The 72,089-nt window shown below is 39.0% G+C and overlaps 1 protein-coding gene and 1 long non-coding RNA gene across 2 annotated transcripts; both read right to left on the bottom strand.

The window, feature by feature from the left end:
• Positions 1–27,526: 27,526 nt before the first annotated feature.
• Positions 27,527–36,566, bottom strand: LOC140229458 (uncharacterized). Its single transcript, XR_011901304.1, has 5 exons — positions 36,479–36,566; positions 34,422–34,606; positions 33,599–33,711; positions 32,300–32,427; positions 27,527–31,508 (listed from the first exon to the last, which is right to left on the bottom strand). It is a non-coding gene; the product is annotated as an uncharacterized lncRNA (long non-coding RNA).
• A 6,762-nt stretch (positions 36,567–43,328) lies between these two features.
• On the bottom strand, positions 43,329–66,572 carry LOC140229455 (coiled-coil domain-containing protein 191-like). Its single transcript, XM_072309707.1, has 17 exons — positions 66,389–66,572; positions 65,048–65,089; positions 64,308–64,443; positions 62,607–62,813; positions 61,893–62,065; positions 61,151–61,374; positions 59,344–59,512; positions 58,221–58,411; positions 55,947–56,196; positions 54,754–55,274; positions 53,653–53,762; positions 51,977–52,059; positions 50,109–50,210; positions 48,671–48,814; positions 47,790–47,942; positions 47,220–47,374; positions 43,329–44,520 (listed from the first exon to the last, which is right to left on the bottom strand). The coding sequence occupies exons 1-17, from the start codon at positions 66,461–66,463 to the stop codon at positions 44,385–44,387; spliced, it is 2,871 nt and encodes a 956-aa protein (XP_072165808.1). The 5' UTR covers positions 66,464–66,572; the 3' UTR covers positions 43,329–44,384.
• Between the last annotated feature and the right edge of the window lie 5,517 nt (positions 66,573–72,089).

The raw sequence follows: 72,089 nt of genomic DNA, 5'->3' as shown, positions 1-72,089 counted from the left end.
ATTGGCAGAAATGTTGTCGCTCAGGACTCCAAAATGACTCGAAATCTCAACGTGGGCGTGCTCCAAACCGAGGTCGAGGACGCGGTCGCGGTCGTGGCCAGCGTTCGACATCCCATCGTCACCAATACCCACAACGTGACCAAATGTGCACTCGATATCAGACGCTAAGTCAAAGGAAGTGACTGAACCATTCGAGCGGCTCACACTAGATGCAGTCCAGAAATCCGTCGGCACATTGTCTAAGTCACCGAATGAGGCATTTGCACACATCGAACTGCGCCAAGATAGACAACGCCGCATATTAGAGATGAATGCCAAAATCGACACAGGGGCACAGGCTAATGTCATTCCATTGCGGTCTTACCAGAAGATGCATCCCGAGTGCATTGATAAGGATGGGAATCCAGTGCCAGGTCAGCTGACACCATCCGAATGTGCACTCACAGCATACAACGGGACTAACATTCAGCACTATGGGACTATGCAGCTGCCATGCAGGAACTCGAAGTCTGACTGGATGACCGCAACCTTCTATGTCTGCGATACCTCGGGGCCTGCTATTATAGGTCTCCAAACAGCCCTGGACTTGGAACTAGTGACATTCAATTATGCAGTTAACACGTCACGCAGTTCAGCACCCATCAACTCCGTTGATCAGCTGAAGGCAGCATACCCTGACCAGTTTGACGCCATTGGGGACTTCCAGAATCCATACCACATAGTGCTGAAAGATGGTGCACACCCAGTTGTGCACGCACCACGCCGGTGTTCCATACACATCAAAGACGAGCTGAAAAGTGAACTGGACCAAATGGAGGCTAATGGTGTGATTCGTCGCGTGACTGAGCCAACGGATTGGGTGAGTAGTCTTGCAATCTCTCGCAAGGCTAAAGGTCAACTTCGCATCTGTCTTGATCCCAAGGAGTTAAACCAGCAAATCAAGCGATGCCACTACAGGACACCGACAATACCTGACATAACCCATAAGCTGTCTGGCGCGAAGGTCTTCAGCAAGCTAGACGTTAAGTATGGCTACTGGTCGGTGCATCTGGACGAGGAAAATGCCCTCCTCACGACCTTCAACACCCCGTTCGGGCGCTATTGCTATCGACGGATGCCGTTTGGGCTAGCAATGAGCCAGGATGTTTTCCAGCTGCGGATGGACCAAATCCTCGTGCAGTGTGATGGGGTGATAGGCATTGCTGATGACATTGTGATTTTCGGTGACACCGAAGAATCACATGACAGACACCTGCACCTACTGATGGATGTCGCAAAGAAATCCGGGGTCTCATTCAATAGCAACAAATGCGCTATCAAGCAGAAGCAGGTAGCATTCTTCGGCATGCTCTATGATAAACAGGGCTTGCATCCAGATCCGGCCAAGGGAATAAGCGCCATCAGAGAATTGGCGCCACCACGCGACAAAGCACAGCTGCAGCAGTTCCTCGGCATGGCCACATATTTGAGCCCATTCATCCCCAAGATGTCGGCCATCACAGCTGATCTACGTGAGCTTCTCAGGCAAGACAGCAGTTTCGTGTGGAGCGAGAGTCATCAACGCGCTTTCGACACCATACGCGAGCAAATGTGCGAATCCGCGACCCTCCGACCCTCCGATACTTCGACACTAACAAGGAAACAACCATCCAGGTTGACGCCTCATCACGCGGGCTTGGAGCAACGCTGCTCCAAGACAATCAACCTGTCGCGTGCGTATCGAAGGCACTAAGCGACGCACAAACGCGCTATGCCAACATTGAGAGGGAAATGTTGGCCGTGGTATTCGGCTGTGAGCGTTTCCATACATTCGTCTACGGCAAGCAGTTCAAGGTAGAATCTGACCATAAGCCACTGCAGATGATACACCTTGGCATCAGCCCCACCTCGTCTTCAACGTATGCTTTTGCGCTTACAGCCGTACGATTTCGTGCTGTGCTATCGCCCTGGCACGCAAATTCCCATCGCAGACGGTCTATCGCGATCTCCAGCACAGGACAGGAAGCACATATCTCTCGACATGCAAATCAACCTTGTGCAGTTCTCAGCAAAGCGACTCGCAGACATCAAGCATGAAACAGAGCGTGACCCCGTGCTACCTGAGCTCAAGCGTGTCATCACTACAGGGTGACCAGAAAAGCGAAGCGAATTACCACCCGACCTCCCCAGACCATACTGGTCATTTCGCGATGAGTTAGCGATTGAAGATGGCATGATCATGAAAGGAAATCGTGTCATAATACCGAATGCAATGCACACATACACGCTGTCTAAGCTGCATGAAGGCCATCAAGGAGCAACCAAAACAAAGCTAAGAGCGAAGGACATCAACAGCGATATTGATGATCTAGTGCGAAATTGCGAGATACGCCAGGAAAATCAGCGATCGCAGCCAAGGGAGCCCTTATTAAACCACGACACTCCAACCCGTCCGTGGCAGATTCTTGCTACGGATTTGTTTCATCTTGGAGGAAATGATTATCTCATAATCGCAGATTACTACACCAAGTTCCCGTTTGTGCGTAAATTACGTCTGAATGCCTCCATTAGCGACGTCATAAGCGCAACGCAGGAGATTTTCGCAGAGCATGGTGTGCCTGAGAAAATGATCAGCGACAATGGTCCACATTTCGCGTCAGCAGCATACAGCACATTCGCAGATGGATGGGGCTTCACACACACGACGTCATCTCCCCATTTTCCCCAGTCTAACGGTTTTGTTGAGCGTTCAATACAGACCGTCAAGCAGACCATGAAGAAGGCGAAGGCTAGTGGTCAAAATGTAAACATGGCCCTGTTATGTCAGAGAACAACCCCCATTGACAGTGAAATCCCATCTCCTGTTGAGCTTCTGTGTGGACGAAAGTTCCAGAGCAATCTCCCTGTCAGAATACAAAACAATGCCACACACAAAGAGCAAACCTATCAGCGCTTTCAGGAGCGACAGCACCAGCAGAAAGCCTATTGTGACCGTACAGCCCACGATCTACGACCGCTTGTCCCTGGACAACTCGTTCGCATACGTAAAAGATTCGCGTACAGGTTTGTGGACGCCAGCTCAAATCAAATGCCAATGTGATGAGCCACGTTCGTTCATTGTGGTTACGCCAAATGGCCGCGAGCTCCGCCGCAACCGCGTACACATTCGCGACATAGGGCCTAACAGGGGACAAGATAGATTTGAGGCTGTAGCTTCTCACTCTGACCCCTCCGGTACAGACCACAGGCCAAAATGACAATGGACCCACAACCACCCGTTACGGCAGGCAAATCAAAGCCCCGAACAGGTTGGACTTGTAAGCTACAGTGTAAACAGTAGTGATGTTAACAGGATGCATACATATTGTACTCATTGATTGGTATGTGAGAACATATTGCAACACTTTTGTACATGTATAATGATAGAAGTGGTTACCAGGTGTGCCTGTGCATGGCACTGTATGTACCGAGACCAGTTAAATTACATGTAAAGCATGAACATTGATTGATAAACACAAGTGAGCAATTCAGATCTGAAGAACCATTGACACACACTATATGTTATGTACAAGTATAATAGGCAATAGATATCATAGTCCATCAAAGAAATGAGAAAGTGACTCATTTGTGTTTAAATTTACCACATGTGTTACAGATGTTATTGTGTGAAACCGTGAGAAAGTCACTCATTCCTGTATAAAGTGTAAAATATGTTGAAGCATTGATAGATTCATGCTTGAGGCGCTGGGGTACGATAGTTTGAAAGGCAGTTAAACATTGATGCCTGATGGATGGTGTGCTACATGCAAGGTTTTGATGCAAGATACCGAAAAAGGGGTTTTTGTGTTCAGCCCTTGGGATTTCAAGTTGTAAGTATTTGACATGCAAGTGTTCAGATGTTTGTCATTAGTGTTTCATTCTTCAGAGATATTCAGCCGATATCACGTTGATGTTACGATATTTTAGATAACCGGATGTTCTGTTTTGGTACAGGCTAGACAATACTTACTGAGATGGTAGGCATGTAGCGCTCATAGAGACAGGTATTGATTTAGAAATGACATCAGAATTGATCGTGTCTTTCCTGTTACAGATAATATAATCTTCATGATTACTGACAATTAAAGAATGTTTCTTTACAAACAAAGAGGGATGTAATGTATGTGACTCCAGGTGGAGCCCTCCACATAATGAGTAATAATGTGCCACTGCAAAGCATTGTGTAACAGGCTATGGCAATATACATTGTATATACACACAAACAAATATGCACTGTAATACACACTGGCTGTAGGAGGTAAGGAACATGGCTGAGCAAGAGAGTTGTTCTGAATAAAGTGCTACCCATTCGCAACCATGGTGTAACTGTTTGGTATTGTCAACATGCCTCCCAAGCTAGCTAAGAGTTCCCAACACTATGTAAACACAACTCATCTTGACATGGGGAGTCATAAGATAATACATTTGTCAACTTTTTTGTAGTGTTCATGATTCAAAATCTAGAAGCACTGAATGTTTACGTGCCATGCGATACACCTATTGTCACAGTTATGACAGTGGCCATTATGTCAACAAGAGGCACGAAGTCATATCTCATGAAGGAAAAAGAAAAGATACGTTTTTTACTTCTTTGGAGTGAAACGATCTAATTCATGTCTCCAACTAACCCCGGCGCGGGGCGCTGTAACGGTACGTGTTGGGATCGCTGGTGTGAGGTAGTCTCCAACCTGTCCTTGGGCAGCGGCTTTTTAGGTGATATGCTAACGGCGTATCACCTATTGTGTTTGCTCGAAATTGTGATTAAAGGCAAAGACTCAAAATCAGCCAAGTTTATGTTATGTCTATGGGAGGTGATTTTTTTTTAAACCATGCATTGACTTGATAACGTTCAAACACCTTTACCTCAGCTGATTTTGCTCTATTTCCTCTGAAACTTAAATATGTTGTCGCTGAGACAATAAGCTGCAGTAATCATGCATTTTATTTTTTCAAATCTCCTCATCAGGTTGATAATTTTGCAGCTTAAAACTGAAAATGAGAATGGAATGTGGACGAAACGATTCCTTTATCTTTCACATATAAGCTTCGTCCATGTAGAAATCACGTTCTCATGTAAACGCACCCATACACACACACACACAATATCCCTTTGTTTCGTGTTGGAGACCACATTGCTTCGACTGCTGCAAAATTTTGCAGGCTTATAGGGTTTGTCAAACTTATCATATTATATAATGACGAGATGAGACATATAGCCCTTCTGGTTATGTAAATGGTCAAAGTTCATATTTGAAAATACAAATGTTAAAGTGAAGGTGACTCTTAAAAGACTTTATCGCCATTTTTTATTTCTGTTTTCTTTTTCTTTTTTTCATTTTGAAGACCTATTGGTAAATATTCAGTTACATAGCCTGTCTAATCGACTTAGATGCACACGCCGACACATGAATGAAATTTCCACTTGGTTGCATGACAGAAACAATATATTTGATCTGAATCATGTAGGACTGTATAAAAAAAAGTGGACTTCACGAATGTTTCTCAATATGACTTCAAGTCGCTATTTGATATCATTTTCGTTGTCGATCACCCGTGACCGATATCTGATGACCCCAGCGTATCACCTAACTCGTCTTCAGTGTGACGAGTTTCATATCTCGTTAAATTCGATTTCACATCACGTTCATGAATATCTTACTGCAACAAATACCTATAAGTATGCAAAGCATCTTGAGCGGTAGCCCGACCAGACGCCTGTGTATAGTTACTTGAGCGGCAGTCTCCCCTCAAATTCACTGGGATCCCGATACTAATCAAAATTCAACGAAAAGTTACACAACTTCAAAATACACTGTATTGCAAGAAACATAGAAAGAACTCTAAAAAGATCTCAATCTTGGACTTTATTGTTGTCCTTTACACTCACGGTTGGTGGTGTTACTGATGTACGGGGATCAGCTTTGACACTTAAAATCTTTAAACACATTATACCGGCAATGCTTTCACGCTGCGCGCCGGGTATTGAGAGGGACTTGCTAACCGATTCAGTCTTCCCGTTTTGGGCACCGCGCCTTCGCGCACAGGTTTTATGCAACGTACTCCAGCCAGTTAAGGGTTTATCTCATTGGTGGAGACGTCGGCCCGCGACTACCAAAACCGCTCCCACCTTTAGGCAACGCCATAGGTGACGACCGAGACGTTTCCAGACAAGGTGTTAAGTAATATACATAATTATTTTATAGTTACTGAGACGTCTCCCCAATCGCGGGCAAGATTTATCTCCGCGACGTTGCCGCAACTGACGGAAACATCGCGGAGACGTCTCCGAGACCTGCTGGAGACTGGGGAAAAAAATCAGGAGACTCGAGTCGCTACCAGGTTGCCACATGACCTCCAGGACAATGAATTATATTACTGATAAATTAATGATGGTTCATGACCAAATGAGGAGTTCATCTTGATCTTGCAAACTATTCATGCCATAAGCAAACTCAGAATTGGTTACCATCGAATCGTAATAACAGTACAGTTTCTGTTAAGTGCATTGCCAAATCAGTCCAGACATATTATGTTGGGTTAGAAATCGTACCTTCATCTTCCAAGGGCAGGCATGCAGTTTGTCGTTGATTGCCGTGGGATTTGACGAGTGGAGGGATTTCACGCTGAAAAGTTTCTATTTTCTCTCCATTCTTTCCAGTGATATTTCTGCAAGGGTTCTTCATGAGTTTCTTCCGTGCCCTTGTAAGTGATGGTGTCCCCCAAACCATGCCTACAATAAGTAATCAGGTGGATGGTGAGGTTGGCGGGAATCGTTATGACACAAAATAGAGGTAAATCTGACCATGAGCAATAAAAGGAGCAAATAGAAAGGACTCTGGGTTTCTCTTTACATTTTTATAACCTATTGTAGGGCCCATATGAGGGGCATTATCATTACGTCATGTTAAGATATTGCATCTTTATATCAAAAGCAGTGGTTCGTCTGATAGTGATATTACTTCTGTAACAGTAACCAGTGATAGGTTGTCCACTCGTGGTTAACTAATTTTCAATTCCCTTATAAAATTAAAGTAGGGAATAAAAAAGTGGAAAAAAATATGAATTTATATGATATAGGCCTATATATATATATATATATATATATATATATATATATTCAGAGAGAGAGACAGAAATGGAGGGAGGAACGGGAAAAGAGAGAAATGAAGAAGAATTGAAAATTAAAAGAAGAAGTTAAACCAACGCAAGACAAACATAACTATATGATAATTTTGAGGAGAAAAAAAATAAAAAGAAAAGGTTAAAAAAGTGTGTACACGTGTATCCTATTAAAGAAAACAAAAAGAAAACAAAAAAAAGAAAGCACGTATATGTTTATACTCAGTTGTACATATGTACTACATTGTTATGATATCGTTCTTATCGCGAAGACAACTGGAAATGCACTTATGCTACTAAGAGTTATGTTATCCTCGTGCCTGTTATTTTTTTTTTTTGTAAAACTGGTGTAAAATAGCACTCCTCTGGAATATGTTTAAGTATCAACTCAAATTGCTTGAGAAATACGAGTTTTTTTATGATTCATAAATATACAAAGCAGCAGAAAAGCTTTTCAGATTTGATTGTCATGTAGAGTTCTACTTTGCGAAATTCAAATGAAATCAAATCTTTGGGCCTGGTCAACAATAGAGGATTTATCTTACCTGTCAATATCAACACTCCGATAAATGTCTTAAACGTGCCACAGAAAGGAGGGGAGAATTGATGTACGACCTGCAGGAAGCGAAAACGATTGTAATCTGATAGGATTGCATGACTTTGAATTTGGGTATAGATATAGTAGAATGTCTTTCATCGAAAACATATGAAACATTCTGCATGAGGCAAATTCGTGTAATCAGTGGACATGGACATCAGTGGAAGTGGGTTGGGCTAGGGAACTGTAGAACCCCCCCCCCCCACACACACACACTTTTTTTCCGTGATATTTATTGATTTCATTCAAATCATTCATAAATCAACCACACCCACACCACACAAACCCCCACACCCACACCCACACACACACACATACGCACAACTACGCACACGTGCCCGCCAGAATGTCGAATAACCAAAGAGATTCTACACCTGAAAACCTCTTCGCAAAGAAAAAAAAGTAGAAAATTTGAAGACAACCCCACGTAATCACGGGCCGCGGAAGCTCGGCAGGGATGGGGAGCTGCAGTGCCCCCCCCCCCCCCCCACCAAAAAAAAAAAAAAAAAAACACACACACACACACACACACACACATTTTCTTCAAAGGTCTTTTGACACAAAAAACAACAACAAAGAAATGGAAAACAAAATCCCCTCTAAACAACGGCAATATTACACCGCGAAGTCAAAATTTCCATCAATATGTACACTGCACTATACACTTTGCAAACACAGCACAAACGCATACAATTCCCTTAAAATCAGAGAAAGTGACAAATCATCACCATGATGATTATGTTCTAAATGTTCCATACCTTTTAGAATGTTGGGGGTTTTTTCGGCGACTACCATTTCAAGCGATTACTCATGATTAGTTCTCCCCCTCTACGTTGCTCTACATCAATCAAACTTTGGGCCTATTTTAAAATCTTATCAAAATAACCTTTATATAGTGAATACTTATGTATGTACACTATTATTTGTTTATCTCCTGGTTACTCTGTCATTATCATTATGTCATATTATTGCTGATAACAAACAAACGTCACGCACTTTAGGACTTCATCTCATACTGTCGGCTCATTGATGTGTTTGCATTGGTTCGCATTGTATATCATAATTATTAAGCAACAAACCACAATGTTCACATATTGTAATGAGGTACAAAGATTTCAAATTACTCTGTGATAATTTCTTTATACATGTATTGAAACATTTCATACATTCAAGTAAACATTACAATCGTATCACAGTTGAGTTTAATTGCTTAGGAGTAAAAACATATGTGCACATGCATTTAGTAACTGTTGTTCTTCTGCGGTGTGTAACATATCATCCTCTTGAATTTGATACCTGAGTATCATGTGTTTATCACACTGCGTTGTCGTGCTTTAATATCTATTTTTTTTTTTTAAATGGGTTGGAGAATGTGTCCGATCAGAAGCCATGAAATGAGTCGCATGTGTTCTTTTTTTTTTTTATTTATTGCACGGGAGTGCAAAAAGCGTGTAGAAAAAAGGGGGCTCATGCATTTTCCACCACTGTAAAAACCCTTGAGTGAGCCGCATTTCCAGTTACGCACTCTCTTATGTGTACTATACATTATTGTAAATTACATACTGCTAATGTCCACAATTCTACAGTGTTATCACTTGTCAGGGAAGTAGCTACATCAAGTCGGTGTGTTGCGACACAAATTGTCGCCCCTGGCTCGGGGCGACAATTTGGAGTTGGCGGCACAAATTGTCGCCCGCCCTCGAAGGACATTTTGGGGGTAATATCATTCTTGACATAGTCAATGAAATACCAACACATAACGTACATGGCTACATCCACAAGCAAGCCGTGTAAAAAGTCACGGTGAGGTTTCAAGGAAGTGTGTAGGCCTATGTGCGCGCGCACATGATAATTGAGTGTCCGTTCGTGCGTGTGTGTGTGTGTGTGTGTGTGTGTGTTATTGTATATTATGGAAGAATGTGTGTTGAAGTGGTTTATATGCATTATGAGGATTTGTTTGAGTGTTTGTTTGTGTTTGTTCATAAATACGTGTGTATTTGCGGTGTGCATATGGCAGTTCGTTTGTGCTAAAATCAACTAACGATTGTTATTTGTTAATTATTTACGGCGTGTCGAAATTATTCGCTCATGCATAAAGCATGCCAAACTTATTCTGGGACAAAGAATAGTGATATGGAAGTTGAAGTTAAGACTGGTGGAAGAAAATGACTGCAGTGAAAAATAAAAATGAACAAAGACAGATAACATTTAGGGAGGGTACCTCCCTCGTATACCTTTTCTCTCGGTCTCTCGGTCTCTCTCTCTCTCTCTCTCTCTCTCTCTCTCATAGCCCGCCTCACCGCTGAAATTGACACACCCATACTACTGTATTTTGAAATCAACGCCGTTGTGAACTCTCTATTAGACACATGCTCACACACGTTGAAGGCATTTTCATTGCTGCTTGCCAAAAAAAGTTCGTTCGCACAAACATCAAAACACAAACACAAACAGACACACGTACGTATATAGGCACACGTATACACACAGACAAACAAACCACTACCACTATACAATCACCACACATGCAGTTTCCACATATTGCATTACTGAGCATTATACTCCAAACAAACACACACACACACACACACACACAGCTATGCGCAAACGCATACACAAGTCACATAATACGAACCTACAAATTATACACAGCACATACCATGCAGACCCCCCCCCCCACACACACACACACAAACGCATAACTTACGAGTACCAGTCATACCCACCCCACCAAAGCATAACACCGGAGCAACCACCCCAGCCACATAATTCACAGTGCATGGCCGACGATAATTTGTGCAGCTACGTTTCATTTTGCCAACACAAAATAATTGTCGCCATCGAGGTCAAAAATTTGGAACTGCACAAGCATCGCAAATTGTCGCCAGACGACAATTTGTGACGGGGCGACAATTTGTGCCGCCAATTACCAACTCCGTCACAAATTGTCGCCCCAAGCCGGGGGCGACAATTTGTGACGGGGCGACAATTTTTGTCGCAACACCGGTGTATGATGCGTGACTGCTATTACGGATTCCATGTGCCTTGTCTGAGTGGAAGGAAGACATTTCTACGTTTACACCGCCTAATAGTCTTTCTGATAAAACTATCGCATTCACTGCAAATTAACTGTTTAGATAATTTCTCTGAGGAATAATAACATCGTAAACAAGAGAGAGCATTAGGAGTACACAGTCACTGCTGCAGTCATCGTGCATTTTCATCCATCTCACACCGGGATTTACGTAGAGTTGCGTAGAGTTACGTAGCGACTACGCCGAAATCGGCTGCGTACTCATGAAAAATAATTGTGATGATCCGCGCAGTATGCGATGGGCGTAGTCCCGGCGTAGGGTACGTTATGGCTGCGTAGGAAGCGCGTATCAACGTAGCTTATTCGGCGTGTAGCGGGCGTAGAGTTGCGTACGGTTGCTTACGGTTGCGTGAAGTTGCGTACCGCGGGCGTATGCACAAATTAATGAAACTGCAGAGCTACTTCAGCATAGCTTTCTTCTTCCATTCCACTCTTTGTTCTGGTTTGCTTGCTGTTAAAACATGATATGACGGGGAGGTTAAATCCTTTGCTGGTATCTTCAGTTCTCCAGCATTTAGCTGTCCTAGAAACAGCATTCGCATAAATACGAACGTTTTGCAAAAATGAATAAAAAAGAAGAAAATGAGATGTTGCAAGAATCAGAATTAAGTAGTGTCTAGTTCAAATCTCGGATCCAGCGGCGATCAAGAGGCAATACGAACAACTGATGGAAAAAACTACTTGCCGACGATGTTTCATCATTTATCAGTTTCATGTGAATGGAGCCACAGGCGTTCAATGAACTCCTGACACGAAATGCACCGAGAATTACATTAGATACCAATTTCAGGAAATCTTTAAAACCGAGTTTCAAACTTGCTATAACCTTCATTTGATCAAGATGACCAGCAGCATTATCATGAAGTAACATCAGGTTCGTGGAGACACAATGCCCATATCCGCCAGACATGGAACAATTGTGGCATGGTAACACAAGCAGAGCAACAAATGAGCAAAGTAACTACCACATGTAGTATTTCAACTCGCCCTTAGGCAGTGTGCAGTGGGAAGATGAGATACCCATCATTCAGATCTGTGTGACTAAACGACACTTCCAATTGCAGTAACTTCCTCTACCTTGGGCATCCAAGCCACCAATAACACTAGGAGACAACATGTCTTTATATACCGATTCTCCTGATGCTCCTCCAGAAATATTCACTAGCCTGCCAACTTTATCTCGTCACAAGTTTTCATTCATGTCTGCGTGCGCCAGCCTTGTTGATCACTAAAAACTGTAGCCTACCCTCCACCCCAATCTCCATGTTTTGTTTTGTTTTTTTGTTTGTTTTAGTTTTTATGATACAGCAGTTTCTTAGCATCCTTGTTTTAGTCTTCACAAGCCTTATCATAGAGCATCGTATGCTATTTAACCAACTCCATAGGAAGACGTGTACCCTTTCTTGGTCAGTTGAGAAGCACGGTCTGTTTCCTCTACTTCGGTGATTTTGGAAACTTCCCGTGGGAGCTTCATTGCCAGTCAGTCCGCAGCACCCGATAATTCGCTCGTATTTATTCAACTCGTATGCAAGCCCGCTTTAGGCTTGCATACGTAATGAGCTGCGTAAGGGGATTTTGTCCTTGGGCTTTCGGCTACAAAAATACACCTTATGTTCACAAATTTCGTATCAAATTCAAGGAAAATATGTAAACTATCGTCACATGTTACTCAAATTATTGTAAATGAAAAATATCATAGCGTAATTTGAGCTTGAAAAATGATGAAAAAAGTAATTCGTGCAGTACACTTTCAAGACGTCAAAAAATACCAAATTCACCTTGCGTCTCGATGAAAATGCTTTATTTGGTAGTCCATCTCCTAATCTTTGTATCCATGTAAATATCTTGACAATTTGTTGCTTAATCCGGTCAGGAACCAGTAAAATATACATCGATGTCAGTGCTGATCAGCTTGAAACCGTGCAATCTCTAGAGTAAGCTCTCTCATTGGACAGCGCCTGCACTCAGCGCTTGCATTACGTCATTACGCTGCTACATAACGGTTTCATGCCACTTGCGGTTTCTTGGCACGCGTGTAGTTCAAGAGCTGAACGCACGCACTGTCCAATGAGAGAGCTCTTTCGCACCACTGTACACTTTGTGCGGAGCATACTTCTGGCTTAGGAGTGAATTTTACAGACATTTCAAAACGGAAAAACTAGTATAAATCATGCTTGCGTCTCCTTGACTCCAATATATGATGAGTATCTAAGTTTCCTCTCTACGAAAAAGCCAAAATCAGAAACAACAGTTTCTTAATCCGGTCAGGAACCAAAAAAGAACTTAAGATGACAAAATCTTCCGTGAAAAGCAGGTAAAATTTACGCAAATTCAACTGATTATATAGTCATGATAAGATCCGATGTTATAGGCAAATTTAGTATCAAAATAAAGATCATAGTCTGGAAAACAATTTACCGTGACTTGTAGCCATGACGAATGTATGTACAAGTCGCTACACTGTGAAAACCATAGCCCTATCAAAGTCTCGCAAAATCTCGCACGACGAGACACCTTTCGAACGCAAAGATCCTCAACGAGAGTGCTGAATAAATCTTGCCGGATCGGCTCATTAGCATACGTGCTGCGGACTGACTGATTGCCAGATTAGTTCACACAGTCCTGGCGATTTGTTTGCATCTTGATCACTAGAGGCATGCAAATAATGAGCAGGAGGAGAATTCTTGCCCCCTACCACAGCAATTTGCTCTTCCTTTTCGGCCTTTTGCAGTCATTAGGCCTACAAAATATATAATGAAGACTCGAAGAGCACAGGAAGATACATTCACCAGCCATCAGAGTCCAGTGGGATGAATGGTATCATGCAGTTTTCAAACATGGATCACACTGGAATGCTAAATATTCACCAATAAAACAGTCTACGCAACTGTAAGCAACACTACGCAATGTACGCCAGGTCTACGCAAGTTGTTGTTGTTGTTGTTGTTGTTGTTGTTGTTGTTGTTGTTAAAATTTATTCATTCAGGATAAAAAGTTCAGCAAAAGCTGTTTTACAACAATGTCCTGTATAGATATAAAAACAGACTTAAATACAGTTTCTAATGCAGTGGATTTCATGCATGTCATATGTAAATTGAATGGAATTATTCAAACTAAAATATAAAATTAGTTATTTTATAGTAGAAGTAATCACTAAAATAGAAATTATCAAATACACTCTTACGGTGATTAGGTGAACAGCAGCAATGACTAAAAAATAGTTTAATTATGCAACGTCCAGGCAGATCAGCGTCACCAGGGTGAGGACCGCTGGCCACGTGCCATCAAAACCCATCCAACGCACCGCGAAACGCAGTTTCATTCCGGCGTATACAATACGCTCCCATCCAAGCCCCGCCCCACGGTCCGCACCCGACTGTGACAATGATCTACCCGGACGCCACACAAACAAATACATTTAATGAATGTTACTTATTCGCTCAGCGGCACGAGCATTCTCAATCGCCAGCAGATCCCCAATGCCCCATCCAACTAGGGTTAAGCCACGTTGAATGGGACATGCAGAATCCGTCAACTCATGAAAAGATTCGCACCGCTGAGCCCAAACACTCATTAAAATGTATACTAAACCAAAGCAGGCATAAGCACACACTATACAAATTTATGCAAGCATGCGCACAATCAAAGGCATGAAATATACAGACACTACCCAATACCAGGGAGGTTTTACAGAGATGGAGTGGCAACTCTTCGTAATTCATGCAAACACACGTTTGGGTTCAAGGCGTTACAATGGGATGTCTAGCATTCCATTACGCTTTGAAGTCATGCTCGGCACCGCTCTAGTTGCAAGACGAAGTTCGGAGACGAAGAACGCATTTCATCTTTCGTTGAATTACAAGCTTTTTTCACCGCAAAATTTTATATGTAATACTCGAATTGTTTTAGAATAGTTTAGGAAAGAATTCAATATCATTATAATGTATTTCTAGTTTCTTCGTAATTCGCAAATCGAAAGGAAATGAAAATTAGACCCTCTTAAAAACCTAATTTTTTCTATAATAGAACTTATAATGCGCACATTTCAGCATGTTAATTTTCTATCTTTTACTAAGGGATATTTTGATCTTTCAAATAAAGTACTCCGTTAAAGCGTGTTCCAGTGTGTTTTTAAACTATTTGCTGTAATTGTGAGTTTTACACTGCATTTTGATTCGCTGCTCCAATTCAAGGTACATAAATTCATTGTTGCCATCACATTGAAAGAGAGAGCGAATTACAGTAGGAGCAAATATTTCTAGATGTGAGAGCGCTAGTCCCGATTATTGATGCTCTCTTTTGTCAAAGCACATGGGTAACACCTGTAGTTGAACGCATAACTTCTCGGCGGTGCCGCGCATGACTTCAAAGGAGAGCTTTAGTTGCCTCTCCTTCTCTAGCACCTCCACATGCGTCGAAATCAAATACACGAACTCACACACATTACCGAAATAGGCTTACAATTAAATACAGTACAAAACTGCTACACACCAATCACCGTGTTTGTCCAATGAGCAAATTGGTGTGGAAAAGGAACACAGTAGGGAAATTACAAGAAGTAATTGACCGGGTTATTGTAAAAGAAAATCCACTGCATTAGAAAAAGCTTACAGTGATATTCAACAGATCAACAGTAGCAGATAAAATCAACGACATAAGAATGAATAATACATTACAGGTAAAAGATTTTAAAAAAAATCAACGATTATCAGTACATTGTGTGATTATGGGGACTGGGGAAGACAAACTATGGGGAGAAGCAATTCATAATACAGTAATCAATAATGTATGATAATTGGAGGTGCTGTAAAACACATACTAAAAAATGTTTAAGTTTATATAATGGTTTAAAAGATGTTAGGGTATATATGGGAATTTTTTATTTCATCGTCTAAAGAATTCCACGTTTTCGGGCCAGAATATACAAAAGATTGTTTAAGCATTTCAGTATTAGGTTTTGGTGCTACCGCATTTAATGAATTAGCATTACGGGTGTTAAAACCGTTCCTATCAAAATACATTTCAATTTCATTACAAAGTCGTACAGGGGCTTGTATGCATTGATACATCAACATACATAAAAAGTAGTCTCTCCTAGTTTCAAAAGTTTGCCATTTTAAATCCTTGATTAAGTCAGTGATACTAATGTCACGGGCACCATACTTCTTAGAAACAATTCTGGCCGCTCGTCTTTGAATACGGTGTATTGATTCACGAGTTTTCAAAGAACAATTTCCCCAGACTGAGCAAGCGTAATCAATACATGGTTGTATAGCAGATATACTTGTTATTTATAGCACAGTAAGAACTGAATTGGTCCCTCGCTTAATTGACTTTAAAATGAAAATGAAAAATGACTTTCCCGTCATACTCTCATTAACATAAGTCAGTCCTATAGTCACCACTTTAAATACAGTGTCCGTAAAATCAAACTGCAATCTGCGATATTACATCAAGAGAGCTTCAACACTTTTCAAGTTACATTATGTTCTCTGTTGTGATAATTTATACAAATGTTCTCTGTTGTGAGAATTTATACAATGGCACTTTCTGTCCATCATACATGAATGCCTTTTACATTCCTCGAGTCCTGCATGTCCTGAATCACTCCGTGTAAATTTTCCCACGTTTCTCTCTAAATAATTTCCGTATAAATCTCCCACATGACTCACGGAACGTACTATACCCATGCGTAAGCCTACTTACTGCAGAGAGATGTAAAACTGTCCCTTCTTTTTTAATTGGATTGCATCCCTGAATCCATGAGAAATACATGACTTTTAAAATAGGAAGAACTTGTGTTGTCCTAATGATGCGACTATACTCAAATAGTTACGCCCTCATAGCCGTCATGTCAGACTCTTCATTCATTTATTTTATTTCCACACGGGTATTAACTTCAGGCCACGGGCTGTTCTTCCACATGACATTGTCCGTGCATCTTTCAAAAAGACAGTTATTTAACATGATACAGGAACATGTCATACAGGAACATCCTATACGCAAATCATAAAAAATAAGTATGCAATAAAAAATAACTTCAGAAAGACATCAACATTGTACTTGCAGGCTAAAAGTCACAATCCCTACCACCCCACCCCACCCCCACCACCACCACCGCCACCACAACCACCTCGCACACATGAATAGCTCGACGCATGATTAGTTGTGTTTGAACTTTCAAAAAAAAATAAACAAACCTATATACACAAAATGAATAAATTTGATGAATATATGACTGAAAATAGCCTCATTAAATGACAATTATATATTCAACTTATATCTTGTAAAGGACATTTCTTTCAGATTCCGAGGCAGTCAGTTCCATTCTTTGTTACCACGAAATTAAAAGAAAAAAAATCCTTTTCTTAACATTCATTGTACGAGGCTTAGGTAACTCAAAGCATTATACACATTTCCTAAACCATAATAAAATTAAAAGTCCTCCCGGCATCATATCATATGCAATCTTATACATCATATGCAAAATTTGCTTATTCTTCTATCAGAAAGATTATCAATTTTGAAAATATCAAACAAATTATGACTCGGAAAACTCCAATCTTTCTTAATCCTTCTTAAATACTTCAATACTCTAACGGGACCGGAAGGTTTACGTTAGCGTTCATGCATAGCTACTCATTGGTATTGCTTAAATCAACAAAATTAAGCAACTAAGGCATGAAACATAATGTGTACTATAATCGGTTCCATAATATTTGCTCCTGCGACAGTTGCTCCCATGAAATATTTGCACGCTATTAAAGTCAAATATGATTTTTATCCATAGGCTTAAGCATAACCTTAACCCTAGTACTAGTCCTCACTTTAAACTAAACCTAAAACCCTATCACAACCCTAACCCATTGAAGTCCTTGGAGCAAATAAGACCGGAGGAATTGTCGAAGGAGTAAGCGTCGTGTCACCACTATAATCGCAACAAACAGACAAAATGATAAATGCGAGTGCATTTCTGGCTCTCATATCATTATGTCATGAATTCAGACGATTTTAGTTATGAATAAATAAACAACCACTTTTGTGGTGTTTTCGATGAGGAAAACATTGAAGGGATCATTAGAATGCTTACCTTTTTGCCCTTTCCTCCATGTTTAGTCGTTATGAACATTTTTGTAGATATTTACTAATGTAAAGCAACCGCCCTGTCTCTTCTCGGTATTCAAATCATCACACAAGCACATACGAGAGCTCCAGAGACACGTGTCCTACTCAAATCCGAATGATGCAGAAAATGAAACAAACAAGCAGATGTCGCTTGCCTACGAAGGCTTATGAAATGCATACTGAGATGCCGTATCGAACCTGATTGGCTATCGAGAAGTGATGCGCCCAAAATGAATACCGGGTACACCACTATCATTGCCCTTAAAGACAGTACCATTAATAATGTTGCATACGGGTTTACGACGATCATAGCTGGAAAGGAATACATTGTAGTTCATTTCAAATAGAAATTAATTCTGTATACTTGTGAGAAATATATTGAAACTCTTCCAAATTGCTTTGGCATGTTGGATGGGGTCACCCCACGAGATTGACACCCATGAGTCATACAGCCCATGAGTTTGACACTATAAAAGGGTCCATGAGTCATACAGCCCATGAGTTTGACACTATAAAAAGGTCCATGAGTCATACAGCCCAAGAGTCATACAGCCCATGAGTTCGACACTAGGCAAATAAGGCCCATGACTCCGACACTACGCAAACAAGGCCCATTAATTCGAAACTAGGCAAACAATCCTCTCACGAGACCGATATTACATTACGGGGCCTATAGTGTGTCGGTTTCGTGGATTTGTTTACTTAGTGTCGAACTCTTCGGTCTTGTTTGCTTGGTGTCGGACCCCGGGGTCTTTGCTTAGTGTCGACCTCTTGAGCTGTATGACTAGTGGGCTGTCTAATTTGTGGGCTGAATAACTCGTGGAGCTAAATATGATTCGTGAGTGTCAAACTCATGACGTGCACCCTGTTAGATGACTAAAGCCACGGTCACAAAGGTTTGTATGAACTATGCGTCCGTACGAACCTCCCTGTTCGTACGAAGCCAGGAGTTCGTAGAGATTCATGTATGGGGCAAAGTTCCTTACGGCCTTCTTACGAAGTTGCATGAATGCCGTTTAATTCGCAAGAATATCTTTAGAGATGAAATGATTTTCGGTTGCATAATGGCCTTAGAATTCGTACGTTTTTCGCAAAAAAAAAAAAAATGCCTTGAGTTCTCTTTACGTCATACTTACAGCCATCTTACGATTTTTGTTGCCAAAGATAGTCATACGTGCAGTTCACGGTATTCTCAAGTCATCCGCAAGAAGGTCGCTTACGAATTTTTGTATAAAAAGATTGTCCAGTTGCAAAATGCGTTGGGGTGTACTGTCGAAAATACTATGACTGTTGAAAGTTTGATGACATTACCGTCAATGAGACTACAATTGCAGCTGCATCTGGAAGTAGCTCTCCCTCTGCCTCATCTCCCTCCTTTATTTTCTTCCCCTTCGCTCTCTTCCCTTTAATATAGATTTCCCTTTTGGTCCCATACTTCTTCACCGGAGATGCTTCCTCGTCTAACACCATGAACAGTCAAAGTTCGCTCGTTTGGCTTTAAATTTTCCCTATTACTAAAACTTAACAATTCCACACATTGTGTACGTACTCATTAAGAGTAGATTACGAACGTCTTATGAAAGCTATGAGTCGTTCGTATGAAGGCCTTATGAATCTCCGTTCGTAAGGCTTTTTTATGAACGCCGTAAGAACACTCGTCTTACGATCATCTTAGGAATTTGAAGCTTCTAGAGTTGTCTCGGGACCCTACAATATCTACAAAAATCTTGTTAGGTTCTTACGTTGTTCTTCCGACGTTCGTATGGCCGCCTTACGAAAAGGGGTTTCATGCGATGTGACCAAAAAAAGACCACCGACCAGGCTGCGAACTTACGAACGGTTTAAAAAAAGGTCTAAGAACGCTGGTTTCGTACGGCCTTCCTAAAAAGATTTTACGATATGGTTAAAAAAAAATGTTCTTACGGCGTTCGTAAAAGTATTTGTGACCAAGCCTTAATTGAGCGATATCAATATTACAAACCATGTTAGTCTGAGAGCAAGTAATATGCCTTATCAGCCTTGGACTATTTAACATAACAATGTCGGAATTTTGGAGTTTGGGTATTTGTTCCAAGTTCATCGTGTCACTGACGGCAACCAGAGATAGCCTGGTGGTGGTGTCGCTGCTCTGATGTAATAGTATGACAGATTTCCGCTGGTTCATTTTTTTCCGACATCTATGCCAAAAGATCTTTGCAGTGACCATGGCATATCATTATTCCGTCAATTTAGATTTTGGCAATCCATCGGCGTTAAAACCTACCCCCACCCCCGTCTTGAACAAAACACGATTTTCTTTTTTCTACAAAAGAAATACGTTGCACTAAATCAATGGACAATTTATCAATTAACTGAAACCCCGTCTTCTCAAATTCCAAGCCACTCGAAAAAGCAACATGATTGTAACCAACCATTTCAATTCGTATCATACTATCAACCGTTTGCCTTTAAACGCGCAAAGACTACATACTTTTCTTACACCTCAAGGATGACATTAGTACTCCGCTTTCTTCTCTGATCGAGGAAATGTAAACATACTCTGCTTACACAATAACAGGAATAGAAATATCGTAAAGATTCGGTCGATCAAGAATTTATGAGCTATACGGCGCATGGTTTATGATTCAAAACGAATTAAGATAAACAAAGAATGGAAGGGAGAAAGAGGAAGGAGAGGATGGAGATTTAGAGAAAAGAGGGAAGAGTGTGAGACACGAAGAAAAGGAAATATAGGAGAAGAGAGGAATGAGAGAAACGAAAGAGAAGAGATGAATCAGACTCAAAAGAATGAAGGAGGAGATAGGAAAGGAGGTAAAGGAGTGAATGCATGAATGATTGAATGAATGAAAGAATAAATGAATGAAGGAAGGAAGGAAGGAAGGAGAGAATGAAGGAATCAATGAATGAGAATGGTGCGGATAGAGATTTAAAAAAGAAGAAAAAAACAGAGAGAAAAGTCATTAAACAGCACTAAGTGTAAATGGGATGTATCAGTTTTGTGTGTACAGTTCATTAAACACCAAAAAAAAAAAATAGAATAGTCGATGTTTATTAAGTGATGTACTTGAAGCTGTCGTGACTGATACTTTGCCGAATGTGTTACAATCCATTCAGGTATCATTCATTGTTTTGTTACGTTACGTATCCCTACATAAAGATACATCAACTTCACGTGAATATAAGTAATTGGACATACGTAATTACACTACCACAGCAATATAAAGTACTACAAACTAGGGTAAAGGTGAAAACAAAATACAAAATGGCATTCGAAAATCCAATCATCTAGAGGTTTAATGTTCCAACTGTCAAATAATGAATTGTCATCTCCATACATTTGTTTGGACAGCTGTTCAAAGGTCAGAAATTCGAAATGAAAAATAGAATATAAAAATATATACACTGTTAATAATACATTTCATGATATTCGGTACACATAAGTCCTACATGAATGTAAGTCAGTGTGTGTTGTCTGTTTGTTTGTTTGTATGTATGTATGTATGTATGTATGTTTACATAGGTATCGTGAATAGGTCTCTCCCGTCAGCTTCTCTCCGATCTCCTCTTTCTGCTCTCCCCGTTTGCATCCCATTTACGAGTTCAGCATGCTCAGGGGTCGCTGTACTATCAACAAACTGGTAACTGTAATTAGATGTATACACGATTTTCCCCCAACATTTGTCATGTCCTTTATAGACATTTTCAGTTCTTCTGTATTTCAAACTGAATGTTTTGTAACAGCTGGAACTCTTTTTAAATGATAGGAGACGAACGAGTTTCTGTGTGTGAAGATTGTATAGTGATGTTACACCAAAATGCTTAAGGACAGACGTTAAAAGCTTTTGAAGTGACAAGAAGGACCATACCTTTTTTTCTCCTAGTCACGTTGTTTTGCATGCCACTACGGAGCAAAGTAGATGTTGGAATTCATTTTATTGCATACAACTTTAATGAAGCTTTTCAGTGTACAGTTCTTCTCAGGGACGCAACAAACTGCAATCTATATACGTCAAATATGCATTGTACTTTAGATGAGGTCGACAAGGGGAAATAAAAACATATTCCATTGTTTTACTCTTTCATGCATAACAACACAACTAGACAGCTGCCCTGCGGGCATGTAGCAGCAGAACTTGGGTATGCATTCCTACTCTTCTGCACAAATCGATTCTTGTCCAGGTCTATAGAGACGCCTTTTCCGAAGGTCTAGACATTGTATTGTAATTTGTCATTTTTCAGCCATTTGCGGTCAGTGGTTAGGGTCTAAGTGCTTTGCATATAACATTGCCTTGATACAAGAAGTACCTTTCAGTTGAAAAACATAGCAAGATTTACTCGTCTTATCATGTCCCAATTTTCTAAAAACTCTGAAAAAAAAAGAGAATCGCTCAAGCATCAGATTTTTACAAAAAGAGTTGGACCTGCATGTACACGTAGCGGTAGGTTAGTGAAGCAAACTTCTTTGTTAAATTTGTAATATACTGCTATTTACAGTAGTCTGTCTGTGTATCTTTTCTTGTCATTTTCCTCATGTTTGTATTCTCATATACACTATATTATGTTGTATATCTTTTGTGTCATTATGTGTAATCTACAAGAATTGTATTCACTGGTTTGTCATACTGTTACTTATATTCTTTGCTTATAATCTCATACCCCGAGAGGGGGTCGAAAAAGTCAATAAAATTCACCCGAATCTTCGGCGTATACAGGAAGGCTCCCTGGACATGCCTTCAGGCAGTTGCATGGAGGCATGTGGCGTCCATCCGGACAACATGCCCAGCCCATAACTCCCACAGTTGAGGGCTTTACTTCGTCTTTTTCGTTTTTTTTTTTGTTTTTTTAAATACTGATATGTTTTGGGAGGAGGGGGCTTCTTTTTCTTCTGGTCATGTCCTGCATACACTTTGGGAGCAAAATAAATCTAGATATTCAACGTGTGCACGACTAACTTGGCGAGGAATTATGGCTTATACAGTACCATGGCCATACTAGAGTGATTTACTATAGACATTTTAATCCATCCAAATAAAATAATAATGACAATAGTGATGACAACGATAATAATGACAGATCTTCTTTACCTAGGATTGCCATTACTCTGCCAGACAGACCGGGGCCCCGAAGAGATGTAACACCCCAAAAGATAATGAATTAACCTTCGCACAACTGTCAATCATCACCATTCAAGCTTTTACTTCAGTAGGAATCCACTTCCAAGATATCAATTTTGAATATCATTTAATTTGATGAAGTGCAGTACATACAATTTTGATAAGGCCTCCAAGCGGACGCAACAAATCGCAATACTTGTATCTGAAAATAGCATACAACACACACATACTGAAGCTTTTCGACATGCAGTCATCGACATGCACTCATCAGAGTAAAATCGCATGAATGAACAGAAAGCCAGAAACGAAACAATTCGTTTCTGGCTTTCCCGGTTGTCCCGATCCCGTCTTGTCAGGGACTATGTAGTATAGAACATCTTCTTCCACCTTGAAAGAAAGGGCTGTCTTTCAAAAAGGCCTTTTTTTTATTTTGGGCACATCCTTCAGGATATTTTCTATGGCATATGTTATATAGGCCTACCCTCAAATCTTAGCAAAGGCTCTCAAAATCACATGGATTGTCACTGTCATCTATCTTTTATAGACTGTCTACACCATTCAACGGCGACGACTCGACTCCAGCTCCCTCAACAAGTGGCCTACAGAGTTGTGTGCTCGAGAACGACTCCAACCTTCCAACAAGTACGAGTGTTGCGGACATTGTCGCCCCTGCACAAATTGTTGCCCCCTGAAACCGGCGACAAATTGTGCAGGGAGCTGACTGCACAAATTGTCGCCCCTGCACAATTTATCGCCTGGCGACAATTTGTGCAGAGGGTTGACGGCACAAATTGCTGCCTGCCCTCAAAGCACATTTACGGGGTAATATCATTCTTGACATAGCCATTGGAATAACTTAAATGGTTACACTGTTAAAATAGTTGGGCAAAAAAAAATGCTCAACTTTTAACCAACACTGGGCAACATACTGTCCACACAACTATTGGTTAAAATCTGCCCAACTGATGTTGGGTAATGAGTTTGCTATGTGGTTGGGCAAATGAAATTGTCCATCAGCTGTTGACCAATCAGACTTTACCAAGCAATTTCCAAATCTTTGGTTATATTTTGAGTTGGGCAATCATTTGCCCAACCAATTTTACCCAGTTAGATATTGCCCAACTTCCATTTGTCCAACTGTTTAGTAAGTTGAATTTTGGTTAATCAAAAATTTTGTGTTGAATTATTTAATGTATGGATGTTTACCAGAACATGTGCATGTCAAGACATTGTTCATATCTAACTTATCACAATCCTGCAGCTAGTCGTAAAGCCTATTGACCGATTCGGGTTCGTTGAGGGCAGCAGACATTTTATGGCGCTGGGCGCAGCCATGAGCTCAAATTGCGGTGTCTCAGCCGACCCCCCTGCTCTCCCCCACCCCACGGGCAACATGTTTATCGCGCACTTGTAACAAAGGTTCGCGCATTTAGCAAGCATTCGCGCACTCAGTACGAGACGCCTATTGGCTAAAACAACCATGCATCAGTGGGTGCGTTCGAGCGCTCTCCTAAAGTGAACTGTACCGTACCGTACCGCGCCAGGGGAGCGTTCGAACGCTCCTAAAGTGTACCGTACCGTACTGTACCGAGCCAAAAGTGGACCACTTCCCGATGTGCTCCAAAAGCGTACCAAAGCGTACCAAAAGTTCGTTGTAAAGCATGCGCGTATTATGCGCATACGTCACAATGCAAAAACATCATTCTCTTTGTTCGGGACAGCTGTAGGTAGGTCAAGCGCAAGGTGAATGACCTTCTTGCTACAAACACGCGTGACCTTTTCTAAAAATAACTCGAGAGGTACGCTTTCTCAACAGAGCATTCGAACGCTCCCAAACTAGCACAGTACGGTACGGTACGCTTTAGTTCAGTTCGCTTTGGTTCGCTTAAGAGCGTTCGAACGCACCCAGTTTTTCATTCCGCGCGCGTGAGAGGGGTGGGGAGAGAGGAGGGGGGGTCGGCTGAGACACCGCAGTATTAAATGGCGCTGCCCACACATGGCGCGTCACAGAATCGGTCAATACCTACAAGTACATCTAGGCCTAGCCTACATCCTAGACCTAGTTAGTACCATGGATATTTCATTCACATATATAGGGTCATTCAGTTGTAATGCTTTAAGACATGGTTACGATGTAGATTACACTTTTATTTAAAAAATATGAAAATACCTCATCAAAGGTACAAGTTGAAATTGTGAATATCACGACAAAAATATTCAATAAATTTCTAATACATTTCAGACATTTAAGAGTTTATTGAAATCATAAAAAACATTAAATTTAACAATATTTTATCTTTTTCACGAAGAGAATTTTAATAGCTTATGAATATATGAGCAAAAAAAAAAAAAAAAAACTCAGTAGAAACCAATAGAAGCCAACTGGCATCAACTGGTATCAAAATTTCAATGTTTTAGTTACTGGGTTTTAATCTGGAATGAAGTGGTAAGCAAGTCCAGTCAGGTATATAGGTTTCAAATTGTGTCATCTTTAAACTATTTGCACACAAACCGACACACACGCACGTACACACGCGCACACACACACACACACACACACACAAAACACAAACTAGCAATATTGTAGGAGTATCCTGTAGATTGCTCCCACAGACAGATACTCCCACAATGTTGATTTTCCGTTTCATGAAAGTCTTAAGAGAGTCTTTCTCTCTCCTAAGTCACACTTAGGAGAGACTTTGCTAAAAACCGTTTCATGAAAAAGCTATCGCATAAAGCTATCACATAAACTCAGACTTAGGAGAGACTTTTTCTACAAACCATTTCATGAACGAAGCTAGCACATAAAGTCTCTCCTAACTTGGCAAAGCTATCACATAAATCTAGGAGTGGTCAGGAGCACTCCTAAGTTTATGTGATAGCTTTTTTAGAGTCATTGTATCAAACTTTTTTCTCATTTTTGGAGTAATTGACCCCAAATTTGGCATGTGTGACCACTGTCAAAGGTAGATGTGCAAGATATCTTTTTCGTTAATATCGCGTAATGCTTTGCCATGGCAACGACATATTTTCATAAAAATCATACAAATTATTGTGGATTACACTACTACACTCAGTTTTAAAGCAATGCAGTTGAAATTCAGCATAGAATCAGATCAATGTAATGTGTAGTTGTGCAAGACGCTTTTTTCCCTGTGTGGATGTGAAGAAATCTGTTGCCATGGCAACAAGTTTTTTCTATACCAATCATACAAAGAAATATGTGGATTGATCTAACTTCGTATAGTTTTTTAGCATTTGACCTAAATTTTGGCACATGTGACCGCTACAGTATGTAGATGTGCAAAACTAATCTTTTGTTGATGTTGAACAATGCGTTGCCATGGTAACAGCATTTTTTTTCACTTAAAAGCATCTAAAATATTGTGAATTCAGATAAATTTGTCAGTCTTTGAGCAATGGCTTGAAATTTGGCACATGTGACCGGTATAGTACGTAGATGTGCAAACTTCATTTTTCGTCATTGTTGAACAATGCGTTGCCATGGTAACAACAGACTTTGAATAAAAAGCATACAAAACTATTGTGGATTCAGCCATCTCCCTCAGCTTTTGAGCATTTGGCTTGAAATTTGGCACATGTGACCACTATGATATGCAGTTGTGCAAACTTCAATCTTTCATAGATATGGAACATTGTGTTGCCATGGTAACAGCATTTTCAATGAATATAATACAAAAAATTTGTGGATTCAGTTTACTCCTTCAGTATTTGAGCATTTTACTTGAAATTTGGCACATGAGACTGCTAAAGTACATTGACTGATGTGCGAATTTCTTCTTTGATCGTTGTCAATGTGTTGCCATGGTAACAGAGTATTTTGAATGAAAATCATATAAAAATACTGTGGATTCAGCTAACTTCCTCAGCTTTTGAGCATTTGACTTGATATTTGACACATGTGACAGTCATAATATGTATTTGTGCAAACCTTTCTTTCAAATTTTCTTCCATTAATATTGGACAGTGTGTTGCCATGGTAACATCATTTTTTAATGAAAATCATAGGACTTACCAGTTTATTCATCCAACTCCCTCAGTTTTCGAGCACTTGATTTGCGATACGTAATTATGACACATAATTTAATGACGAACAGATTTTTTTAATAAACAAAACATGACTTTATTCTATGTTGAACAATGCGTTCCCATGGTAACAACTTTTTATAAAAAATAAAACCGTATAAAGTTAGTGCTGGTTGAACGAACTCCCTCAGTTGGAGGTGGGGGTAAAAATCACAATGAGTGATAGTTCAAGTTTCTGCAGGTATTCATGGTTTCATACTTGGATTTGATTTTACTCATCAATTGCCACAATTGAAACACATTTCATTTAAAGATGCATAATGATAAGCGCCGATAATGATTCAATTATTTAATTCATTCACCACTATCAATTTCATACTCATTAACCCTATTAAGCCCAAGCTATTTTGACCCTTCCCAGGCCCGGGGGGGGGGGGGGGCACATTGTGCCCCCCTATATAACTTTGTTATTGTTTGATGTCTCATCGTCATATCTAGCACATGGGTAGAGCAACTCATACTCTACATGACCGCATACTTGAGTTGTTTCAAGGTCACCCATAGAGGGCGCTATTTATCAAAATATAAAGAAATACATAGGAAATATGCTAAAAACATGATTTTTTTGTATAATTTCTTTATCCCCAGTATATATGTCTTATCATAGACCAATATTTTTCATATTTGCCACAAATGATGTGCAAATCAAAGCTGATTATTTGTTATGGTTGAAATTTCTCAAGGTCACCACATGGGGGCGCTATTCATAACAAAATAAAGAAATACATTATGAGACCTATGATGTATTGTTTGGGATAGGTACATGCATAGTAATCATATTTCATATTCCCATAATATTGGAATTTTAAGTTTGCAGATTGATAATGTGATAAACATCTGACGACCGCATCCCAAAAAAGCTTTTCTATGGGGAACTCGCTGATGGGAATAAGCGTAAGGTGGGAGGACAAAAGAAGCGCTTCAAAGACAACCTGAAGTTCTACCTAAAAGACTTCTCCATCAACACCGAGTCCTGGGAGACACTTCCTGGCGCCCTTCCTGGCGCCACGCTATTGCTGTAGGGGCCCGTAGAGCAGAGGAGCAGCGCGTCAAGCAGGCAGAGCACAAACGCCAGATGCGAAAAGCAAGGGCAGCCAACCCCAGCAGTGTAGCCCCTACCCACTTCTGCCCTACCTGTGGGAGAGGCTTTCTTGCCCAGATTGGCCTCATCAGCCACCTCCGAACCCATCGAGCCAATTGATGTCAATGGTCATCCTCGAGAACGAGGGACGAACACACACACAAACAAATGATATTAGAGGTATAACTTGGGTGAAGGAATCAAAATGACACAAAATAGAACGTCAATCTTTGGAAAATACTGTTATTTTCAAGCATCTCTATTATATCTATTGTTTTATGCTGTTGGCACAGAAAAACAAAGGAAATAATAGGAAAAACATTTCAAGGCCATAATTACTTCACATTCTGCTTCTTCAGCAAATTTCAGCCAAGAAACGCCCATTTCATACATTATAATATTGTAAATTTGAATTGGAATAGAAAAATACGCAAAAATCTGACTGAGATGGTTGTCAGTTTATAGTTGCCATGGCAACCAGCAATATCAAATATAGCTAAATTATATATCAAAACGTTCGGAATAAGATTTTAGGAAAAGTCACCAAATTTGGTTAAAATTGGATAAAGGGCGAAGGAGTGGCGAATGAAAATCTGGTAGGGGGGGCACAATGTGCCCCCCCCCCCCTTGGGCTTTATAGGGTTAATATTAGTTCCACACAATTTAACTACATGTCATGTGACAGATTATGTAACTGCAGAAACTATTGAAACAGTTGTTGCTGTCAAATTTTCATATTCTGGTTGCCTGATTCATTGGAAAATCTGATCTTGAAAACATGTATTTCATTATTCAATACCGTCATAATCACAGCACAATTATCATAACCACAATGATGATACTGGTAAGAGTCTTTGTGAAATTATTATCACTCACAGTATTTTCTGGTATTACACTCTACTTCATTTCTACATAATAAGTTATTCTTAATTATATCTTTCTGATCAAATTATAATTGCCCGCATAGATATAATTTTCTAACTTGGTTACATAAAGTTTGCCGTCACACGCCTGGAAACAATAACAAAAATAATGCACTGCAACGTTCACTGATGTATTTATGTTTGGATCACTTATACCTCAACACATCTTTCATAATCATTTGAAATATTTTCATGGTTTATTAATCAAATTGTGAAAGCAGCTGAACTTCAAGCAATTCTATCATTGCAAATATTTGGTAAGCATACAATGATATGTGTTGCAATCCACTGTTTTTGCACTCTGAGGTTCCCTACATCAGAATACTAATTATGATAATAGTACTAATAATAATGACCTTGTCTGCTACACAATAGCTTTTATTCATCAAAGCAATCAGAAATCAGACTGTTATGTGCTGACAGAGATTTGCATTTGTCCATTTTAAAATGGTTTCTTCCACTTTACTATAAATCTTCTTTTCGGTTTTTTTTTTTAATCTTTTTTTTATTTATTTATTTTTTTTTTTAGTGTGCTTCGATTCACCCATTTGCTTTTCACCGACTTTTTTGCATGCTTAGCTGTTCTGTTTTGTTTTGCAATGCATTTGTTTCTCTTTTCTTCTAAGGGGGATTTGTCTCATTTCTGGTTTTGGTTAATGCCTGGCAAAGCACTTATGCCATCACCAATGGACTCATCTATGACAAAACTCTGAGTGAAGTTCAGCAGTCAAACTGCAATAGTCTGATTGTAGCTTCATATCTAACACTGCAATTGTGACTCTGCATCACAAAACCCCCAAAAAGTCACAAAAAGTCACCAAACATGGATTTCTGGTTAAAGGGATGGTGTAGTTTTGGTTGAGACCTGGTTTCAGATTTTTTTGTGTGTGTGTGATATAATGAGAAACCTCTTCTGAAATATGAAAGGGCACATAATTCCAAGAAGAATTCAATGTTTACTTGATGAAATTGGTTTTGAAATGGCTGAAATATGCAAAATAAAGCGATTCCTAATAAAAGGTGAAACCAACCTTTCATTAGAATCGCTTTTACTTTGTTTTACTTTGTTTTCGGATGTCTCAGCCATTTAAAAATCGATTTTCATCAAATGAACTTTGAATTCCTCTGAGAATGGTATGCTCTGTAGCACTTCATTAGTGGTTTCTTAGTATCTTCCAAAAAGTTAAAAGCTCAATCCTCTTTCTGAAAGAGCAGACTCTAAGATTTAAAATGATGTACAACTCAATTCAGATGGACTCTCCTAACCTATTTGTATATTAGAAAAGCACAACCTCTGCAAAATCATAATCCTTTCCATGTTAGTTCCGACTTCCAGTTGTTTTGCTGGTTGTGAAACATTGATGTGTATACTACGTAAAAGATTACAGCCGAAATAATTAATGAAATCATCGTGATGTTCATATTATTTCACACTGTATTTTACAAATGAATAATTTCATTCTTTCAGAATGGTCCGTTATAATGAGGAAGAGATAGTCGTAAAAAGGATCACGAATTCAACCATGTCGTGTACCTTTCAAGGACACATGTACAAAATGCGAAGAGATTTTGGGGAGAAAAATACAAAATGCATTTTCAACCCCTGCTGGTGCAAACATCATGGAATACAGCCTAAATAATTAATAATGTAATCATCGCGATCCCGCTGGGCGCACACAGCGTAAAATAAGTTTAATAATGCATGTTACTCTGCTTGCACCCATGTTCAGAAAAAAAGTAACACATGTTTTTAATACAATGTGATTTTGTTTATTAAAATTTTATACTGTGTTTCACAAATGATATTTTCATTCTTTCAGAATGGTTCAATACACGAGGAAGAGATACGTGTAGAAAGGATTACGAATTCAACCCTGCCGTGCACTTTTCGAGAAGGCATGCACAACACACGCGAAGAGATTTTTCAGAAGAAAAACAAAGAACGCGTTTTCAACCCCTTCTTTTTTTTTTATTCTTTTGGTATCAACTCACAAATGATTCCTTTTTATCCTTTCTCAATAATAATGATCCATTTACTTGTGTAATAACAACACAAAGACTGCTCATAAGTTTGATTGCTTGGTATATGTGACTCCATGCTTATGTTTTCTTTGTTTTTAGTGCGTACGGTTATAACGAGGAACCGGTTATAACGAGGCAATATTGGCGGTCCCACGGACCTCGTTATAACGGGGTTTCACTGTATATACATTGATTTTGAAAGATTAAATTCATATATATATATATATATATTTACAGCCGTAAAAACTATCATATGTTGCATTCAACCTGTCTGCATCACCCTCGGCAAGCTCCATGCCTTGAGAATCTATATGAAAGAAAAAAGAAATACAAATATGGAAAAACAAATATTGGTTACATACTGAAATTTTATGACACGCCATTCATCCCCTCTGCCTGACATTATACAGAGTGTTAAATATGTGGGCTTACAGTTGAATGAATACACACACGACTGGCACACATATCATTACACAGAACTACTTTTCAGCAATTTCTTATACAGTATATTAGAAACAGTTTAACAGCATCTACGAAAAAAAACTAAGAAAATCGTCTGGGATGTCATACACAAGAATTAGTGTAGCAGATTCTTCCTGATAACAAAAAAGGTGTGACACAGACTCAAAATGAGAATGTGATTGTGACTTTAAACACTCGTGTGACAGAACGTTATACATTCATGACTTTTTAAAAAGGATTGTAACTTATGTCAGGCAAGCTGGGGGTTCCAAAATAAACAGAAAGATGATTCAATGGGTTATGCAATAAATCAGCTGCATTGCTATGTCAGTGCGTTAATCAACTAATGTAAGCCGTACTGAATTCCCAATTGTGGCTGATATAGACATAAACATTAAATCAACTCCCAACTGGGGTGTATAAATGCACTAATTTCTTCATTTCTCGTATGGAACAGTTCACATATAGAGGTGACATTGTTTGTCCACCAAGTCTACAATAATTGCTAAAATAAGAAAGACCGAATTACCTGTAACTGATATGTCATCAACAGAGGTTGCCCTTTTTCAACTGTTATTCAAGTTGTTTATTTTGTAAAATCTTTATACTTTCAAGTTTAATTTGAGAAAAGCATACCTGTGTTCTGTCGTAGATAAGATGCTGCTATACAGTTTGTAGTCCAATTGTAGTCTGACTCTGACCTGGGTGAAGTTCAGCTGCAGTTGTCTGTCCCAAGGCTTGGTGAGGTTCAGCTCTCTTCAGGCCTTTGGGTGTGCAAATTTAAGAACAGTTAAATACCATACAAACAGAAACATCGGATGCACAAATGGGATAGTTGGAAAATATTTGAGATGAGTGTACATCTTTATTAAAACAAGCAATAATAACAAAATGTTCATTAATGATTATCAATTTTGTAAGATATATTATGTGAACAACAAGTTGTAATTGCCAGTTTTCAAAGTTTGAATCACTATGTAATGAGCCCCTGTTAGCAAATTGTAAGAGTATGAGGTAATTTTAGTAATGAATGAGAGGGTAAATTAATAACAAGCATTCACTTTATTCAGTTGGCAGCAGAATTATTCACCCCCCTTGCATTATGGACACTATAGCAAAATAAATAACATTACAATTACTAAATCATATACAAGTGGTGAACAGATAGTTTATGACAAATGCCTACCTGATCAATAGTCTTTGATTTGCATATAGTTAGAAACTTTGATCATTCATGCATGAAGAGATAAGGTCCAGTGAGCACATTATGGTCATTTCAGACCTTTCTGTGATCACTGAAGCATGACGTGTTATGGTCTGATGATAACGATTAATTTCTTTTGTTTTTATGGAATTTTAAATAGTATCTTGCCATTCTATGCACAACTCTTAGCATTTCATTGGGTTATATTCATTTTGACATGACTTAAACTTTGAATTATTAATATCACGGCTAAACCTCTGTACAAACTCTGTGGTGGCAACTTTCACTAGAAATGAGTTCATTTAGATATTTTTGTACAACGAAAAATGCCAATTGAAATATTAAGAATCCTACATCAAATTCCATCATATTGTGTCACCTATCAAAACATTGAGTGAACAAACCATATTCAACGAAGCATTTCAGTGATCACTGAAAGGACTGAAAATGACCATAAATGTGCTCATTGGACCATATCTCTTTATACATGAATGATCAAAGTTTGTAACTATATGCAAATCAAAGGCTACTGATCTGTTATTTACTTGTAGCAAACTATCTGATCACCACTTGTATGATTTAGAAATGATCTCAGTTATAATGTAATTCATTATGCCAGAGTGTCCAACATGCAAGAGAGGGGCTGAATAATTTTGCTGCCAACTGTAGATGATCAAGATAACATGATTTCTCAACTTGCTTCAATAGCTAAAAATAATCATTTAACACACCAAATGAAGATGGTGGAATATCCATGACACTGTCACTTGACTTTTCCATTTGCATCTTGCCCCCAGTCCTTAACTCTGAAGTGGATGAAGTTCACATGTTGTCTGGTCCTTGGCTGTTTGGAGTTTATTCAATATACAAGAACAGTTAATATCTTACAAACAAAACAATAGTGCAGGACATGGGACATTAGAAAGTATGTTAGAGATGGTTGCTTTGCCTTTGCTATAACAAGCTATAGCAATCAAATTGAAAAGCCCTACCATTGATTTTGAAAGAATGAATTCACTAGTATCTACTGATCCATAAGCTATGAATATGACTTTTCACAGTTTAAAATGATTAGCTATGTCGAATATTCTTGTTTCAAACATTGTAAGAGCATAAGGTGGTTTTGATACTAGAAAAGGGAGAGGGTAAATAAACAATCATAGTAGGGCCTACATTATTAAGATAACGTGACTGCTAAAGTTTGTTTCAGGAGCTTGATACATGTAGGCATGCAGGTACCCCCCCCCCCCCCCTTCCATGAATTACCTCTTTTCAATTGGATCAGTATGTAATATTCTACAGACAGTGAAATAAAAAATGCAAAAAACAGTTGTTTCTAGAAGGGTCACTATTCACTGGATAACAATGTTTGTTTTCAATTACCAAGATGGACATTACAGCAAACATTGTTTTCAATATTTCCTGTCTAACACTATTCAACTAAAAATCCAGAGACAATTTGATGTCCAAATGTAAATAATGTTGCAATTGTAGTATTTTAAAATATACAGATATGTTGTCTGCTAAAATAGTATTATAAGCTAAAATACTTGCATTCTGTTGAAGGTGACCATGCTGGTAGATACATCGTAAGTCTCGACGAAGTTCAGTAGCAGTCTAGCTGTGGAGAAGATGGAAGTTCAGCAGTTTGGTTCTGTGTTCAGTGAAGTTCAGCAACTGACTCTGGGCTTTATTAGATGAAGAAGTCTGATTGTAGCAGTCTGACTGATGTTCCATATCTAACATTATAATTAAAAATGTGAATACAAAATAGAAAATGTGTTTTCAAACTGTTGTTTGATTATACAAGATTTTACACACAATATCTAGAATCTGCATGAAATTTGAAATCAGTTCACATGTTTTTGCAGTTTAAATATATAAAGGATCTTATATTATTATTTTTTTGGGGGGGATGATTAAAAGACATAATACTAGTATTTGAGTTGTCTCAATTCAACATGTGTAAGCCTATAGTTTAGGGTATTATGACTTCTTGAGGTTCTAGATCTTGTCGCTAGGCATCCATGTTGCAAGGTCTACATCTACCTAAGATCTGGTGTACCAGCTGTACTGTGGCTTCACATTCGGGTTGATCACAGTTACAGCCTGAGATGCAGCCACAGTCTGACTCTGATCATCAACTGTTGTCATGTCATCATCATCAGTTAAATTGCTAAAAGAAGTTGTGTAAGCGGTATTAGCATCGGAGTATGGACCTATAGAATCTACTAACTGCCTAGATAGATAGCACTATTAAGAAGACCTATTAACTTCCTTACTGATGAGTGATAGGCCTACTTATGTTAATGATAATATGTCTAAGAATATCAAGGCAAAGGGTCTAGTCTGGTTATACTTTTGGTATACACTGGTTAAGTAGTATCTAGGTCAGTAGGTGCTACTCAGGATCACTATACCACTGGATTCTAGATCTATAGACATCTGGTAGTATAGCAGTAGAATTCTAGAGGTTCCATGCCAATGAATTTAGGTAAACATCATTCTCTATCTTATTGTGACACATGCATTGCGATTACAGTGCTGTATGCACTTAGAATTGTTGAAGATAGCTTTCAAGTCTGAACCAAGATCTGAACCATGGTTTCCAATTCATATTCTGTGTAGACCTGGATCTACGTACTACTACTAGGCCCTACTATTACTACCGTACTTGATCTAGTTAGTCTAACCACTGTCGGACTCTCCAGATAGTACTACCGGCCCTAACCCCAGGGCACTCCCTGTTAGTTGTACCAGTACACAGTGCTTCGCGTTCGGGCTGGTCGCAGTTACATTTGTATAACCCCTAACCCCTAGTATTTTACAAGTTTTTGTTGTAGACCTATATTAGTAACGTTAGATAGTAACATTAGGACTTGTAAACGTAACAATGACACAGGTAACGTACAGCTGGTTCTCTGTAGTGTAAATGCTAACGCTATAAGTTCACGTTAGGGCCTAAACTAAAAAACATTAGGCTTAGGCTAGGCCCATAATTCTGTTGGACAAAATAACCTGAGATTTTCTAGACTAAAAAAAAACCCCAGATCTTTCCTGTCGATTTGACACAAAACAGAAAATTTGTATCACTTCTGAATACTATCCACACAGCTAGTGACAGTGTAATTATTCAATGTTAGACACGTCTTCAAAAATATAATATTAATAATAAAATGCAGACCAATTCTTTACTTATGAAATTTCCGGTTTCTTCTTCGATCCCTTCACTATTCACGCCTTAAGTTACCTGCAATTCACCCATACATGAACAAATCGGGCAATTGCTCTCATGAAATATCTGCACGCTAAAAATCAACCCACAAACATTTCACTATTACTTGTAGAAGTTGTAGTAGCCCTAGACCCTACCATGCTAACATTAACAAACTACCTAGGCCTAACTCAGCTGGCCATTTGGTCATTCAAACAAACGGCGATGTGCCTACGTGGGACTATTGTGATAACGCTACTACCGTTAAGATTAGATCTACATCTAGCTAGCCCTTGGAGAATTGTAGAAGATTCGAACAAAAATATATCCAAATAATATCACATTATGAATCCACATGCATTACTTTTTAATTGCAGGCAGCTTTAAATATACTCACTAATAGAAATATGTACTGGTAGCGGTGTAGAATGCAACTTAGCCTTCAGGATCTTGCCTCCGTCGTAGATCTGTTACCTCTGCGCTGTATACACTGTGTGTATACGTGCTATGTCTAGGTAGCGAGTGCTCACCGCATGTAACACAATAGGGAGAATACGTTAATGATATGCTAATGATATGTTAATTAGTATTACCCTCGAACATGACGATTGAAAAAATTAAAGTCTCTCATAGCTTAGGAGAGACTTCGTGAAATGGTTTTTACTTCTCTGTGAAAGTCTCTCCTAGCTTAAGAGCGGCTTGGCCATTTTAAGATTTATGTGATAGCTTTTATGTGATAGCTTCATGAAACGGACCCCGGTATTGACGGAATAAAGGGAAACGTAAGAAAATTATGTCAAAATACGTCCACAATGTAGCTATTGCTTATATATATATATATATATATATATATATATATATATATATATACTGTATATGTAGACAATGCTGTGTCTGTGTGTGTGTGTGTGTGTGTGTGTGTGTGTGTTGCCCCCCCCCCCCCCCCCTTCCATTCCTAAAACGGAGAACACCCTACAGTAATTCTTGGTACCCCCTACAAAATCGTAAGGTTCGGCCATCCTTCCATACGTAGGCCTATACACACCAGTGTTGCCAGATGGTGATTTCGGGAACCAAAAAGGGTGAAATTTGGTGATTTTTGAAGTTGTTTGGTGACAAAATTTTAGCCTGGTAACCAAATCAAAACTTGGTGATTTTTGGTAACTTTTTGGTGATTTTTAGACCAATGAAAAATAATCACACCAATTGAAAACGAAAATGCATTTTGCCCAAAGTTTTCCCCTTATTTCCTGCAGAAACATAACATCCATGTGCCCCCTTTTTGTCACAGCGACACACACAAACACTCATAGTCATATATCCACACACATCGTACACATTTTGCACTAAGTGTGTGTGACTACGGCGCGCCGAAAATTGCACTGAGACTCGCGCAGAGTGTTTGATAAAGGTTTATTGATATAATTTTTTCTTGAAATTGAAGCCTTACCTACGCTTTTCCAAATTTGGTGATTTTTGATGGCTTTTGGTGATTTTTTACAAGCCTTTTGGTGATTTTGCTCTGTTGGGACCTGGCAACGCTGATACACACACACATCGTCACATACATACACACATACACGCGTACATGCACAGACTTTTTTCTTTGTCCATGAAAATTTACCAACTTAGAAAGGCACGTAACAAAATTACCCAAGTACTGGTAAGAAATACACAGGCTTAATGTGCAAAATAATGTTGGTAAAATATACAAGGCGAATTTCTACCCAAGTATCAGTTGCCCAACAAAAATTACCCAACACGCAAAGGGAATGCGTCACTTACACAACAGCGGGGCAAAAACTACCCAACTCTCCATTACCAATTCTGTTGGTAAATATTCGCCCAATATTTAAGTAAAAATAATTTCCCAATGTTGGTTTAATTACCTAAAAGCTCAATTGGGCGATAATTGCCCAGAATGATGATTTTTACCCAACTAAATTTACCCAATATTTTAAGAGTGTACATTCATGCACACAAGCCACGTGAAAAATCACTCGAGGAAGTATGTGCGCTCGCACATGATAATTGAGTGTCCGTTTGTGTGTATGTTTGTGTGTGCGTGGGTGTGTCTGTGTGTGTACGCGAGCGCAAATAACCTGTGTACTGTATCTAGCTGTCTGCACCCACGGTTTCATGACATTTGCCATTTATTTAGACAAGGATGTGAAAAGGGAAACACTAAGGCAGAATTTCAGTTACTGGGTAGGGTACCTATAAAGTCAAGGCAACATTATTGAATGCATATAATAAAGGCTAATCTCTGACTTGCCGTTAGCAACAATAATACAGGGTACTTATGCGCCAATTCCACGTGACTAATGTGCTCAAAGCTAACGCAGTGAGAAAAAAAAAATGAATTAGTACTGTATGAAATACAAAATGCATTACAAGTACAATCTAGTACATGTAATAATAATAATAATAACAGAGAGACTCTTATATAAAGCGCTCATTCTGCCTAAAAAGATACTCATGGCGCTGTAGAACAGAGTACATATGTATCACGTTACAGCAGATCGAGTATCACAGAAAAGATATAAGAACAATAAACAAACAATATACGTACATATATACATACAGGTAAATAATTAAATAAATAAATAGGCCCCTTTCCCTAGCCTTAGTACACTTTTCAGATTGACAAAAAATTCTGAATAATTTCTGAGTGCACAAGACATCACTTAAATTAAAAAACTCAAATGTTCCCTCATGTACATGGGGAATATCCCCTTTTTGCATTTTTGCTTTTTGCATTTTGCGATATTGCATTAACAACTTCGAAATACATGCAGTACTTGCAACTTGTACAGAAACAGCTGAGAACTGATACAAATACGACTACGTTTTCCCTTTCAATACACCCAAAATTATCCAAATTCAATGAGATGACATAATGGTTATGACTGGAGTATAAATAACATGAAATGGCGTCTTGCAAGATTATCACTGAAGAAACAATGAGATGAAAAAGAGTCAGTTGCATTGCTTTCAGGTCCCTTGTGTCCCTTTGTGTTTTTGCAGTTTGCGCCTTTGACATCCAGTGCGTCCGTTTCGAAGGAGGTAAAGGATAAACAGGTAAGTAGTCTTTCCACAGATTTCAGTCAGACTGACAAGATCGCCCCTCATGCAAGCGGAACTACTGGTAGACCTAAATTTCTGCAGCAGCAGACATCAAAGCCAAGTCCCGTCGCTCAACGCACCAAGAGGCCACGCAGTCACCATACGATATCTGTGGTAAGCTAGGACCCGGCCACGTCGGAATCCCAGCACGGCGTCATCGAAGAGATCGTCAGGAAGGTGATACCACACTTTCAGTTAGCCGAGAAGCGTATCCTAAGTACCAGACCAGCAAAAGGTTTACATCTTCGAGCCCAAGTGGCTTTCCGAGATGCGTTTCCCGCCACGATTCTATCGTATACGCCCATGATGAGGGAAATCAGCTGTTAATCCCCATGTACAAGCTGGTCAACCAGTTTGCGGTTGAAGATTTGCAGAAAGCCACGAGGAACGAAAAAAAAGAAGGCTGGGTCTCAGCACGTCTCTGGTCCTGAGCCACCCTTTGAGCGTTCTCTTAAAAAAACACTCGTTAGACACTGGTCGTCCTCTCCCGTCATCAGGACCACCGTGTCCCTTCTAAAAATCAAAACCCACCAGCACGCCAAATCTCCCCTTCTCCTCCACATCCTCGATCACAAACTCCTCCTCTGTCCCTACCACTTCCTCCATCTTGTTTCCTTCCTTCATCTTGCCCTAATCATCATTCCCCTTCGTCTGAATCCTCTCTTCCTGCATCTCGAGGCCCTCAGAAATCCAAGTCTCTACCCCAGTCTCCTCACCCTGTCCAAACTCTACCATCTCGCCACCTCCCGAGAACTCATTCTTGTCCTCCTTCTGGCTCCTCAACGACCTCTCGGAAGAGGAAGATTGAGTCTAACCCCGACAATCCTTTCTTTCCTCCCTTTCAGAAGAAGAAACTCTCCAAGTGTAGTGCGAGATATCACTGACATTGTTTGACCATTTGGATATACATAGCACATCATACCTTCGTCTTATTGGCAAATGCTATTGAGACTTTGGGGCTTTATTTATCCTGACAACCCGCGAATGTATGCCAATAGCGTCAGAAAGGTATGAAGACAGAAAGTCCCACTCATTTCCAGTTTCACGGAGACATCGACAGGAACAAGTAAGCTTCCCAAGCATATGGGGCAAGAGAGCAAACAAGAATCAAAGAAGTTTTTGCAAACTCCTGATTCCTGACCAACAAAACCGAGATAAATTATATAAGGACAAGAAAACAATAGTAAACATCATTATGACGATAATAATGACAAAATTTAGAACTGAATTGAAATGAATGATTCAGAAAAATAGTGAAAAAGAATGTCATCACTCCAATTACTACATTTGATAAGAGTATTAATCCAACGATTATTATTATTATTATCATCATCATCATTACTTGTCATTAGTTATCACCATTATCAGTAGTAGTGAGTAGTAGTAGTGGCAGTAATATCTTCATACCAAAATGTAAGACAAAAATGAAATAAGACTGCAAGCATACACGGAGTAACATTCAGTAATTGTATTGCAAGCCTGCATTTATTTTTTAAATAAATACATGTATCTCAGATCAAAGGCATAATCTCTTAAATGGTGATTCCTGCACAACCCTGTATCTACAAACTTGTATTGATGTCAACATCAGTAACAGCACATAGAAAGGCCTGAAAAAGACATTGATCTCAAATAGCAAAGAGTAATATGGAATGTAAAATGGGTAAATTTTTTTTTCTATTTCTTCTTCTTCTTGTCTGGTGCATGTGCAAGCACACTCATCTATCATGGAGAAGAAGACACTAATGACTGTCATAGGTCTGGGAATTTCTACTGTTGGGAGTTTCTTGAATGTCATAAACATTTTTAATGCCCAACGTGCACTCAAACACATAAATATCTGTTGATAAAAGAATAATTGTTGGTACCAGCTACATATATTGTCTTGATCGGGACATTGGTATGTTCTGAATACATGTACCTCATAATCCATACAATGTGTTCACTGTCGAGATGAACCACAAAGCAGCTACAATCATACCATTTCACTGTGCTAACACCTGTCTTCAAACAAAAGAAGTACTACATTGTACTTTAGTTCCGCAATTAAAGCCTTATGGAAGATCCCTATTCCACTACACTTTTACTGACAGAGGTAATGCCAGAATACATAGTGTGAAGTGAAAATAGCAGAGGACTTCAAAGTTACACTCGTCTTCTAAACTGCAGTTTTTGGCTACATTTTACTGCAATATCATCAATTGTCCCTGTCAAAATGAATCCGACATTGGTGATATAGTATATTCTGTTTTGGTGTCAATAGAGGGAGCTGGTGAGATGTAGACAAATATTTTGGAATAATAATTCAAATACGATTTGAATAGTATGTGACAGGAATGTATGGTTAGGGTGTGAGTGTGAAGTGAGTGAGCAGCGAGAGTGAACAGTTGCATTTGAGGCTTGCTGGCGAGAAGGTGCGCAGACGGGTTGACAAGCCAAGAACAGGGCCTGAGCATTATTGCATTTAATTCGGCTGCGTCGCTTGGTGCATTCCCCGTAGACACCGCTGGCCATCACTCAAAAAAGGAAAAGGGACCGAGAAGCTGTAAGTTTTGCAGAATTTCATACTGTTACTTCATTTAGCACCCGGTAGGAAAGAAGGTTTTTTTTTTTTTTTTTTTGAATCGATTAGAATAGTAGCCAGGAAATGTTAACGTTAAAGAGTATAAAGCAAATACACCACGTGGGGTTCTCGAAATAAAGCTTGAAATGATGTTTGGTTTTTGTGTACGTAACGAGCCAAAATATTTAAGCCAGAGAGAGAACTGGTCTGGTAGTGAGAGGGTTAGGTTGTTTGCATTACCTCAAAAGTGAGATTGTTTGAGTAAAAGAAATAGCAATTAGATTTTAATCCTGAACGATGAGTTTTGTTGTTGGTGTAATTGCTACGACATTTTTTTTGGATAATTGTAATAATTATGATAATAATTATGATATTAGGAATATTATCGATTTGTGTTGATACACATATCTACACCAAGGACGATATGTATGAGGATCGATAACGTGTAGCTGTGAATCGATTCAGACACTGAAATTAATGGTAAGAGAAAGTGTGTCTTCTCAGAAATTCGGATATGAATGTTAGAACGACGAGAGATACAGTGTAAAGAGCATATATACAAAGTTAGTAAAAGCAGCTAGAAAAGAGCGAGCTTTTACGGGAGAGATTGGTATTGTTTGGTAGAGTAATTCTATCGCTGGATAGTGATAACTGTCCCATTAATAGTGTGAATTTTAACTACTCGCAGAGGTTCAATAAGACGAATATGGCTATGCTTATGCTTTTTGTTGTATGGCAATTTATTGCAACAGAACCGAAATGTGCCATAAGCTTTTGTATTCTTTTGTAAGAAAGGTCAAAATGAACATGAAAGAAGAAAGTGATGTGTTAATAAGCTGAGAATGTTCGGATACACTTGTACCTTAACACAGCTCTGCAATGGTGAGCACAAATGTTATATTATAGGAGCTGAGGATTAATAGTTGGGTAGAAATTTATTTTGACAAGGGATTTGTTATATTTCTAGCCGTCCGTATCCAGGCGCTGAGTATCCGGACTTGTCTGAGGACGTATCCGGAGGCGGATACCACCCAGTCTTTGAGTCGTCGAGTAATCCCACGCCCAGCTGTGGACAGAACCAGGCAGACTCACGCGAACCGGACAATACCCACGCCAATCGACCGTGTGTATCCGGCCACGCCGTGCTGCCACGCCCGTATACACTTCACGCCGCGACGGACTGCAGGAACAGGCGTCAGCCACCTCGCGTGAACCGCGTATCCGATGCCAGGATCCGGCTTCGCCTGAGCAACACTGTACAGTCATCGCGCGGTTATCGACACCGTGAAAGTGCCTTAGATATGTAGGGACTTTATTCATAGGGGTTTTTTTTCATACGTAGAAATGCACGTGCTCATATAGGGGCTTATTCGAAATGAGGATACCATAAAACCATTTATTTATATACATATAGTTTTGTCTTGCATTTTTCTTCCCGAAAACATTTTTCTTTCGGTGACTTTGTATTGACATTCGGGAGACAACATCCCACATTGCACCGACTTTGTTTAAATAAAAGAGTCGGATGACACAATTGATTTGAAACGATAATTTGCTGTGTTCAGTTTATTATTGCGGTCGTCTTCCGAGAAACCCTTTGACAGTCCCTCCTTTTCTCTTCTTTTCCTTTTATTTTCAAGGGAATTCTTTTCAGTACTGCTCAATGCCATGCTAACGCATAAACTTCTTACACCTGCATTCACACAAAGTGGTGCTGTCATTTGGTTTTGGTTTTTTTTAAGAATCTCAAGTACATTTTGTATACATTTTGGGGCTCTTGTGTGTATGATATGAGTTCGAACACAACTTGCTTCAAGTAACATCACTAACTACAAGTTAAATGGTCCTACGTATTGCCACAGTATATCATTAGTCAAGTATTGACACACTGATATTTCTTCATTACATTCCATCATATATTTTACTTTCTATAAATCTACACTGATTGTTCTCTATATGTAAACTGCATTCATCTAAACCGGCTTGCCCTCAAACTAAATTTCAAGTCAAAGACATAACAATTATGATAGTCATGTGGAACAACAAGACATTCAACTTTAGTGTATAATTGCCTATAGGAAAGTGTCAAAAGAAAGGAAGAGATACGGATGCCAATAAACGACAAGATCTCAACAGATCAGAATCCCCAAGCCATCAACAGCTGAGTCCTGATAACCTTTTGGCTTTTTGTGTATAATGTAACAGGCATGATGCATAAAGAAGGCAGCATTAACAGATGATGCACAACGATACAAACAGACAATAATTTTATGTTAAATATTGTAAAACGTCATTATGTGACATAAGAAGTACAGCAGTCAGATAAAACAGTGAATCTGTCGAAGACAAGATTACAGTTTCCATGTTGTGCATAGCCCCTTATGATAAAGAGACAACATCAACACTACAACACTCGAATTGTATGGATACAATCTTATGAACTGAATGGACTGTTTAGGCGCTTTGATTTTCAAGTGCTTCTGTGCATCACGCAAGTTTAGCTTTATTAATAGGATGCAAGGAAAAGTGCGTAGTGTACTCATAGGGGTAAACATCCTGATATCTGATTCCCCACATACAGAGCCCACAAAACCTTGGTAATGAACACCTGTTTTCAGGTCAGCCCAAAGTCAGGGATCAGGGAAGCCACCTTCCTTCTCATCTCCTGTCTCCTTATCTCTCTTCTCCTCTCCTCCTTCAACATCCTTGGAAACCGTCTCCAGGCACGGAAGGCAGTCCGCATCACCCGTCTGCAGAGGGAAAGAGGTTAATTTAGAACACTAAATTCAAAAGGATGAACACAGCGTTTATCAGTTTAATAAATGTAATTCCCTTTGTGCCAATGTCATCCTTCTCTTCATTCTTTCATCACAGTCTTCCATGACATATTAACAGCATCTCACAAACAGATCTCATATTATCCACTTAAAGGGATGGCATAGTTTTGGTTGAGACAGAGATTCAGGTTTTAACAATTTGCAAGATAATTAAAAGCCACTTATATGAAATATGCAAGAGCATACAATCCTAAAAGGAATCAGAGTTTATTTGATGAAAATCAGTTTTGGAATGGCTGAGATATTCAAAAACAAAGTAAAACAACGTGGCCCTAATAAAAGGTGGGACCCAACTTTTATTAGGACCTCTTTGTTTTCAGATATCTCAGCCATTTCAAAACCAAACTTCATCAAATAAACTCTGGGAATTCCTCGTAAATTGTATGCTCTTTCATATTTCATGTAAGTGGTTTTTAATTATCTTGCAAAATGTGAAAACATAAATCCCATCTAAACCAGAACTATACCATCCCTTTAACTGATCTCTAACGAAAAAACAAAAAACAAAAACCAGAATCATCATTACCATTGTGAACCAATGGGTAGATGCTAAAGCAATAATCACAACCAAGAGCTACAAACAAATGTGTTCAACCAACAAGCTTACAGATTATATAATTGGTCATGGTGAGTAAGCAGTGGGCCCAATAAAGCCAGAGGGTTATAATGTGGCATAAAGCCCTCACACAATATGACTTGCAGTGCCAAAACATTGTTCTTTCATGTACATTTTACAGGTTTCAAAGATCTACAAGAAAAAAGTAGGGAGAGTTAGGAAATACAATGTAGGTACTGTAAATCAAGCAATGTTCGTGTGCATTTTAATTTCGCGAAGTTTGTGAGAGCCAAGATTTGCAAAATTACAATGCACGCTAAAGTTCTTGTCTACACTATATGCACTGAATGCTAGAGGCAACTCGTGAAAATTTCATGCCACGAAAATATCATGTTTTACAGTATTCAGTGTTGATAGCTAATCTGTTTTCCTCCTTACATCTCAGTCCTATATATATACATACATTTGTGAGATGTAGGGACACTAAATATCAAAGCACACAACACAAAATCATTGGCACCGTAATGACAGAGATTGGAAAGAACAGTAAAGCCTGTGGTTAAACAGATACCACTCGAGCTCATTTGTAAACTGTTTACTGGGCAACAAGAAGGGCCACCCTGTAGCCACCCTGAGGCTGCCTTGGGGCTGCCTTTCACATGTCCAAAAGTGTGTCTCTGTATGGCTTAACTGTTTATGTGCCATGGTGTAAACACTCTGTGTGCCACATTATTCTGAGACACCAACATTGCCATGTATGGAGAAAGCATTGTTTTTTGTGTTTTTTCTCCAAATCTACGTATTTAAGCTTTACAAATTTCTGTTACCCCCTGTACATGTGCTGAGCAAAGTTGTCGAGAGAATGCCAAGCCTTGCTTTGATGTAAATTGTATGACAATTGATTTGTTTTCCTTTAATCTGACCAGTAGCTACATTATTGTGGAGACATGGCTTTTGCACACAAAACAGTGATAGGAACTTAGAATTTACTGGCAAATCTGGTAGGGAACACTGCTTGATACTCAATCACCAGATAAAATGCAAGGGAAACTACCTGTGACAGGAATGGAATTGCAACAAATGCTTTCATTGTACTGTTGCATTTGGCAATTTATCAATAGGTTTTGGCAAGTTTGTGCATTTGAGCAGAATATACAAACATGGCACGCTGTCGACTGAGTTGGCCATGCAAAACCTAGCACATAAAGAGGTTTTATGACATACAAATGCATGTTGATTTGTGTTGATTCATAATACCCTCAACATCACTTTTGCGGTGAAACCAATATCTAGCATTGATCCATATATTTTTTTAATAATTTTTCTTCTATTTTTCTTCAGATTACTTGGATATCCAAAAAAGAAAAAAAAAAACCTTCCAAACCAATATTCTGGTTGTGACCTCATCTGTCAATCATAGCTAAAGTACCGATATGTTTAACAAAAGACACTGGAATCACTTTCCCCTCGACAGCATAACTTCCATGTTTCTGGGATATCAATGTGACTATCAATAGACATGGTGAGAGAACATGAAAGTTATGCTCGGTCTCGGGGAGAGTGCATTCCAATGTCTTTCATTAATCATATTAGTAATAATATTAATAAAAGGACATTTATATTGCGCAGCTACTATAATGATATACTCTACTGCGCATTACAAAATGACATGCATACAAGAAATTCAAACAGAAAATACACTACTTCAAGAGATGACTTTTTAACCTGGCCTTAAACTCATTAATTGTGACTGCTTGTCTTACAAACAAAGGGAGATTATTCCATAATTTTGGTGCAGCGTACAAAAATGAAACTTGCATAATTTTGGTGCAGCACTTTAGCAATGATTGACAGATGAGGTCACAACACGAATATTGGTTTGGAAGGTTTTTTGTGGGCATATCCAAGTAATCTGAAGAAAAATACAAGAAAAATTATTTAAAAATATATGGAATGTTTCCAGATATTGTTTCACCGCAAAAGTGATGTTGAGGGTATCATAAATCAACACAAATCAACATGCATTTGTATGTCATAAAAGCTTAAAGAGACCCACCTGGTGTCATGTTCCTCAGCCTTCTCCTCTGCCTCCCAGGCTCTCAGCCTCTCCTCCGTGGCCCAGTCCCTCCAGGCCACTAGGGCCTTGGACTTCAGTCTGTGCAGGTAGTGTCTCCTGGCCTTCTGCAGCTGGATTGACTGCAGGTGACCAAACTGGAAGACAATTGGGAAAGAGACATGAAGCTGCCTGAAGTCAGCACACACAAAGACTACAGCTTGCTCACTCAAATTCCAAACATTGGATATAAGAGTGGATGTACAAGACAGGCAGCCAGAGCAGACATACATACTTTGAAGCATTTTTGAATGTTGTTCATTATAAATAGTGTCATCCTGAGATTCAATTGATTTGAAATAACTACCACTCCCCCCCCCCCCCTCACAAATGCACACAAACACATACCCTTACACTAGTTTGCATACAGTTATCTTTTTTTATTCCCTACAAGCAGTTTTGTTTTGTTTTGTTTTTTTTTTTTTTTTTTTTTTTTTTGGGGGGGGGGGGTTGGTGTAAAATTTAATCTGTGAACAAACACTCTCTCCCATGATATGTGGAATTGTTAGTCACCCTTTTCCATGAATTGAAACTCCGCCTTAGCAGGATCTCATTGTAGCGGACATCAGCAATAGCATTCCGGTGTTCGATGACTTCCTTGGTCATTTGGTGCCATGCCATGAGGCAGGCATGAAGGACTTTATGGCTGTGGTGGTCAATGGCAACCTGTGGGTAAAATAGAATGGTCAATTTGTGACTTGTGTGGCATTAAACACATGGGACGTCCAAATGTAGTACCAGGTTGTATACATGCATGAGCATTGCTCCATGTAACAATATGTGGGACTCATGGATCTCTATTCTTGCACTGAATGTAACATCTGATTGACATGTTCTAGAATGTTTCACTCTTGTTGATCGCAGCTTCAACATCTTTTTGGTGTTTATAACTGTGTAATATCAAAAGCATTAAAATATAAGATATATGATAAAAAGGTGATATACAAAATCTAGGTAACTTAAATAAGTAATTTCTTATTCAGTGGCTGGAGTTCTTGATCAACAGTTGAATCACTCACAAAACCTTTACATGTCCTGATTTGTATAGAGACAAACACTCACGGAATGTACAGCTTTTTAGGACTTCTAAATCCACTTGTGCTTTGCACCAAGAGATCCTACATCTGCTGAAACATTTCTTCGTTTAAATCATTCTGTGTACAGCAAAGATATATATTTCACAGATTCACTATAGACCACATTTGAAAACCATTATATGAGGCAAAATATCTTATAGAATGCAGATGAGTGTTTGCATCATTAATCTTACGTGTGTTTCCTTGAGCAAGAAAGAGAATTCCCTCAGGAAAAAAAAAAGGGGGAGGGGCACAACGACAGTAACATTGAACTATCACATCATGAATGTATTTATTTAACAATTTTCCTGCACCCACCTGCATATTTTGGCGTGCTGTACGTAGTAGCTTAAGCCATGGGTTGAAGCCATAGTGTCTCAGGAGGGATGTCTGGTGGTGGAGTTCAGCCTTAACCATCTGTGCCTGGGCAAGCTCAATACGTCGCTGCTTCTCAATCTCTCGCTGTAAGGTAACAATACATTTTTATCAATAATTCTCAGTAAATTTGATGCTATGCATCATATACCACAGCTTGTCTCCTTCCAAGACGGCCCATTTACCCTTACTGCATCACAATGCCACTGCCCCCACCTACTCTCAGTGATGATAATTTAGTCTGCAATGGCCTGTCTGGAATGAGATATACATTATGTGTGATTATATGTATGAAAAGAGCAAATTCCCCTCCAGTATGTGACTAGGTGGACTTGTCACATATAAACAAATTACAAGGTATTCCTGACTACTACAAATTAAAACTGGAATATGACTATTTTTCTGGTGGTGTCCCTACGACATAACAAGCACATCAAAGTCGCCTTCTCAGTTATCAAAAAAAGAAGCTTCAATTGTTATTCATTCACTTGTGTTTAATGGATTTGTGTTATAACATGCTGGTGATGATATTTCAATCACAAAACTACGATGTTATTACAAGGTGTTCTTTAAGTACTTTGACTATTGAACCTATATATCAGATGATGACTTTGTTGTGAGGAGTGGTTGGGATGTCATTCAGAAAGGTTTTAATCCCTCAGTACTGGGTAATGCGTATATTCATTCAGACAGAACTTTCTGTATGTTCACTCTACAGTCAGTCATCACCCGAATGATAAATGTGAAACAAGGCGCCACTCACTGGGCAGGAGAAAATGTCTCCAGAAGTACACATCTTCTTCCATGCATACTGTTACGGTCCCAGATTTAGGCAAATTGGGACTCCACTTGAAAGTTTGGTAGGGCAAGTCTTGTGGGCAGACATAGTAACTGAGAACATTGTTTGTATCTGTGGTTCTTCCTTTCCCCTTACCACTGACGAGCCCCCTAGAGTTTATCACCCCTATTTAAGTAGACTCTCTGTCCCCAGACCAGACCACAAATGGTTATCGGTTATGGTCACCATAGAATGCATGCAGTTATTGTTCTTAAAGTAGTTTATTGTATACACGAAGGTGATGAACGATGTCTGGTTTTTGTAAGGAATTAAGAGTGAGTCTTGAGGAGTAACTCCTCTGAAGTTGACTGGGGAGAAAGTCACTCTTGGTATCAGTACTGGTCATGTGACAGTCATGGAGTCTTGCCAGCTCGAATAAAATACTGGATTGAGACATGAGCCATCGAAATGACTGGTGCCTGGTTTCTTGATGTGTCTTTTGAGTACAACTCTAATTGTCTTGGGTAGTGATTCGGGGTCCCAACAATATTCAAGGCACTGTCATGGGCAGGTGATGGTCATGATTCTCTGGGAAGTACACACCTGCTTTGCTAGTCTCTTCTGTTCCTTCCTTCTCTCAATGGCTGCCTTCTTCTCTGCCTCCTCCTCCGCCTGCTTCCTTTCTTCTTCTGCCTGCATCTCGGCCTACATGGAGAATCCAACAGCTTTCATTTACCTCTTATCAATGCAATTTTAAATAGTTATCAGTTAGAATTTAAAGGGACTGTATAGTACTGGTTGAGGTGAGGATTCAGCTTGTAATGTCTTGCGAGATATTTAGAAACCACTCTATGAAATGTTACAGGGCATACAATTCTAAGGGGAATCAAAAGTTTATTTGATGAAAATCAGTTTTGAAATGACTGAGATATCTAAAGACAAGGAAAAACAAAGACATCCTAATTAAAATCGTGGCCTGTCAATTTTATAAGGATCGCTTTTTTGGATATCTCAGCCATTTCAAGGCCAATTTTTCATCAAATAAACATTGCATCCTTCTTGAAATTACATGCTCTTTCATATTTCATAAGAGGTTTCTCATTGTCTCACCAAGAAATGTTATAAACCTGAATCTTCACCTCAACCAGTACTGTACAGTCCCTTTAACCCTAACTAGGCCTCGACGTTCCGCGCGATGTATCGCTAACGTGAAAAGCTATCGCCGCGACGTTTCATGACTTTTTTCTGTCGAGTTTCCCGCATCTTTTGACACAAAATTTGCGATGCCCGGGCGCACGGTTCCGAAGTTTCGCATAAATATGTACATGCATGTCAGACCAAAAATTGCTCAAAAACGTGAATTCGTGTACAATTTCAATGGAAACTGTGCTTACAGTCAAATTTCATAAAAGCATGATTATTTTGGGGTTTTATTGATTAAAATCAACTAATAACATATTTTCTCGTTCAGAACAATGTCGCGGACAAGTTTCATCGAAAAAACAATGAAAAACATAAAGTCGAAAAAACAAAGAAATACATACGAAATTCAAAAAACAATAAAATACTTAAGAAATTTTTTTGGATGGCTCAATTTTTTTCTCTTATATTTACTTAGGACACTAAAAAGAATATTTACACAAAAAAATGTGCCCATTTTGGGCTTTATTTAGTGATTTATACCAAATTGTCTGATAATTCATGCATCATTATGCATAAATTTGCATAATTTAGCATAAATGACAATTTTTCAAAAATCTAACTTCGTAGTACTTTAGATTACATCATAGGCAATGTGTGTGCCAATTTTCGTCGCGATCGCGCGGTCGATGGCCGAGATCTGGAGGGGGGCCTGGGAGGCCCCCCCCCCCCCCCGGCTCTATGATCTACCTAAATAGCCCAGCCTAGTTAGGGTTAAGATAAATTCAAACATTTATAGAAACTGAACAGAAATATATATATTGAATGAAAATGAGCAAAGAAAATAGGATTCCATTAGGATTCTAACAGAATCCCACTTTCTTTGCTCATTTCAATTCAGTTATAAAGTATCTATGACACCCTACATGATATGATTAAAGAGTAGATCATACCTTGTAAATCATGGTCACGTGTCTTGAAAATATTCTGAAATCCAAACTAGATACATTTGTGCAAAACTGTCTAAGTGCATCTAGAACCATGCAAAAGAGAGCCATTGTAATTTGTCGTGGTAATATTTTGCTCACGCAAATATATGCTCAAGCAATTATATGATATGCTTTATAGATGATATGTATATCACACAGGTATATTGCAAAACATAGGTAATAACAGAAGAATGTCTGATAAAAGGGGGGGTCTTCTGGGGAGCAAACCATAAAAGTATCAAAGTATTGACAAAAAAAAGAACTGAAATTCAGTGTTACATATCCACATTCTCCCGTTGATAGCTATGAATCCCATATGAGTAGACTGAGTGAAATCCTTACCAGTTGCTGCTGCTCTCTTTGACGTCGTCTCTCTTCTCGCTCGGCTTTCATCTTAGCCCTCTGCACTGCTCGTTCTTCCATACCTGTCCAAAAATAGGAAGGTTGTATTTCTATTGCAATAACAATCAGATAGATACATTCAAGCAAATACAGGAAAAACTATTGTGTCTGAATCTCTTCAAATATGTGACCCGCCACATCAAAAGGATCCTAAAGTCGCTGGCGTCTAAGCCGAGAAAATTGAGTTTGAAGTCAGATCATCAAAATTGGTCAAGAAGATCAGATTTCTGTTTTTGGTATAATTTTGTAGTCTAATGTACCGTCTATCATCTGCTGAAGTTTCGAACCAAATTATCTAAGGAAAGGCAAGAAATTAGCATTTTCTGGGCCATGATTTTCTGACTTTAAACAGAACAAAAACGTGTCCGAAGATTTGGATTTAGCGCCGCAGATAGACTCCGCCCCTAGCAACGAGGGAGTGATCGTATTGGTCAGTGCGTGGCACCCTGGTTACTGATTGGTCGTGCGTAGACCGCTGGCGCTAAGCTTGAGTGAACATTGTGGAGGTTGCTATGAGAAGACCTTCTATTGTAAAGAGGTGAAACTGTGTTACCTCTCCTTGATCATGATTGTGTCGGAAAGAAAACTTTGAAGGCGGTTTTCTCTAAACACTGATTTCCTAGACCACTCTACATGGTCTCATAAAATCATCAACATCTCCGCAACAACGTACTTTTATGAGTTGTGTTACATACGAAATTAAAGCAGAAGAGTAAGGGAATAACGTCATGTCCTTTTCAGAAAATCATCCTCCCCCGACTTTTGGTCCTTTAGTTGAAGTGGGTCAAATATTGAGAGGAATTACTCTCTCATGCAAGAACCACCAAGGTACTTCAAAGATAACCCTTATATGTTTATCTAGGATGAATAACTTGGATGCTATTCTTACATTGGTAGCAAGTACGCATTCGATTAAACCATGAGCTGATGAGCACTCAATAAGCTGGTTTGATGAAAGTCATTCTTTCATTGCTATTCTGACTATGTAATTTTGTAAAGTTACAATAGTACACAGTATAACCAGAAATGTCCATGTGCACTTAAATTTTGAGAATTTTGCAAGCCAAAATTTGCAAAATTAAATTGAACATGAAAGTTCTTTCCTACACTACATGCATTAATGTCAGTGGCAATTCACGAAAATTTCATCACACGAAATAGGTCATCAGCTCCAATTTGCGAAAATTTCACGCTGCGACACTATTTTGCTTTCCAGTAGTTTTCCTAGATTAAAAACATTATGTTGATGCAGTGCTCTAGAGACAAGACCCCAGTAGAAGCTCCTAATGAAGAACAGGAGAAAAGATGCCACAAATACACATTTATTCCTTCACTGTAACACTAAAATAAAAATAAAAAAATCAGACATTTGTATGTGATCTTCTAGATGATATTACAAACCAGGCCTTAAGTTTTTCATACTTAACCTGTTTCGGTAGCTTAAAGAAGCCACTGACGAATTCATTTGTGTGGCACAGGACAAGCACAGTGCATCTTATGACAGACAGTGGTGAAGCGTAAATCTATAGCTAGTAACTACATATGAGAGGATAATTTAGAACAGATATAAATTTAAACAAACGAAAGTGTATTCATTTTATACAAGCAATACCAACCCTTGAGAAGTGGTGGGGCAGGTCTACTGGAACCTCGCGACCTGTTGGTTGTCATGGTTTCGGAGGTTGCATCAGTTCTCCCAGTTGTATCCCCTCTTGTCTCCTCTGACCTACAGTGTACACATGATAACAAGCTGATTAATACTCAGGAACAGGTGTTCTTCACCTAATAAATCACTGCAACTTGTTTTGAGGAGTCAAGCATCATTGCAATTAACCCTTGTTTATCATCAAAAAGACCCAAATCAGTAATACCAGGGGGGCATTTCATGAAGGAACTTGTCGGATAAAATATCTGACAAGTCAATTACATCCAACAAGTTTTGAGAAATTCTTTAGTCTGATTGGCTGATTTCTCTGAACTTGTCGGATATAATTGACTTGTCGGACATTTTATCCGACAGGTTCCTTCATGAAATGCCCCCCAGGTAATAGAGTGCAATACAACCTACAGCATCATTGAATGATATGCAAGACTTCCTTGATTTGCAGTGATACTGCAGCTTCACATAAGTCACCAGCTAGAAATCGCCTTTCATCTTATATTCATCATTATGTTGCAATTTCTAACAGTCATTCAACATGTAGCATATAAGCACGCACCATGGTGGCCTCACTGCATACAATGAAATAATACGACTTGCCTAGCTACATTCTTGTTGTGCTAAGGAGCATGTAAATGGCCTTCATCTGAGCTAACAATCTGCACTGCTTTTGTAATCAGCAGCATGGTTGGTATACTCTACCAAGTATTATCTACATTTTACAGGGCTTATGTGCGACATATTGTGGGAGCCAGGCACCTATGAATGTTTCTACAGATAAATGGTGCGATATTACTGCTGTTTCATCATCTTATGCAAAGTATATAAAAAATCTTTAACGCATGTATCATGAACCTATCACAATGCTACAAATGCATTGCTAAACAAAAGAAGGGTATAGCAAGATGGAAATACCTATTTTTGCACATCAGACTTTTTGCTGTCTGTTTGTAGACAAGAACCCAGAGATAATTGAATGAGGAATCGCATTGTTTCAGAATGCAAAACTAATGATTATTCTCTGCAAAATCAGCATTAGTTGATGTCTTTCACACACCTTGAAGAGTCCTGCACTCTGCCAAACATTGCATCAAGTGGATGTTCACCATCCAACTCTTCTATCGTCTGGACGTTCTCCCCATCCCTTATCTGCTGTAGCTGATTCTGCAGTCCTTGCTGCTTGTGAGCTAACTGCAACTCTTCTATCAGCCGCCGCTGCTCCCTCAGCTGCTGCTGCTGCTCCGAAAGCAGTTTTTGCTGTGCCGCATACCGGTGCTCAAAGTTGTTCACTGTGTACTGAATAGGTTTCTTGCTCTGCGAGGGAAGCCTCTCTCCAGGGGGAGGGTGCTCACTGCTGGTAATTTCATCCATAGAGGGTGCCATATTGTCTCCAATGCTGGCTATTTCCTCTGCTGTGAGGTTGATATGTTTCCTGGTCACCTGCCATGCATGCTTGGGTTTCCTTGAAGACTGGTGCCTTGTTCCTTTCTCTGCCTTGTCCTGTGAGGCACTCGACCTCGTGGGAGGAGCACTCCGGCTTGATGCGGGATCAGTGGACCTGTCCGAAGGCATGGCAACCTGGCCCAAGATGATAAAACAATTTGTGGTTCACCATTCTTGATCTATTTACCCCAAAAGAGAGTCATCATAAATAAAAGTGTCAAAGAAGAGCAACAGACTGACAAAAATTTTGAGCAAAATCAAGGAATCAGCCATAAAGTCAGATGAACATAGAAAGTAAATCCTCTCCTACAGCATACTATGGGTAGTTCTAGGTGGCTGTTTGGATAATGCTACAAAGATTTCCAATATGCATAATTTTGAGCTAACACTAAACATCGTATGTATCTGTATCTACCTATCCCTTTCATTTCTAAAACACTCTCTCTCTTCTTCACTTTGTCACTTTGATCAAAACGCATCAAATTTGTGTCTCTGCTCATTTGTTTTTCATCCTCAAAACCAACTTTAGACTATTCTAACATGCAATTCGCAAAAGAAAATATTCCATTCTGGTTTTCCATACCATAAAAAAAACAGAGTACAGAAGTATACCACTAAATATTGGCTGTAGGGGGCAATACAGCAATGGGCACACTGAAAATTCAATACGATGTAACAAGTCACAGTAAGTTTGTGTACTGTAACACATGAAAATTCTAGCATCTCCATGTGATTGCACTGTCATACTCAGGTCATGTTATGTGGTCTGATAAAACACACTTCACTTCACACAGCATAGAGCCCTACCATTACTCTCCCTGCAGACACAGGATGATTGGCTGCTGCCCCGTCCAGTCCCATCTCCCCCTCCTCCCTATTGGTCCAAAGCCTCCCAGAAGCAGCCGCCTCCAGGAAGGCGGCCATCTTGGATCTGCGAGCACTCTGTTGCTGGGATTGCTCCTTCTCCAGGTTTTCCTGCTGGACAAACACCTGCCAGGCAGTGAAGGTTTTCCTCAGGAGCCCTTGACGGTAGTGACTGTCAGCTGCCAGCTTTCTCCTACATACACACAAATACAAATGCCACTAACTAGGTCGACAATGCACAAGGAACATGTGATTTCCACAAAAAATGTGTTTCTATGTGCACATACTGTAAAACGAGGAGTGCTCGCATGCATTTTAATTTCACGAATTTCGCGAGCGCCAAGATTCGCAAAATTAAAATGCACGAGAAATTTCTTGTTTACACTATATGCATTGAACGCCAGTGGCAATTCGTGAAAATTTCATGCCACGAAAAAGGCTGTTGGTTCCAATTTGCAAAAATTTTGTGCCGCGAATATATCATGTTTTCCAGTATCTGTGCACATATTTCTATCCACATTAGAGAAAGCCTGACTTACATTGTAGATCCCAGAATATATGTGCAATGCTGTAACCATTGACAAACAAGAAAAGCTTAAACAACACATTATGACACGAAAAGTATAACCAACACATTTTGATATAGAGAGAATAAACGACCATTAAGGCTTAAAAATGGGGTTCTCTAGTAAAAATCTTGTCAGATTTATAGTTAGTGCAAGGAATTTTGTTTGGAGCTGTACATGGAGCAGTTCTAAGGGTCTTGCACACTATTTATACATCCAACATTTTTCCTACAGACACTAGTCTTATACACTTTGCTGAGCTGTCTTCAGTTTGTGGAAATTTCAGACTTCCTTCTTCAGACAGTGCCACAACTACTGGAAAAAAACAACATCCAAACAGTGCAGGTCTGTTTGCTTTATTTCAACCCTTTAATGCACTAAGGCACTTCACTTAATTTTTCAAGTTTTTTCACCGGCTTGCAATAATCCATCCAAACAAGAAAGCTGTAGATTAGCAATCCTACTCATGAGTATACGGTAGCAATGTGCCTCAGTCAAACAAGAAGGCCTCGAGTGATGACACATTAGATACTATACGGGGATAAGGTTTTTTGGTGGTGTTTTGTTTTTTTTTTTCAAATTGACAATTAATTTCAAAACATCTTTGCCAATCTGTGAAAAAGCCCTCTGTGTGTGTGCAAATCACAAAAGAAAGCAAAGCGAGGGTTAACGTAAGGTTATACAAAGTATCTGAAACATCATAATTTCCCATGAACTTATGGCATGGCACATGTTATATATATTGCTTTTGGCAGGGGGTTAATGAAAATGGATAAAAGTAAGCCAATAGATACAGGCTAATCCACCATAACATCCTATAGAAATAGATGCAGTGTCTCATAGGTAGCAGTACATGTTGATGAATTAATATCCCGTAAGCACTCTCTTCAGCGACCCTGCAACTTGTATGGTATGAAGTACATGCATGGAAATAACTATTGCACATTCAAAAGCAAGGTACATGACAGTTCTATCTGTGGTGTGTGGGTTCTTTTTTCCCCCAAAGAAAGACATGAAAATGTTCTAGATGCCATGTTTTTTTAAAATCTGAGTAAATCTCTGAATGTTGGAACAGGAGAGCATGATTCAAATCTGGTCTGGTACATACATACTTGGAATTGTTTGACCAACTTTTTTCGACCAACTTTGCTCTCCAGTACTAACAATGCTGGGGGATTGCTAATCACAGAGCCCTCCAACAGAACACTGCTTCCACTGAATAAGCTTTCAAAGGGCCCATTTCATAAAAGATATTTAAGATAGCAACTCTTTCTGGTTTGGCAACTTCAAATAACAACATCCAATCAGGAAGCTGGATTCTCGTCATTCACGTGTAGGGTAAAGGTAGCTCTATTGAATTGCGATACAATGCCACAGCAGATGGTTTGTAAAGGTCTAATTCCTCAGCTAGAGCTTTGTAAAGGTTGAATTCCTCAGAAAGAGCTTTGTAAAGGTGTAATTCAGGATACAGTGATTCAGTGATACATGCTTTTCATAATCATTCAATGACAATTGCCATTCCACCTGCAGGGGTTGCTATCATATCAACTTTTTATGAAATGGTGTCCTGGATAAATAAGACAATAGTACTACTTGATCACATATTATCCATTCCTTGCCAAGTGTAGATGTATTTGAATTGACTGCATACCTGTAAGAAAGTTTGATGTCCAACTCAGTCTGCTTGGCCTCCCTCTCAGCTCGGCAGGCTCTGACAAACCCTCTCCAAGCATTCCAAGCCCGTAGCAGACTACGCCAGTCGGAAAGCGCCCTCGCTTTGCCCATCTGCACTCTCTGGTCCTGCACCAGCTGGTACCATGCATGGAAGTGTGTCTGAAGAATCTGCATGTGCAACAAGTCATTACATGACATAGAAATGATTATGAAAAGCCTGTGTCAGCTCTAGTTGAGGAATTAAACCTTTACAAATCATCTACTGTGGCATTGTATCGCAATTCAATAGAGTTACCTTTACCCTACTACTGAAATGTCTCTCTCACCAAACTCATAATCTTTTTATTTCAGCATGGCAATCATTTCATATTTTTCACAAAGAAATGTTCCCGCCATCATTCATTTTTCTCATTCATTTATGCCAATGCTCCCCTGGCAACCAGCAGCATGCACCTGGAATCACCACAATTCTTATATCATGTAATACGATTTTCTGTTTGTATTTTATGTCCGCTTGTATTATATGTTGAATTGCCGAATAAATAATAATAATAATAACAATAATACACACTGGCACTGGTCCGACGGTCCCTGACCAGTAAAACTCACTGTAAGACCAGTAAATTTTTCAGGAATGGACCAGTAAAAAATGGCAAACTGGGTACCTACTGGTCAAACACAGGTCGGACCAGTTGAAAAAATGAGTTAGTGTGCAGCCTTGTTCAAGCTGCCTATTATGTTGCAATACATCCACACACATGCGTGGTAAGTGGTGTGAAATTATTTAACTTCAGAAATATGTTGAAAGGTACCTGAAATCAACATTGAACTGTCAGATTGTCAATTTTCCATACCTTACGCAAAACAGCAGGTAAGTCTGTAGACCTCTGGCTATAGGATTCTCACTGGTATTATCAAGTATACACTGATACATACACACACAGATATACACACACATATACACATTCTTAAAATCACACATCCAGTGTAACAATAAACATACGCTGCATGCGTACAAATGTAAAGGTCATTGTTCCAGTACCAACTCCAACAGAATACACATGGAATGCACATCCAGTGTTTTGTTGCTTCAAACTGACCTGGAGTCTTCTGGCTTCCTGTGCTTCCCTGATGCGAGTCTCCTTCAGCTCTGCCATCCGCTGCTGCTCCTGGGTCCTCCTAGCATCCTCTATCCTCCGGGCCACCTCCTCCTCCTTCCTCCTCCTCTCATCCTCCTGTCTCCTGGCCTCGGCTTCTATGGCTTTCTCTCTGGGAGTGAAGAACACAAGCCAATGCAAGAAGTATGCTTCTATGAGGAATCCAGCAATATCTCAACAAGGAACTACTTTGACTAGACCAATGACTTGATTCATCAGAGAGTAACAATATGGAGGACATTAACTTTGTGGATGAATTTATCAATCATCAAAGATCTGCTCAGATAGGTATTAACTTTTCTTTCCAAAGAGGTAATTTCTCTCTAACCAACTCATTTTGAGCAAAAGAAAAGAAAAGCAAGTCATTAGCACATGTTAAGGAACTTGAAATTCAGAACATTGTTTTACAAGTGGCTGATGCAGTTAAACTTCAGGACTTTACATGTGCACAACTGTTCATGGGTATGTGGGTTTTGTTTTGTCTTGTCTTGTTTTGTTTTGTTTTGTTTTGTTTTTGCTTTGTTTTTTTAATCACTGAATAGTTTTGAAGGTACTTCAAAGAGGCATTCCAGATGATTTATATATTTTCACATCCATGTAATTCAAAGATTGATACTGAACAAGGATGATGACTTTACAAGGCTCACATATTCCAGTAATGAAGCAATGGCATACAATCATACTACTTTCTTAACAATGTCAACTGTGTTGAATTTATGCATGCTTTCTTTGTTTTCTGCTTCTCTGAGCACCCCATCATGCATTCTTGTGCGACACTGCCACATAATAATACTCATTCGTTTTGATTTGTTATGAGTTTTGAAAACATTCTTATTCCTAATCCCAGTCACTGTACATTCTGAAACTCTGTACCCAGTAAAACCAATTTACAGGTGTGTTGAGATGCAAAAGTCACAAAATCATCTCGAGATCTTCTTTAACACCGTCATGGGTACATTTCATCTTCCGAATGCATTGTATTCTACGATATCTCAAGACAGAAGAGGAATTGTTGGTCCACAGTAATTCAGCTATGGGTTCCCACATCAAACTTGAAATTTCCTTGTACTAATTCTATGATGTGGGTAATTATATAAATGTAAAGTAAAATAAACTTTTCAGTGTTCCCCATGATGATGCTGGAAGGACCTCTCAACATTCACACATCAAAATCAGTAATGTTTCAATTTGACAGAGCACTCATGAAGATAATCCATATTACATGCATCTCAGAAGGTAACAAATCTCTTTTTAGGACATGGAGAGATATCCAAGCTTTCAGGAAGCCTCCAGGAAAATCAGAAAGTTTCAGCAACTTTGTGCTACTGATATCTGATGATTTACTGTAAATGCCAAATATTTTTTTGTAGAGTGTTTAGCAAACAGGGACTTACAAAATAATTTTACAGGTGATTGAGTTCACACTCAATAATAATATTGATGAGTTGATAAGAAGTATTGATTGTTGATAATAAGTATTGCCATTTTCACAAGAAAAAATAAGTGATTTCCTACTCTGGAGACAATATGTAACACATTTGTATCACAGGAGGCAATAGTTTTATGAGTTGCTAACTCAGCAAACATTCAAACATTGGTTGACTTGCAAATTTCACAACAATAAAACCCTTGCAAAATAAACCCTATCTCAGCAGCATTCTGTCATTACCACAGAAAAAAAAAAAAAAAAAAAAAGTTCTGCCACCGGAGTACGACAGCCTGTCTACCAGACACTACTGGGTTTTAATACCTGCTACGAGCCTCCTGCTCCTGCCTCCTCTGCTCCTGTATCTCCTTTTTGATGCGGGCCATCTCCTCTCGGATCATGAGCTCCTCTCGTTGGGCTCTCAGTGCCTTCTCCTTCTGCTCCTGCTGGACCAGAAGTCTGGCCTGGTGCTCTGCTGCCTTCCTGGCCTGACGCTGCTCCAGCTGCTCTTTACGCTCCCTCTCTTTCTTCTCCCTATTCTCCTTCACCTGAAACACAATCAGTTTCTTGGCTATTCAAGTTTGTGTGTCCCTTCTGCATTACTGAAATCTGATTCATTTCTTAAGCTGCTATATTGCAGAGGTAGCTAATTCTGACCTTTCCTCAAAATAATAAGCCTGGAAATTTCTTTTTGATAGAGGGGAGTAAATGCTTTAGATTTCCAGCAAATTCATTTGAATTAAAAAAAATTGTTAAAAAATCCAACCATTTTTCTTGTACTAAGGAACATATTTTCAAGTGACATGGGGTTGGTTTTGCATTTCCTAAAAAAAAAAAAAAAAAAAAAAAAAAAAAAAAATATGAGATGTATCCCCATAAAGGTTTCATACAAGATGTTGGGGGACATTATTCTTGAACCATGCACAATTTTGTTACATTTGCAAATGGAATATACAACTTTTAAATTATCCCAAACTTACGATGATGAAAAAGGTTAAAACTACAGAAGTTCCCAAGAATTATGGCTTGTAAATGCTGCAAATACGAAGATTAACAAAGAAAAGACCTTTTGTTGCCTAGCAGCCATGGTGGTTCGAGGATCTGGTCGCTTACGCTCCTCTTGGGTTGCTCGGAGCTTCTTCTTCTGGGCTGGCTCCACCAGTTCCTTCTGCATCAAGGAACCCAAAATGCTCTGCACAGTACTGTAATCATCACGTGACTCAATGTCTGCCAATAGAGCTGGAAGAGGCAAGGATGAAGGAATGCATGTCAGGTATTGACCCCTAACTACTTATTGATATCCAAGAAGAATGAGAATGGTGGAACTGAAATTCAACAATTGAATTTGTTGCCTAGTTCAAGGAACATGGCAAAAATGTCAATCCTGAAAAATATCTGAAACAGCACTAAATCAAAGAACACTAATGAGCATACCACAATCTCACTGTTCATGAAGACTAGCACACAAAACATCATTTCTACTGTGTTACTACAGAACAGTCTGTTACTAGTACAGTATACACATGTGACTACATGGGAACTAAAGTCTTTTTTTAGAATGATTCATCCCTACACAAGTCACATCCTTATACAAATTCTAATGACAGAATTCAATAAGTTATATCATTCTCTTTATGTCTTTAACAATATTTCACAAATGCCACAGACACGTTTTGGGTGCCCTTTCCATTTTCACAGACAACAAAGCCATGAGTTCAAAGGATTTTCCTTCTCTAAATATCTCTATGGTAGTTGTGCTGCACTGAATACAGATACTCACCATCAGATGAGGTGTACTTGTTCGTTGAGATAAGAGTCGGATCATTTCTTTCTAGCATGTCCTCCCACTGGCTCGTCAGCTCTGATTTGACCCCTGGTGACCTCAAGCCATGAGCAGTGCCCTCATTGTTATCATAGTCATCCTCAAAAGTCACGTGATCATCAAGATTACACTTGTCGGCCATCCACTGACTAAGCAGATCCTGGGCTGTAGACAACAAGTAACAGTTTTGTTAAGATCATAAACATCTAATGTATAGAGAGTTCTGTTTCACTGCAGAGTTTTCACAAAGGTGCAATAATAACTTTTAAGAAACAAAAACAGACAAGTGATTTCAGAGTTTGAATGTCATGCCACTTTGGTCACATTACCAATATGTTGCTTATGTGGAAATTGTTATACAGGCTGTTTTTTGCAAAGAGTGAAACTTTATTTGTTGTGGGTGCTGCATTGTAACAAAGGATCCCTCCATATCTATATAAGTATAATGCAAAATTTGTACAATCAGTGATATTTCTTTTATGCAATAATTGGTACTAATTACACTGATATATCAAAGTTACACTTTGAATCGCCAACTGAAAATACATGTTAGACAGTTGATTGATCACAATCTGATTAGAAATGATTGATCACAATCTGATTAGAAATCGCTTTCTCAAAATGTATCTCAGGAACAAACTCACTTTGTACCATATACCAGCAATAGATTGATGAAATTTCGTTTAAAAAAAAAATAAAAAATAAAAAATAAATATATATATATATATATATATATATATATATATATATATATATATATATTATTATATATATATATATATATATATATTAACAATTGTGAAAAAGATGATGTCAGATATGAAATGAGAATGTCAGAAAGTCATCAAACATGAAAAACTCACAGTAGTCACATTTGGTTCAATAGCTGGAAGTTCAATGGCTTTATCCTTTTCAGAATACAAAACAAAGACATTTTCTGTGAAAGCAACATGAAGGTCATGTGACCAAGACAGTCAGGTGAGCTGAAGGACTGCATCTCTGCTGTCATGACATTCTTGGCATTTTGCCTAAATATTCATGGCTCTAATGCCACAATACCACCGAGTTCATTCAACTTTTTATGTACCACGTTCGCACGCCCGACTCAGTCGACGACATGCCAAGTTCACATATTCTGCTCAAATGCACAAACCCGCCCAAACCAATTAATATACTACCAAATGCCACAGTACAATGATAGCATTTCTTGCAATTCCATTCCTAGATTTCCTAGATTTGTCATACAATTTACATTGAAGCAAAGCTTGGCATCTTCTCCACAACTTTGCTCATTACATGTCCAGGATAACAAAAATCTGTAAAAGTTACATAGATTTCAAAAACAGAATGTCTTCCCACAGCACGACTACATTTGTACATTGCTGTCTTAGAACAATGTGGCACACAGGGGACTTACACCATGGCACAAAAAGAGCTAAATGTCCTTCTCTAGAAAAGAATTGCCCCGTAGTGTTTGTAAGATTTCTCTGAAATGTGCACTAACATGGTGCTCAATAATTGAGTACATAGTATTCATGCTACAATGTAGGCCCTACAGGTTTTTAACTCAAGGCAGATTCTCCAGTAGGCCACTGAACTCCATACTGTCACCATTACTTGCTGTCTCTTCAGCCTTCAAGTCCAAGGTTAGCTACACACCTTCCTGGTATGCCTCATCATGATCATGTACAGCGTCAAGGGTCGCTTCCACACTGGTGTACCCATTTGACCTCTGACCTCTTACAGGAAGACCAAAGGTGACTGCTGCTGCCTGGTTTGATGCATCCTCCACTTTCTGATATTGAAATGAGAGACAATTGAGATCCTATGTGAACATGTCTGCTGGTATTCCTACATCAGATCCAACCTCATAAAGGTGCTACATTTCCTAGCTGGTAAACTGCAGGTCTTACTTCTAACTTCCCATGTAAATCCTTGATCTCACAGTTCAAAATAAATACACACAAATTTCTGTTCAATACATGTACAACGTAATTCTACCATTGCTCTGAATACTAGATTGTAACTGAACACCAAAACAATTGGCAAATGATTGAGGTCAATTAGTTTTCTGGAAAAATAAAAAAGCTTCCTTTAAATATGCCATGTCATAGAAAAAAGAAATATTTTTAAAAATGTAGTAAAAATTATGGAAAATCCATCCTCTGTTGTGTTTTAGAACACCATACATCATTCTGAATTGCAGTTTAAATCTTTCACAGCAAAGTTAACGGAGTTATGTAATATTTACGAAATACTGCACATATCCTCTGGAAAAAAGCAACCAAAAAAATTCAGGGTATCAGCAATGATCCCAAGAAAACAAAAACAAGCAAACAAATAGGCTACTGATATACACCAGAAATAGATGATGTCTTGCATTGTATGTGAACACATACCTTTATCCAGTCTTGAATGTCATTGCTTGGTTTGTTGGCTTTCTGGAGAGGGAAGGGGAGGAAAACAAAATGATGTCATCATGTAAAGCTTTGCAACATCCAATATTTCATGAGCAAAATAGCCTTTTTCACCCCATTTCATCAAATGAAAATTGAATGGACAGACAGCAGACTGTAATGTTTGAGAGAAAGAGAAGTGGGCACACTTAATCATTGCTCAATATGGTAAGAAAGCTAATGGAGGAAATAAGCAAGACCACAGCCATTTAGCTTCCCCATCTACAGTATGTAGTATGTGCCATTGATTCAGATGCTACCTGTACAACAGACAGAGTCTATCTCCTTTACGTTTAATCAGGCACCTCTACATTCATCGACCCAGGATAGAAAAGATACTAGAATAACTTAACCCCCAAGTAAAGACAACTAAAACTTCATAAGCACACAATAGTGAATCGATAAGATTTTAAAAACTCTCACAACAGTTAGACTTCTTGCTGTGCCCAAATTCGGCTGCAGATTAACTTTCTACAGTTAAGTCAGTTAAGTCAAATCATGGATGCCGTTATGGTTGAATTATGGGCGGCTTGCTTTACCGCTTCCTCTGGTTTTTATTCCAGCAAATCTACATTATTGCCAATGCTCTCAATCGTGTAACAGAATAAGAATAAAAAGTTGAAGACCAAAGAAAAAACAGGAGAAAGGGAGGACGAAAGATGTTATGCTGTGGAAATCGGCCCCACCGCGGTATCGATCTCACGTAAATGCCATTTGGTAGGGCCGCATTTACGAGTACAGTGGAAGAAAGCCCCACCGCCATGCTTATCTACCGATGAACACCACACGGCGGTGGGGCTGAATTCACGAGTATACAACACGTGAGCCGCCGTAGTATACGGACATGCAGTGGTGGGGCCTATTTCACGAGTATGCCTGCAGACTACCATTGTACCAAGTAGTATTTACTGTACTGGTGATCGTGGTGATACTGATTAGTCAGATTCCTGATACTGACGATAAACTAGGACATAAATTTATAGTTGAGTATCACCAACGATCACTGTCTCAATCTGGAGCAAAATAAACAGATAAAGTCAAGCTAGGTTTGATTTACACACACTGCAAGCCAGTGCAAGTGCAAGGAAAAAAATTCTGGTTGATGTTACAATCGAATTGCACCAAGCAAAGTTGACAATTGTTGACTAACCACTAGCTACTGACACTGCAGTTGTTTGTTCTAACGTTACAACTTGCAAAAACTACATTGACTACAGCTAAAAAGAGTAACACAGATTTCAACACTATGGGACTACGACAAGTAGCATTCCCAAAATCGTTTACCTTGGTAACGAGGTTAGGTTTATTCTGTGAAGTCAGTCTCTTCCATCTGTATAAATCTTCTCTACTGCCAGCCATATCGACATTCACTCATAGACCTTGAGTATTCAGCAATGACTACAAATGTTTTCATGTAACCATAGATGATACATTTTTTTTCTCAGTGACTGTACGAGTGTCGTTCTAGCGTCCGTGGTGGATCAATGACCTACGCATTATGCCACTACAACTCCGCTGCGCTAGCTATAAATAGCGCGCTGTTCCTGCACCTGTGGGTTCAGAAGTTCTGTGGTTGGGATCGTGAGCGGCGACCGACTCGCTGCTCAAATGAATACGCTCGGTGTCCGAACGGCAACTACCGAGGCACCGACCTAATCTCGCGGTCGCCGCACCGTCTCGAGCGATTTAATAATAATAATAACAGAGAACAAAATAGCAAAGAAATGGCAAAAGCACAGAAGAAAACCAAGGGACTAAGATGGGGAAGAGAAGCCAGGGCAATCGAAGAGGCAGAAGGAGGGATAGAGAGGCAAAGAGCTGCCCTCGAATAAAGAAGAAACAGGTAGTTGCTGCTTCTATCTGACATTCTCAGGCAGCTCTGGGGGACATTTCATGAAGGAACTTGTCGGATAAAATGTCCGACAAGTCAATTATATCCGACAAGTTCAGAGAAATCAGCCAATCAGACTAAAGAATTTCTCAAAACTTGTTGGATATGATTGACTTGTCAGATATTTTATCCTTCATGAAATGCCCCCGAGGACTAACCGTTAGGCTAGCAACATTGGGGACGTAAAACTAGAAAGACATGCAGGGACAACCACTTTGGGGCGGATGAGATGAAAGCTAAAAGTTGGGATTCAGGGGTTGTTATGTACACATAGTAGGACTGCCCTACGTGCAATGGTATTGTTATTTCATTTAGATAGGCTTATTGAATTAAAAAGTGATTAATGCAAAGATATAGGGAGACTGAAAATACAAAATTAAACAGAAAACATAGATCTAGTAGCAATATATTTGTAGCAAGCAAAGATATTTTGAAACAACGTAATATAGGGGTGATTACAGATTTTTTTTTTTTTCATCTTCGGTTTATTGCATCTTATTCGATTTCCTAATTATATCTACCTTATCCGTCAATGGTTTCTTATGGCTGAGGTGACAGTTCGTAATTTGATTCTTAAATTTTTTTACTACGACTTTTATCTCATCAATCAATATAGGTAAGTCGCATACAGCGCATAATGAATTTCATTTCATTTATTTCATTCTATTTTTAACCAAAACATAACACAGAATAAATCAGAAATTCCTAGTATAACATAGGCATGCATTCAACTTTACATGATAGATAATGGTTAACAAATTATTATACATGCGTACCGACAAAATACGAAGTTATGTTTGGAGAACTAGGAATTAGAGAGGTTCACTGAAAAGCATGCTTGCATACTGTGAACCACTCAAAAGATTCTTATAAAAATATTTGTTTACAAAGACAGGACAGAACAAGACAGGAGAAACACAGGGCAACATGACTTGGCTGAAGGGTATGTCATTGAAAGGAATAATAAGGCACAACAGAATGATGGAAAGAAAGGAGAGAAAGAAATTAAAAGGAAAAGCCCACAAGCTGAACACCGGGATCGGAAGAGGGAATTGAGGTGCTTCGGACAGCTGGTGGCTGCAAGGAGCTGAGCAAGGTTTATACAAGGATACATCACACAAAAATGAATTCATTATTGACGATGAACAGTTAGGATGTATAGAGACAAGCTAGCTAATGAATAATGAACATCTCAGTAGGAATTTAACAAAAAGAATTTCAACTTGTGCTTAAAAGAATGCAAAACTGGATATATATATATATATATATATATATATATATATATATATATAATCACAGCTTAACGAATTCCAAAATCTAGGGCCGGTGTATATAAATGTATTCTGAGCCAATAAAGTTCTCAGGACATGCAGGAGGGATATAGAAACTCATTTGATCGTCTAGTGGGATAATTATGAAAAGATTGATTTCGAGGAAACACTGAATTGAAAATGATGGGAAGTGTATTAGCATTATAATGAAACATATAAACAACTGACCCAGTTGAAATAAAAACAAATCTTAATTTTTAAAATCTTATGTTTAGTAAATAATGGATCTGCATGGGAGCGTGGTGAAACGCCACAAAATAATACGAAGTGCCCTTTTTTGTTGTTCATAATAACAATATAGGTTATCTTATGAAGTTTGATGGGCACTATAAAGTTTGATGGGCAATATGTTACCTATCAATATATTCTCTATGCGCTTCACAGTGTCTCTTCCATTTTACAATATTATCACGAAAGCATTTTGCAAATCATATTCAAAAAGCAATTAAGAAAAATAGATGTCGGCCTAATCATGCAGTACATAACATTATTGTATCCGTTGATATAACGTAACTTACAAAAAAAAAAGATATTAACTTTACAAATAAATCTGTGGCAAATCAAACTTTATTTTGAGAAGAATACGGTAACAGGAAAGTTATTTGCATACAGGTTTTCATGTCTTCAAAAAAGAAATCGCTGTGCTTGTGAACCACGTTGTCGTGTTCGTTGAGGTAGAATTCAGGAGCATCGTAGACTTCGTTGTCTTGTCAGATGGAAAGCAAAAGTATTCTTGATGGCCCAGTCACATATACCCAAGTAGCTCGTGAGAAACTTCCGCAAAGACTGGCGGGCCGCAACCGATACGCCCGCGGAACACCGGCAGATAATCCATTGATCACCGGTCGGTCGCCGAGCGATTTCGTAAAAATCCGCCGATGGCCGGTGGAAGATAGTCCAGTTGACGGTGGGGCATCACTCGGTGACTGCTCGGCCTCTGAGCGGAGAAGATTCCCATATGATGCAAATTTTTACCTAAAATCAACTGGTGACCGACGGGAAATCGACAGGGCATCGCTCGGTCATCGCTGGGGCTTCAAAACCTCCGCAGCATCTCCCAAAATCGCTGGGCGGTGCTTAAATTCCAGCTTCGACTGAGCATGCAGGCTGCAAATCGGTCGGTCGCCGCTCCGAGTTGTGACCGTATAGCTTTACTTTGCATTGTACATGCATGGTAGGCTTATATGGATGCCGAGTGGAATTTTGTTATTGGGAAGTTGTAGAAAGTTTACATTATGAGAATTTCTGTTACTGCTCAAGATACCTGAAATGGGTAGGCCTAATAATGATATGGACTGGCTTCTTTCGGGGGATACATTCCTATATGTATAGGGCCCATATTGCCCTCGTCTTCGACTCGGGCAATACAATATCAATGATAATAAATTCAATTCAATTCAATTCAAACTTTATTTCATTTTCGAAAAGAACATACATTTCACTCTCTTTGGTAACAGAGAATAAGGTTGCATATAATCAAAACGAAGTAAATTGAGAAAACATAATTGTTGAACCTTGGGGTAACAAATATGTTGTAATGAAAATTGATAATAACTAATAATGATAATAATAATGATAATAGAGAGAGACTCTTATAAAGCGCTCATTCTACCTAAAAAGATACCCATGGCGCTGTATAACAGAGTACATAATAATGTATCACGTAACAACAGAGTACTATAGTATCACAGAAGATATAACGTCGGTTGAGAATGATAAGGGCGTTAAGTTGCCTCTAAACCCATAGTGTTCGGGACAACCTACCGCCCTTAACAATAAACAAACAAGCAAGCAATATATACGTACATATCTATACCCGGTAAATAATATTGTCAATTAAAATTGAAAAGGTAGGTCTTGAGGTTCTTTTTAAAAGAATCAAAAGAAGGTGCTTGTCGAAGGGATTTTTGAAGGCTTTTCCAAAGTTTTGGGCCCATGCATGAGTAAGCACGATCCCCCAACCATGCTTGATTCGAGATATTGATACCTGTAATTTTTTAGAGTTCGATGAACGGAGATTTCGTGGTGGTTGGTGAAGATGAAGAGTATTTTGAAGTTAGGCAGGGGCAAATTGCATGATTCGTGGTACCTGTAATTTTTGTGAGTTCGATTTCAGGCAATGAGTGTCGTATCCCCCTCAATACCAGTCCATGTCATATAAAATATACCCTTGCCTTACGGTGAAAATGTTTACTTATTTTGCCTGCACTTCTCAATCTGCCTTTCGTGTTTTTGTTCTATTATGTACTTTTCCATAATAATTAAGTATATCATTTAACTCTCATCCAATTTTACCTATCCAATAACCTTCATTTTGCGAACGCCGTTTTAAGAATCGGAGTATCTTGACATTGAATTTGATGGACGCTCTTGCGTAATTATCAGCGTTAATTTGTATAATATTCCCTTGTATTTTTAATTTTCAGCGTGATTTCCGTCCTTGTCGCGATTTTTAAACTCCTTCTTGGCCATCAGTTTTTTGCTTTCACTCAATTTCGAGAAAAGACGAGAGTAAAGACTTCTGAATGTGGAAATAGAAGAAACTTACGAATTGGCACAAATTATAATCATGCTGTGATAGAACTTGGAAATGACAAAATAAGACTTTTGCTCATGTTTTGATTGAGAACAAGTTTGCAATGTAAACATTATCGAAACAAAACGCTTCAGATCACAAAACAAATGAGAACAATCTTTATCCGGAGAAGTCTGCTTGCCAGAAGATGAACCTTGTTTTGCTGTCCGTCCGATGTTTTTTGATGGTTTTGTCATATTTCGAGGGTGACGAATCCGAACCTGTATGATGCAACTCTTTCATCCTTGAGGGATTTGAGTTGTTCTAAACGGCTTCCAATTAACTGCCGCCAAAATGGCAGCCAAAATATGAAATGCCTGATGTTGTTTCCTCAGTATCTCATTTTAAGGATGCTGATTCTGAATCAGGATGTTTAAACTTTGCTTTCTCAAGGATTTTTAGATGTTCAAGATGGCCGCCTAGAATTGAAATTTCTATCAATTTCTTTATAGAATGCAATGTTGAAATATTTTAAAGATTTGCTGGTTTTAACCTAGTTATTTCGAGGGTGCTGAATCCAAATCTGGATGATGCAACTCTTACATCCCTGATGGTTTTGAGATATTCAAACTGGCCGATACGAGTATTGCTCACCCTGTACTGTGTATGTTCTCTGAGTATAGTTGATATTGGCAAATAGAGTAAAAACAGTGACAACATACTATGTTGTCACTGTTTTTACTCTATTTGCCAATATCAACTATACTCAGATGAAAAGATTAACTTTGTGGCACTGAGATATCACACCTTCACAATGTATAAAAATCTGCGTCTTAACGATTGGTATTGATAATCAAATGCATGAGATTTGCAGGATTTATAGGTGGAAAATACCGTGGCAAACTTTACCACAGTAAGTTTACTGGCATGGAAAGTGCTATTGAAATCACATCATGCAAATAGCTTTTACCAGAACGACTCAGATAGATCACTCTACCCAGACCACCCTTCTAAAAGTTACGGAAGACTGGTTCAGTTAATGTGGATGAAGGGAAACTATTGTTGTCTTGTTTACTCTATTGACCAGCGTAGAGTTTATTCGGATGGTCACTTTCTACTCCTCAATAAACTGCGCGTAATAAGGGTTCTCAAACTTGTGCATTGTTTGGGGATTATTATTTGAATATTCGCTTTCACTACACCATGGATCTGAGTACAGTGAATTCAACGAAGGTAAAATCCAACCCT

This window comes from Diadema setosum, chromosome 6 (assembly GCF_964275005.1).
Source record: "Diadema setosum chromosome 6, eeDiaSeto1, whole genome shotgun sequence".
Classification (NCBI taxonomy): Eukaryota; Metazoa; Echinodermata; class Echinoidea; order Diadematoida; family Diadematidae; genus Diadema; species Diadema setosum.
The sequence above is the reverse complement of the archived record's forward strand: the minus strand, read 5'-3'. Positions and strand labels throughout refer to the sequence as shown.

Coding starts and splice junctions, on each gene's coding strand:
- LOC140229455 (XM_072309707.1), bottom strand. CDS start 66,463: ATGGCTGGCAGTAGAGAAGATTTATACAGATGGAAGAGACTGACTTCA. Junction 53,763..54,753: donor AGAGTGCAGGACTCTTCAAG/GTGTGTGAAAGA, acceptor TGTACACTGTAG/GTCAGAGGAGACAAGAGGGG. Junction 47,375..47,789: donor GTTTCAATTCATGGAAAAGG/GTGACTAACAAT, acceptor ATTGTCTTCCAG/TTTGGTCACCTGCAGTCAAT.